This window comes from Phocoena phocoena, chromosome 12 (assembly GCF_963924675.1).
Source record: "Phocoena phocoena chromosome 12, mPhoPho1.1, whole genome shotgun sequence".
NCBI classification, from domain to species: domain Eukaryota; kingdom Metazoa; phylum Chordata; class Mammalia; order Artiodactyla; family Phocoenidae; genus Phocoena; species Phocoena phocoena.
The window spans coordinates 53399379-53457884 of record NC_089230.1 but is presented as its reverse complement, the minus strand read 5'-3'; the positions used below and the strand labels follow the sequence as shown (position 1 = coordinate 53457884).

Here is a 58506-nt window from a genome sequence, read left to right as displayed (position 1 = left end):
TACTCTGTGGACAAGGCGCTCCATTTATTTTTGCATATACAGATTTTGTATATGAAGCCAGAAAGCATTTTTAACACAAGGAAACAACTGGTTCCTCATCTTACTGCTCTCTTACCAGCGATAGATGAATCAAAGGAATTTAGGGCTGGAAACAATTAGGGTAAGATTAAATTGAGCCCAATTTTTAATAGAGATTAAATTTAAATTCACTGTGATATTGTACTTCTGGGGTACTCTTTCAGGATTATCAGTGCTTTCTTCTTTCCATCTGGGTTGACTAGAGTATTTTGAGATAGTAAAATGTGGTTTGCTAGACATTTCAAAGCAAACATACAGAGTAGATACATAGAGGTCACTACAGGGTTTTTTATTTTTATTTTGTTAAGTGAGAAAAGCTGGGTGCAACCAAGGTGTTGGATAGTAACCGATCTGTTAATACCGAGGGACGGTGCCAGGCCTACACAAAAGTGTGAAGATGGAGAGGTTTCACAGCATCTCTTAGCTTCTCTTTATCCTGTTATGTTTGTACTCCTTCCTCCTCATCCTAAAAATGGTTCGATTTCTGGAAAACTTGTATTTATATTCTTCTCCTCCCTCTGCCACATGATTTGAGCCAAAAGTCTATATCCCATTTCTGTCTGGCTTTGTTCTCAGTTGACTTTCATGGTTAGAAAGCTATCTGATAATTAAACCCTGTTGTATTGTTAGCCGGAAGTAACTTAAGGTATGACTGCTACTTGGGGTACTCTGTGTTTTGATATCTCATACCACACAAAGTCTTACAGATGCAAAGAAATGAATTTCTCCCAGAGTCATTGTGAAGCCACTGACAAGCCCGTGGGTGCTTTCTGAAGGCCTCCAATGGCACCAGGCAGACAGCCGCCATTGTGTCTGCTCGTAAGTGCTGCCCATGATGGCCATGTGTGGCTGCGAGACAGAAGAACCTCCTGACTATTCGTTTAGTGCATGCTGAGTTTGAATAGCTCAGTAGCTCATCCAGACTAATGATTCAGACCTTGTCACACTGTCCCTCTTACGGCAGATGCTAACATACAAAGTAATGGACTTTACATAACCCCACCCCTTCTTCCCCATCCTCCTTGCTGACTCTGCTTCCTAGGCCACTGAGAAAATAGAAGTAATTATGAGAGAACTTTCACAAGCTCCTGTCACATCTCTCATTTGCCAGCAACTACACTCCCATATACTCTGCCTTCTCTCCTTAACTAATGATTGTCTATTGACCTTGAGTCATCTGCTCAAGGTCATCACTCCAGCAATTCACCCTTCCCTTCTGGATCATTCCCATCAGTATACAAATATGCTGGTATTTCTCTTATCTAAAAAAAAAAAAAAAAAACACCCAGCAAAAACATCCTCTCTCTTGATCCCACTTCCTGCTCAGGCTACCAACCATATCTGTTTCCCTTCACATCAAAACTTGATAAACATACTTACACTTGCTCTTCCAGCATCTTGCCTCACATTTCCCCTCAACCTCCTTCAGTCGAGTTTTTGTCCCCAGTCACTCCACTAAAACCTCTCCTGTCAAGTTCACCAGTGACCTCCATGCTGCTCAACCCAATGGTTTATTCTCAGACTTCCCATCACCTGACCGTCAGCTACATTTGAAGCAGCTCATCGCTCGCTTCTTGAAACGCTTTCTTCCCTTGGCTTCCAGGACTGCACACCTGTGGTTTTTTTCCTACCTCACTAGCTGCTCTTTCTTGCACCCTCTGCTGACTCTTTCCCACCTCCCTGTCCTCTTAACAAGGGACTGTCCCAAGGAAAGGTCCTCGGGCCATTTTTTCTTTTGAATCCACATTCACTCCCTTGGCCATTTCAACTAGTCTCATCGCCTTAAATATCATCTATAGGTGAAATACCCCCAAATCTTTATCTCCAGCCCAGACCTTTCTCTTGAACTCCAGACTCCTCCAACTATTTCCTCTACTTCAGAGTTGAATAAGCATCTCACACTGAACCCTGATCTCCCCTTCCAGGTCCACTCCTGTCCCCATCTCCCCCAGTCTATTCTCAGCAGACTAGCCAACGTGATTCTATTAAAACGTAGGGCAGATTACATCACTCTTCTATTTAAAACTCTCCAATGGCTTCTGGTCATTCTCAGAATAAAAGTCAAAGTTGTTGTCATGCTAATTAGGCCCCCATATTACCTCTTTGCCCTCTCTCCCGTGTGCTCATTCGGCTCTAATCATGCCGGCCTCCCAGCCGCTCCTGCTTTTGCCTAAAGACCTCATTTGCTCTCCTTCGGCCCAGATGGCTCTTTCCCCAAATAGCTGCATGCATCGTTCCTTTGCTTCTTTCAGGCCTTTGCTCAAACATTACCTTTCTCTCTCGGGCCTTCCTTGACCACTATTAAAACTGCAATGCCCCTTTCTAGCCACCTTCCCTGATTTAGCTTTCTCCATGGTACTATCTCTTTCTACCTCTAGGTGTTTCTGATTTATTTTATTATCTGTCTCCCTCACCTCCAGAATGTGAGCTCTACGAGGGATAGGATTTCTGTTACTTGAAATATTCCCAGTGCCCAGGTCAGCATTTGGAGCCACAGTAGGTGCTCAATATACACTTGTTAAATGTAGGATGCTATTATCTTTCTATCAAAGAACATGGCCTGCACGTGAGCTTCAGAAAACCAGTTTTTTCCAGGTAGGGATCAGATCTGTCTCTTTACAAAGCTGAAGGAATGGCTGGAAGGCAGACACCCATGCTTGCGGCGTGCTTGCGGTGGGTGGAGCTTTCAGTAGGAGGCCCTCACTGTCTAGCCAAACCTCCCCCTCTTGCCCTTTCAGCCGAACGTGGAAAATTGAGATGCTGTGCTACATTTTTCCTATTTATTCACAAGTATTCTTTTTACTCAGTAATTAGTATGCAGCTTTATTTTTCATGAAATGCCTCTTTTAAAATATGTTATTGTAATGATTAGGACTATTACGGTAATGATTAAGCCGATGAATTATTTGTAGCAATAAAATAGTCTTCAAGATTGGCATACTGTTACCTCTTGCATTTATTCTGCTTTCTAGTCATAGTAAACAACTCCACATTTAAAACGAGTGATTGCTGCCCACCACAATAACACATGTTGCTTCCATCAGAGGTTGTAGCAAAAAGTGAATTCTGGAAATACTGGTGTGGACAGTAGCTACCCACTCTCCTGCTGAGAGTACTTACTGGCTGCTTCTTGAGAAGCGACACTTAACTAACTCAGTGGGGCAAGGCGGCAGATTTGAATAAGTCTGAGGACATATTTGAGAACGCAAAATTTCATTCTCCCAGTGCTGATGCAGAAAAGGACAAACTGCCCGTAGTTACTCACCGCCCCCCCCCATATATTCCAATGAGAAATACAGAAAAAAAACTTGTAAAATTTCTTCACAATGCACACATTGAGATGAATGAAACAGCTGGCAGTGGCATCTCGCCTCTGAGTTGGATTTATAAAAATATTAGTGAGCTCCATTTTCTGTATTTTGCTATTTCATTCGGGGAGTGATGAAGAGAGTCTTTTATCCTTATAAAACTCCAGGCTTCGGTGTCATTTATCACAACGTCGTCTGGAATTCTGAAAATGTTCTGTCAGGGTTGATCTGGACATTTCAGGACTTGACATTTGATAGAAGTTGGGTAACCGAATATCGTAATGGTATCTTTTTCCTATATATACCCTGTCATTCAAGGCATAGAGTTTATCTGCAATGTCACTGCCAATTAAAACTGAAAACAGGCGGGAGATGTAACGATGCTGGGCCAAGAGCAAGTATAATTTCTTTCTCCTCCAGGACACATATCGACAATCAGTTTCTGCTGTGAGCGTTACCTAAACAAACATAAGACCACACATAATCAGAGAACAGGAAGCAAGAAATATTCTGCCATGTGGTTTTTTTTTTTGGCCCCAAATTTTAAATGAATTTCTCGTGCTGATTTTAACTTTAAAAAAGCCTACCAACCCACAATATATTGTTAAAATAGAAACTACAAAACGTATTACTATCTATGTAATTTATAACATGAATAATCACAGTGTTGTGCCCATCTCCAGTGTATCTGTTTTCTAAGTTTGGGTATCTAGATTTTGCATTTCAGTGAAGTGAGAGTTACTTGATATTAAAACATAATAAAGTTGGCTAATGTTAGAGAAATATTTCCAAGTCAATCCTGAAGACTGTAAACATTTAACCCTAATGCAGTTTCTGCAGTACCGAATAGAATGAACCTATTCTGCATATGTATATGAATCTGTATGACAAAGACACACACATGGATACACACACATGTATGTTACATGTATTAACCAGAGGAAGTATACCATAATAGACAGAACCTACTGAAAGGATTATCTTTCAAAACTACCCGATATGGCAGCAGACTAGTGACAGTAAGTTTAGCATTTTGTTGCTAGAAAACAACTGAAATTCATCAGTATTTTGAATTTTAAAAGTCACTTGTTTTGTAATAAGGGCAGATTTTTTGTTCTTGGTGTTTTTCTAAACTGTGACAGGTGGCAGTGTTTAGAGTCAAATATCAATTAATTATATTTGAATTCCCATATACTCATTAAGCAAAGAAAAATTTAAGAATATTTATCACAGACTCCTTTCTGTCATATGTAATACCGAATCTTCTCCTTGTTGCCGGACCTATAAAGTGACATTTATCAGCAAGACTCAAGCGGAACTGGGAAGACATGCGTGATACTAAGTACATTCCAAAGTTAAATATAAATTATTCCTATGTCATCTGCTGCTCTGTTTGCCTGTTTGCCTGTTTTTAAACAGGAAGAGGCAGTGTTCACAGTGTGGCCTAGTTATTCTTTACCTGAAAAATGCCTTCCTCTGTGGGTTTCAGTGAGTCCCATTCAGGAGAATCCAGGAACTGGAAGGGGAAGATGTAATGCAGAAATTCGCCATCAACTGTCACTCTGATCCTACAAAGGACATCAGTTATGAGGGAAGGAGAAAGAGAGCACTAAGTTGGGGACGAGGATACAGAACAGTATTTCCGATCTCTGATGTTTTTTATGGCTTTTAAAATCTTTAAGGGCAAAATATTAAATTCATACATTACAATAAGTGACAAAAATCCCCTTTAAGATTTATGTACCGCTGTTCCTCCCATGGTTAGGATTCTGGAACAGTGGGTAAGATTCATCAGAAAATTCATCAAACTGTACATTGATGATATGTGCCCATTTCTGTGTATATAATATCTTGCAATTAAAAGTTTCAATGCACTCAGTCAGATTTTAAATTAAGCAGGAGAACACTGAAGAACATAAAGAAGTACCACTGGAAATACCTCTGTAGACTAAATATTTAACCTTTTAAAAAACATGAATAATCACATTAGTATTTCTTCCTCCAAACTTTCTGTTTTCAAATTTTATATATAGTGCACGTCCCCTTCTAGCAAGTGGGCAATTGCTAGAATTTACTGAAAAAAATGATCATTATAAAATTTAAGTGTTCTTTATTATTTAAAAGAATGCCCTAGCAGAATCTGTTCAAAATACTTTGCGTGCTAACGTAAGTATTCTGTGAATTTAAGCTGGCATCATCCTCTTGACTCTCATGATTAGCTTGGAAACGAGTAGCATATCCAGACAAACCAATTCATACATTTGATTTCTGTGAAGAAATATTAAGACTCTAAATTATAACCTGCTTCAAGTAAATAATACCCTGTACTCTAAATGCCTATGTCCATGACTCATGTGTCAAGGGCTTTCTCACGCCTCAGCGTGCTAAATGCTGCCCAGGACTATGCTGTGTTGAGATGGAAAATGCAGCAGAAAGAAACACAAGCTAGTAAGGAATAAAGAGGAAAGACACGCAAGCGTCAAGAGTACAAACCTTCCTGAAACAAGCAGGGAGAGTTTGTCAATGGAGGTTTTCCCCTGCATGGCATAACAGTGCTCCTTTTCCAAAGTAACCACTTCTGAGCTCATAGCAATAGTTCTGAAGTCAGGCAAAGAGGTCCCCAGAGGCTGGAAGAGGGAGCTGTACAACAGCTGAAATTCTCGCGCAAAGGTTATGCTGCGAACTTGATAGGCGATGTGAACAAACCGCATGAAGCAGATGACAAACAATATAAAATTCCAGGAAAATATGTCAGCTGCACAGACATCTACCCAAGCCCAGATAGCAGAACAGAGAAAACCCAACCCCAGCAAACTGAAGACGTAAAGGAGCCCGAAGAATCCACTGCCACCCATGAAACCTACTACAAATAAAATACTGGCAAGATGATAGATGGCTCCTTCGGCCTCTTGCTTCCAGATGGTGCAGACTGGGTGTTCATCTATTAGGTTCTTCCATAAACTTGAATTTCTCTCCATGGCTGTACTACCGTCTGGTTCACTTCTCAGTTGATGTTAAATGATATCGAAGCAAGTAATTAAGTCCTTTGCTTTTCCATCATCAGTGTTTTGCTCAGTCTTCACAAAACCAGAGAAAGCCCGGACACTGGAGTTGGGGTGATTAAGGGTTTGGTGTGTATGGATCTTGAAAAACTAAGAATCCCATGCTAGCATCCTTAAGTTCATCTGGGCTCCTGATTTAGATCTAGCCCAGAAATATTTTGTGGTTTCCTGTGTGAGAAAAAAACAGAAAGGATTCTAATTAAACAAGGAGAATTGAGAAGTATATTCAGTGAGCCATCAGCATTACTTATTCAAGTTGGCATCCTATTTTCTATGAAGTTAAAATGTTTTCAGCACAAATACTGAAAGTGTTAAATTTCTAGGCTCTATAAATGCATATTTCAGGGTTAGGCTTATTAATAATAATAAATTATTTACAGAAATTTTAGTATTTGTTACAACTAACTACATATTTTTCAAGAAAGCTAATAAGCACTATAATCAGCTGGTCCCTAGAAGGGTAATTCAGCATACCTCAGAATCTCTTGGGACAGTGACTAAATATGCAGCTTCATAGACTGTTTCTGGATATACTGAGTCAGAATCTCTGAGGGTGGAGCCTAAGTGTTGGTATTTTGAACAAGCTCCACACATGATTTTGATGCATCGATCCATGGCCTTCCATGGCCCACCCTTTTAGAGATACTGTTTGACAATATGTTATTCACTCTTTATGGGTGAAGAATTCGAAGCTCAGAAAGGCCAAGTAATTTATCCAAGGCCACACAGTGGTTGGTGGCAGAGCAGAACTTCAGGACTTGAGCCTGTATGCTAAATCCAATCATGTGGTCTCCCATGAGAGACATTTTAAATTAGGCATTGTAAGGAGCCCTAATAAATCAATAAACATAAGAAACACACAATTAGGAGTCAGATTTTAAGGGCACATAGTAGACTGTGAAAATGTTTAATTAATTAGATCTAAATTATTTGAGAAATAAAAATTCAGTTCTCCTTCACTGTATTAGAGGCTATTTCAGGTTAAAGGTTGCATCCATATAACTAAATAAATAATAGTAAAATTCCTGCTACTTACACATTTATTTACCAGATGGTCAAAAATGTTAGCGACTTGTTCCTCTGCACATATATTCTCTACCCTTTCAGCCATATGGTATAAATGCTAATATGTGATCTGACTCAGGAGAGATTTAACCATGATGACAGAGCTGTAGGATATGTATCATTTATCACCAGGTTTCTTAACAATAAATGGTTTCAGTGTGAGGCATTCATTAGATTGACTTTTTTGAAACCAAAATAACATTCAAGAACCTTGAACTTGTGTGCTATATTTAGTGTTTTTATCTTGAGATGGATTTTTCCAGAACACCTGTTAATAAAATATCAGATATCATAGATCTTGTCTCATAGAAAAAAAGTACACAAACAGAGGTGAAAATGACTTAGCTGAAGTGAAAAAAGGAATAGTGTTGCTACCAACAGAACTAGAAATGAAAATAAAGAAGCTGCTGCTGCTGAAGTTCCTGGTTTTTCATCTTGGACAGTGATTCTCTTCTCAGCAAGTAATGACATTAAGAACATCACCAGGGCTTCCCTGGTGGCGCGGTGGTTGAGAGTCCGCCTGCCAATGCAGGGGACACGGGTTCGTGCCCCGGTCCGGGAAGATCCCACATGCCGCAGAGCGGCTGGGCCCGTGAGCCATGGCCGCTGAGCCTGCGCGTCCGGAGCCTGTGCTCCACAATGGGAGAGGCCACAAGTGTGAGAGGCCCGCATACCGCCAAAAAAAAAAAAAAAAAAAAGAACATCACCAGGTGAATCATGAAAAAAAAGAAACAACAACACAGACCTATAACTTACAACCATATTGTTATTTCTACTTATGCTGCTTTCAAATACATATTACACAGTCTGCATCCCTCTAATAATCACTCCACACATCTCTCTGTGAGAGATGAGATTCAAGGCAGACTGGCATGCTGAATATGTTTCATTTCTCCTCTTTAAACCAAACACAAAATTATATATTACTGCACATTCAAAACAGAGAAACGTTTTTAAACGTTTTTAAAAAATACAATGCTGTGTTAAAAAATACAATACTGTGAAATGCAGACTGCAAGTGTCAGTCCCCCTGCTGTTTAACTTTTAAAACTTGGGTATTTTAAATTAATCAGTTCCTTAGGATGCCAAGCACAGCCATGAAGCCAATATTAAAAAGCACCACCAGTAGAGCTCTGAACTTGGGTTTGAACTTCCTGAAAAATTTATAATCCTCAACAAATTGATAAAATGATGCTAACAGGGAGAGGCCATGTAAAATGTTTGTGGCAGTTCAGAAGGGAGCTTATGGGAATCTTGTCCCCTTAAACTCTTGAGTTGGGGGATATACTGGGCCACCTACATTCCTGGAGTGTGACCCATTATGATTATATGAGGAACCGTGTTTCCGGCCCTTCCCAGTCGGCTTCTGTTTCAATAAGCTGCTCCCAAGCCATCTTCCTATCCTTGACGCCGTCTCACTCAACAGGGAGTGCTGACTTGCCCTGATTAAATTACTCCACACCCAGCCTTTCTCTGCTTGGTGTGTTTTTATTCAGTCACCAAAACAGATGTACTTGATTAGAAGAGGAAGAACTGACAGGGGCAGGTGATGAGCCTGAGTGCTCCTCTGACATGTGCCAGCAGTACTATATGAATGCCGCACGTGGTGCATCAACCAGCTGGCTGCTTGAAAAGCCTGTAGGCCTTAAGTCATGTTTTTGGGTAAATAAATGCTGAAATGCCAAAGGAGCACAATGGATTTCTTAAGCAATAAAGTGGGTCTTCCCTGCAAAAGAAGGTAACACATGGGGATACAAGTGACGGAGACAAAATAAAGGGCAAATAAACAAAATATTTCCAAGTTTGCTCTTTAAATTGTAAGACCCTGAGTTCTAGGGAATAAGGAAATGTAAAGGCAGGCACGAAGACGCTCAGTGAAATGTGATCTAAACTGGGTGGCAAACTGATGAAGATCAGCTCAGAAATGGCAGTTATCGGTTCAGAACGTGGCCATTTATTACCTCGCTGCATCACGCTTACTGCCGTGAGGGAGGCAGTATCTCAGGCATCGCGCTCAGCCTACAGATGAGCAAGGCGGGGCACCGGACAGGTTAGGTAACTTGCTTCAGGGAAAGGAGGCAGTAAGTCACAGGGTGGAAGTTCCAGTCCTCCACTCAGCTTCATGCCCTCCCCAGCAGGCAATGTGTCTTTCAAGGTTGTGAATCTGATTTAATGTGTTGGGAGACCAGTGGGATATTCTGCCAGGACAGCTTGGCAGTAAAATAATAATCCCAACAGTGGATATTTGAGACCTGCTATATATCTGCTTGTACTGCTCAATCCATAATGCTCAGAATACTGCCAGGGACACAGACATAGAAAGGCACTCATGAAGTAATCTGCTGTATTATTATTCAACATTGACTCACTTCCTCTTCTAGATTCCAGAACTCTTAAGGGGCAAAGACAAATGTTTTTGTACTTCTGACCCTTGGCACTCAGTGAATGTGGATTGAACACACTGGTATAGAGGTACAAGCCCACTCTGCCTTTTCCATCCCCACTCTCTATCCGATTCAACAGATGTTCTAACATCTTCCGTCACCTAAGGGAACAGAAGTGGAGGAGACCTTGACTGAGGGATTGGGACATCACTCATTTAAGATGTCTGGCACAACTCCAAATTCATAGGAGAATCCTTCTGTCTTTTTAGAACGTTCAGTTCCTTAAGAGCAGTTGAATTCCTGATCTGATTAAAACAACTCTGGTAGCATGTGGTATTGTGTTAGTTTGGGTTGCTAGGCAACGAAGAAGATCAAAATTCCATGAATATTCTATTCATTAATTGGAATCATATCCCAACTTTGGTGTGTGTTCCATATAGGAAATAATCATGAACTTAAAGCTAGTTTTTGCCCCCCAGTATATATGATCATGCCCTAATCGCTGGAAGCTGTGAATGTAATCTTATTTGGAAAAAAGGTCTTTCTAGATATAACTAAGTTAAGGATCTCCGGATGAGAAGACCATCCTAGATTACTCGGATGGGCCAAATCCAATGGCAATTGTTCTTATAAGAGACACACAGAGGATGCAGATAGAAGAGGAGGATAGAAGAGGAGGAAGCAATGTGACCCCAGAGGCAGAGACTGGAGTGATGCAGCCATAAATCAAGGAATGCTGACAGCCACCAGAAACTGGAAGAGGCAAGGAACAGAATCTCCCTTAGAGCTTCTGGAAGGAGTACACCTACCAATACCATGATTTCAGACTTCTGGCCTCCAGAACTACGAGAGAATAAATTTATGTTGTTTTGGAAAAAAAAAAAAAAAAAAAGCTAGTTTTCTCTGCTTTTTTTTTTTTTTTCTTTCAGTATGCGGGCCTCTCACTGCTGTGGCCTCTCCCGTTGCGGAGCACAGGCTCCGGATGCGCGGGCTCAGCGGCCATGGCTCACAGGCCCAGCTGCTCTGCGGCACGTGGCATCCTCCCGGACCAGGACACGAACCCATGTCCTCTGCATCGGCAGCCGGACTTTCAACCACTGCACCACCAGGGAAGCCCTCTCTGCTTATCTTTAAGGAGCTGCACTTATTCAGCAACTATGTGCCAGACATATTTGAAAAATTATCTCATTTAACCTGCACAACCCCATGAGGAAAGTACTATTATCTCCATCTCACAGATGAGAAAACTCAGGGAAGGCAAGTAAGCTGTTCAGGGTTACCACACTACTCATATTGGAACTAAGATTCCATCCAGGTCTGCCTGACTCTGAAACTCACAGTTTAAACTGCATCATTCTGCTTCCACAGTACCAGGATTTAGAAAATGTAGGCTTTAGTTTTCTCCCTGCTATGTAGATGAACTCAGACATATTTATTCATCAGTAAAGCAGAGGTAATATCACCTATTCTGTCCACTTTAAAGGGTGCTGGAAGATTCAGATGAGAAAGTCTTTATTAAAAATTCTTAGCAAATTTTTAAATAACATAGAAATGCCATTGCTGTATTTGTTGCTTGTATGTTATAGAGCTGAGCCATTTGGAGAATCCAGTTTTCAAAAGTTTTCTTTCCCTCAGAGGACTACAGTTGAAGACGAACCATCCTTATACTGTAAATTCTAAATTTACTCATTTCTGCAGGAGTGATCTCTATCATTCTTCCCTATCTTGTGTCCTGGCCACCTACTGCTGGCAGGTATAGACCCAGAACCAACCCATCCTTAAGTCTTCACTTTCCAGTGGCCAAGAAGCCAGTCTCTGGAAGCCAACAACAATCTTGTTCCTTAGATTAGTGTTTAGTGCTTCCCAGCAGGTGTGCCCAGATCACTTCCATCAGAATCACCTGGCCACAGCCAACATCATCTTCAATGGTGAAAAACTGAAACCATTTCCAGTAAGATCAAGACAAGGTTGCCTACTCTTACCACTATTATTCAACATAGTTTTGGAAGTTTTAGCCACAGCAATCAGAGAAGAAAAAGAAATCCAAATCGGAAAAGAAGAAGTACAGCTGTCACTGTTTGCAGATGACATGATACTATACATAGAGAATCCTAAAGATGCTACCAGACAACTACTAGAGCTAATCAACGAATTTGGTAAAGTAGCAGGATACAAAATTAATGCACAGAAATCTCTTGCATTCCTATGCACTAATGATGAAAAATCTGAAAGTGAAATTAAGAAAACACTCCCATTTACCACTACAACAAAAAGAATAAAATACCTAGGAATTAACCTACCTAAGGAGACAAAAGACCTGTATGCAGAAAATTATAAGACACTGATGAAAGAAATCAAAGATGATACAAGTAGATGGAGAGATATACCATGTTCTTGGATTGGAAGAATCAACATTGTGAAAATGACTATACTACCCAAAGCAATCTACAGATTCAACGCAATCCCTATCAAACTACCACTGGCATTTTTCACAGAACTAGAACAAAAAATTTCACAATTTGTATGGAAACACAGAAGACCCCGAATAGCCAAAGCAATCTTGAGAAAGAAAAACGGAGCTGGAGGAATCAGGCTCCCTGACTTCAGACTATACTACAAAGCTACAGTAATCAAGACAGTATGGTACTGGCACAAAAACAGAAATATAGATAAATGGAACAGGATAGAAAGCCCAGAGATAAACCCACACACATACGGTCACCTTATCTTTGATAAAGGAGGCAAGAATATACAATGGAGAAAAGACAGCCTCTTTAATAAGTGGTGCTGGGAAAACTGAACAGCTACATGTAAAAGAATGAAATTAGAACACTCCCTAACAACATACACAAAAATAAACTCAAAATGGATTAAAGACCTAAATGTAAGGCCAGACACTATCAAACTCTTAGAGGAAAACATAGGCAGAACACTCTATGACATAAATCACAGCAAGATCCTTTTTGACCCACCTCCTAGAGAAATGGAAATAAAAACAAAAATAAATAAATGGGACCTAATGAAACTTAAAAGCTTTTGCACATCAAAGGAAACCATAAACAAGACAAAAAGACAACTCTCAGAATGGGAGAAAATATTTGCAAATGAAGCAACTGACAAAGGATTAATCTCCAAAATTTACAAGCAGCTCACGCAGCTCAATATCTAAAAAACAAACAATCCAATTCAAAAATGGGCAGAAGACCTAAATAGACATTTCTCCACAGAAGATATACAGATTGCCAACAAACACATGAAATACTGCTCAACATCATTAATCATTAGAGAAATGCAAATCAAAACTACAATGCGATATCATCTCACACTGGTCAGAATGGCCATCATCAAAAAATCTACAAAAAATAAATGCTGGAGAGGTTGTGGAGAAAAGGGAACTCTCATACACTGTTGATGGGAATGTAAATTGATACAGCCACTACAGAGAACATTATGGAGGTTCCTTAAAAAACTAAAAATAGAACTACCATATGACCCAGCAATCCCACTACTGGGCATATACCCTGAGAAAACCATAATTCAAAAAGAGACAATAGCCAGGACATGGAAGCTACCTAAGTGTCCATTGACAGATGAATGGATAAAGAAGATGTGGCACATATATACAATGGAATATTACTCAGCCATAAAAAGAAAAGAAATTGAGTTATTTGTAGTGAGGTGGATGGACCTAGAGTCTGTCATAAAGAGTGAAGTAAGTCAGAAAGAGAAAAACAAATACCGTATGCTAACACATATATATATGGAATCTAAAAAAGAAAAATGGTCATGAATAACCTAGGGGCAGTACAGGAATAAAGACGCAGACCCAGTAGAGAATGGACTTGAGGACATGGGGAAGGGGAAGTGTAATCTGGGACGACGTGAGAGAGTGGCATGACGTATATACACTACCAAATGTAAAATAGATAGCTAGTGGGAATCAGCCGCATAGCACAGGGAGATCAGCTCGGTGCTTTGTGACCACGTAGAGGGGTGGGATAGGGAGGGTGGGAGGGAGACGCAAGAGGGAAGAGATATGGGGATATATGTATATGTATAGCTGATTCACTTTGTTATACAGCAGAAACTCACACCATTGTAAAGCAATTATACTCCAATAAAAATGTTAAAAAAAAAAACTTTATAATCTTAAAAAAAAAAAAAGAATCACCTTGGTGGCTTGTTAAAATGCTCCTTCCCTGGCCCCACCCCAGAACTACTGAGCCAGGAAGGGACCCAGAAAGATGCATTTCTGATAGGCTCCCAGTTGATTCTTATGTACACTAAAGTTTGAGAGCCATTATTTTATCTTGTTCCTGAAGGATATTTGAATTACCCTTGCTTGCAGAGCCTCAGCTGTGTCCATTCCTGGCTGACCACTGGCTGTCCTCCCATGCTGGTTACTCCATGTAATGTTCCCTGATCCCTGGTTGTCTGTCCACGGCTGTAGTGCTGGTGTCCGTGCACCATTCTGCTATCTAGTCTGTCCAGTTGGCATTACAGCTTAAGAGAAGAGTCCTAGTCTTAGCTGTGCCCCTAAACAGCGTGTGATTTTAAGCTTCCCAGACCTGTTTCCTCATTGATAAAATGAAAGAGTTGGACAAATAATGTACGGTTCCTTTTAGCTCTAAAATAACACAACTCTCCATGATATGAAATAGAACATTATTCCTAGCATAGGACAAAATGTAGAGCTGAGGGGCAGAACTGAATTGTGACTGCAGATCTTAACACCAGGTTTACGACTGGGGCCCAACTCTAGAGATTGTTTAATTATTTAAGAACTGTGGTAGGGCCCAGGCACTGGAATTTTTTCACCAATTTCCCAGGGATTTTGTTATGCAACCAGGGTTACAGACTTTTAGGGGGATAGGGTTGAGAGACACCAGAACATTCTGTAGAGTAAAGGGTCTGAATTTTAATCCTCATTATTATATTTTAAAAATTTATTTTATTTATGGCTGTGTTGGGTCTTTGTTGCTGCACACAGGCTTTCTCTAGTTGCGGTGAGCGAGGGCCACTCTTCGTTGCGGTGCACAGGCTTCTCATTGCAGTGGCTTCTTTTGTTGCGGAGCACGGGCTCCAGAGCGCAGGCTTAGTAGTCATGGCACACGGGCTTAGTTGCTCTGCGGCATGTGGGATCTTCCCAGACCAGGGCTTGAACCCGTGTCCCCTGCATTGGCAGGCAGATTCTTAACCACTGAGCCACCAGGGAAGCCCTAATGCTTCTTTTTAAAGGGCTGGAAAGGCCCATTTTCTCCTGTGTCTTCATTTCCATGCTTTGCTCAGGTGAGGAGGCGTTTTTCTTCCTCACCACTCATCTCCAAGGGGGCTCAAGGTTTGTGGATATTCTGCAGCAGCCTTTCCTTAACATGGTGGCTGAAGTGCACCTTCTAGGTTCTGAGTTTTTATGGCCTTTATTATCGGTCTACATGGCTTCCACTATATATTATATTGCCCATTATATATATTTTCCTTTTTAAAGTGTCATAATTTGCTTATTCTCTCAGTTGGGGTATATATTTAAGTATTTTTTAAAGAAATGAATGTATGTAGATAGTGTGTGCATTTTTAAAATATTGGCTTTATTAATGTCATTATATATGTATGTATATGTGTGTGTGTGTGTATATATATATATATAGAGAGAGAGAGAGAGCAATGATAACAATGCTCAGGGAGAAAAGCAGTGTGTAGAATACAGTTTTGGAACAAGCTGGTTAATAAGCCAGGAAGTCCAAGTGAGATATGATCAATACCTGAATCAATGGCTTAGGTGTTGGACTAAAAAGAAAGGAAAGCATATATTAGACCATGAGGAAGAAATGAAAGGAAGATGTGTCTCTACTGAGACAGAGGAACAGAAAAAGGATGAAGATACTTTCATCTTCCTTTCATCCCTTTCTTTCCCGAAGCTCGGAAAGAAATCAGAGGAAAGGGGGACTCATTTTGAGTCATGTTTAACCTGATGCACTTGGTCTAGCAACAGAGTTCACAACAGAAGATAAGGGGCAGGATGGAAGGGTATGTAACAGTTGTCTTGTAATAACATAGCACAATCCTGAGTAAGGACTGGAGCTGGCAAGACTATCTAGAAAGTGAGTACAAAGAGAAATGAGAGTTGAAATTAAATGCCCATGATCAGAGGCCTTAGAATTCTAGGGGTGTGCTGGCTACTGCAGGAGCCAGGAGCCACCTGTGGCTGTCGAGCCCCTGAAATATGGCTGGTCTGAAGTAAGATGTGCTGTGCACAAGGGATTGCGAAGACTTAGTACACAGATAAGGAATAAGTGGTGAATAACTTTTATATTGGTTACATGTTGAAATGATGATGTTTTGGAAATACTGGGTTAAATAAAACATGTTATTAAAGCTGATTTCACCCATTTCTTCTTATTTTTTCATGTTGCTACTAGAAAATTTTAAATTACGTATGTGGCTTGCGTGATATTTCTCTTGGACAGTGCTGGTCTAGAGCCTCTCAAGCAATAAGAGAGAGGAAATGAAAAGACTTGACAGGATGCTGTGCAAACAGTGCATATGTATAGCATATAAATGTATAAATATGGAAGAATTATCTAAGATTAAGAGCAAAGAGTTGATATCAATGTAAATGATATTGGCTACAATATTCATATGCTACAGTCAGATGTTATCCAAGGCTCAGATGTTATCCAAGGCATAGATGTGTCACCATCTGCCTAAAAAGATGGCCAGCCCCACTACAGCTCTTGGCCTCTTTATCCTACCAAGGAAGGCACTACTTTTTCCTTTTCCCTTAGGAGAATTCTACTTTTCTAAGCAATTATATTACATGGTCTTGTTTTATCATTTCATCTTCTGATGATACCTCATGGTATACATTGGAAATCTCAGACAGACAATCTTATAAATTTTATGCTGGAGATTGGATTGTGGCCTTCTGGATTCCAGAAGGTCCACACCAGCCTTTGTTTGCACATAATGCCTAAGTCTCTTCATGTACCACTAGGCTTCTAGGCTGGAGTATGCCTTTGACTTTTCATACCATGCGCACAGGCCACGAAGGGTTTCTCTGATTCTCTTGTCTCAGCTAAGATCACACTTGATTATCTTCAGCCATGTTTGCTTTCTCACTTTATCACATACGGTGGTAGGGAGAATTCTAAGATTCCTGCCCTGCTTGTGTGCACGCCCTATAATCCCCTTCCCTTGAGTCTGGGCAGAACCTGTGAATGGCATGGGACAGATGCTCCCTTGATTAGTTAATATTATATGGCCAATGGTGCTGGAGTAGTCACCGCTGTGATTATGTTAAGTTATATAAGACTCCACTGTAGGACTCGAGAGGGATTGGAACTTAGACAAACATATTCTTACTGGCCTAGAAAAAAGCAGACACCATGCTGTGACATGCCTATGGGGGCCACAAGGCAAGGAACTGCAGGCAGTATCTGTGAGCTGAAAGAAGTACCCAACCAACAGATACCAGGATAATGGGGACCTCAGTCCTACAACCACAAGGAGCTGAATTCTGCCAGCACCCTAAAAAGCTTGGAAGAGGACCCTGGACTCCAAATGAGGGGTGCAGTGTGGCTGACACCTGGATTGCAAGCTTGTGAGGCCCTGAGCTGAGGATCCAGTTTAGCTGTGCCTGTGGACTTCTGACTCATAAAAAGTGTGAGATAATAAATTTATGTTGTTTTAAGCCACTAAGTTTGTGGTAATTTGTTACAAAGCAATAGAAAATGAATACACACACAGTATACACCAATACTAACTATACATGAGGCTTTTCATTAATCTAATAATCTACATTCTATGACAGACTTGGAATATAGGTCTGTGGAGCAGAAGACACTCAATCCTTGCTAGATTTAAATTAGGAAAATCAGGTGGTAACAGGTCTTCAGTCATATCTGGAAAACAAGAGGGCAGCAACGAAGACCCAACGCAGCCAAAAAAAGAGAAAAAAAAGAAATTACAATTTTTGGAGCAACAGAAGGATAGGTTGAGTCCTATGTTGAATCACGCAGTGCCCTATAATTCTTAATTTGAAGACACAGCAGTAAACCTCTCCTTCTCAAGCTCATCATTTGATTGCTTTAAACAAACAACCCCCATACTCTGCTTCAAGTTCTTCTGACTTCTCCATGTCCTGGAAATGGTTAAAGGCACAAGCAGGAAGCCATTCACTTTTGATCACCTGCTGTCATGTCAAGCAGTAAGTTCACCTAAGATTCCTGATGAAAGATGCAAGAGAAGCTGGAACCATGAATGCATTAACAGTCTTTTGATATGAATCCAAGGTAGACACCTTCACTTACCTCTCCTCCAAGTGTCCTATATGCAGCAAATGAACTCACTTTTTCTATGTTTATTTACTTCAGGTTCTCATTTTCCTTCCTGGCAAACACACCTATTAAGTTCACGTGTGCTAGCTAATTGGCTATAATCTTTCCTTTGTCATTTTTTCGGGCTTAATGAGCACATGGATCACACACCAGGGTCAACGATGTTTGAAACCACCAAACCAGCCACTACTGGTGCTAACAGGAGCACTTCTGCAGGGAATGACCATTTCAAGTGTTCGTATATAGACAGGAGCTTTCTCTTTGGCTGTGAGAAAGATTGTTCACTGGTCCTCCATCCACGTGCTGAACGATCTTTCCATTTCTTTGATTTCTTTCAGCCTCGTTGTTATTGACTTTGTAGTACCTGAGCTTATTCCAGCCATAGATGTTTCTTTTTTGTGCATTTCCTGTCATGATCTGCAATGTGGATTATTCCCTTATTCCTGCTGCTCAGGAAATACTACATATTCTCCTGATTCTTTCAAAATATTTGATTATCTCAAGCTTCTCTTCAATATTGAAGCTTTCCTTTTGCATGCACTATTTTTCTTTTTTGAATCAAGATGCTTGAACATTCTTGGGATGTTGAATGAGTGTGTTTTTATGTAGAAAAATTCCTAAGTGCAAAAGAATAGCAAAACACAATCTTGCAGGATACCACATGGTGAACCAAGGTAGCTGGTAGACGTTGAGGTCTCTGTGTGTTGGCATTTTGTGTATTCCTACAGGGCTCAGTTAGCTGGTTGCAGTTTACTGTGTTCACCTGGTGTTTCTGGCTGAGTAAATCATGTATAAGCAAGTGCAAAATTTGTGTTATGCTCAAATTGTTCCCTAATATTTCAATTGCACTGGAATGACGCTGGTTTTCAAAACAAGCATTCTAGCATAATTGACTGCATCATCAACTTTCAAATGGCCGGGAAAATATTACTAATTAACATACGCAGTAATTCAATAAATTCCTGCCCTCATGGGGCTTGCATTTTAGTGAAATTCAAATGTTGACAGCTTCAAATTATGAGATCTAAAATCACCTAATAGTACATCTTATATGCAAAAAACTTAAGCTACTTAAAACTCACTTAAAGTCAGTTGTTGCATATTGAATTTTAAAATAAATGCTACATTTTAAAAGACAGTCTAAAGTCTTGAAAATCAAAATGCAAACAAACTTGTTTTTTAGAACTTCCATCAAAGACCAAAAGCAAACAGACAAATAAACCCCCAAACATTATATGTCATTGGAGTACCACATTACACAGTAATGTGTCTGTATCCTTCTAGTTGTATAAATGCAAAAAAGACATATGGAATGATCTTCACTTAATCTTAAGGGTGGTTATTCTTGTATGGTGGGACACTACTTTTTTCTTTGCACATATCTGTATTGTTTGCTTACTTTAGTTTTTATTTATTTATTTTTTTGGCTGCGTTGGGCCTTCATTGCTGCACGAGGGCTTTCTCTAGTTGTGGCGAGCAGCGGGGCCTATTTTTCCTTGCAGTGCATGGGCTTCTCATTGCGGTGGCTTCTCGTTGCAGAGCACGGGCTCTAGGTTTGCAGGCTTCAGTAGTTGTGGCACATGGTCCCTAGAGTGCGCGGGCTTCAGTAGTTGTGGCACGCAGGCTCTAGGGCACAGGGCTTCAGTAGTTGAAGCACGTGGGCTCAGTAGTTGTGGCTTGTGGGCTCTAGAGTGCAGGCTTAGTAGTTGTGGTGCATGGGCTTAGTTGCTCCGCAGCATGTGGGATCTCCCTGGACCAGGGATCGAACCCATGTCCCCTGCACTGGCAGGTGGATTCTTAACCACTGCACCACCAGAGAAGTACCTGCTTCCTTTATAATAATCTTACAAAACCAAAAGGTGGTTTTATATTAATTTGAGAATTTTTAAATACAAAAATTTCAGAGAATAAAAATCCATGAATCCAACAACCAGAATTAACAAATATCATGTAATAGTTTTGGATCCTTTTAAAATAAAAAAAATTTTCACAAAAAATTGAAGATCACCACAGATTGCTCTCCAGTATCATTCCCCACCCATCCATTCACTCTATATAATTGTATTTTTCTTTCCTGTCCATATAGAATAATTTTAAAAATTCCAATTAAAAATGAAATGCTAGATTAGAAATATATCTTATAAGGTGGGTTTTTTTTCAGATTCACTCTTAAATTTTTGTTCTGATGAATAATTTTAAACGTATTCCAAAACAGAGAAAATAATATATAATGAATTCCTATATACCCATTACCAAGATTCAACAATTGTCAAGATTTTGCCACATGGAGTTTCTGAAATCAAAAGCAAAAAATTGTGACCTACTGTTCAACCTACAGTTTGTTCAGTCAATAAACAAACACCTACTAAGGAAGACAGGGAGAACTAAGATGAGCTGTGCTCTTATTATGTGCCAGACACTGGCTCTTGCCTATGCTGACCCACTTAGGAGTCACAACAACTCTGCAACCCAAATAGTATTATCAGCATTGTTCAGAATGGAAAATGAGGCTCAGAGAGATGAAAGTTCTATAGGCTCAGCTGCTACAGACCATTTTCTAGACCATAAATCCCTCCTCCTCCGCCAATTTCAGAGTGCGTGTGTGACAGTCACTAGAGGTTATTCTGCTGAAAAGCACAAAATGAGAAGATCTCACTTTGGGTCTGTATGAATTGATCCCTGAATTCTCTGGGCTGGAGGAGGATCCAGCATTGTTACAGGAACTTTAAGTCAGCAACTTTTGGTTATTTATTTAATTTATAAAATAACCGGTTGTAAATTTCACTTTAAGACATTTTTGTCTAACTACTTAGATAAAAGAGAGAAATATTTTCCCCTTTTCTTTAAAAAAAAAATCACATTAATGACTCAATATACTCTTGTAAATTCTTACTTATTCCCTATAGCTCATAATCCCAGCTGACCAACACCCATAATTACAAAAAAAGATTTCAATCGCAATTTGCAGGCTTGCAAATCTATCCTGGATATTTTCCAAAGCTGTTTCAAAACTTCTTGCCTGTCATGTCGCTATGTGTTGTTATGCTCACATACTACAGCAAATGCTTCATAACCATTCTTGATCTTTCCTGGAGACTGTTTCAAAATAAGCAGACGTGAATGCTCCAGTGTGTCAACCCTATTAGTCAGTCTTGTGATAAGAAGCATGGAATTTGGGCTTCCCATGACACATTTTTATTTAATAACATAGAATATCACCATTTAGAAACCCAGGATGCACAATGATTCAGCTATTTTGAGAGACTGATGAGATTAAAGAAACTCAATTATCAAATGTCTCCCAGTTTATATGTATAAAATTTTAGGTCAGATAACATCTTACTCTAGATTTCACTTAGTATTTGTATCCCAAACTCTTCAAAAGACAAACCCAGTCTCCCAGAGAAGGAAAGAGGCTTAAAGATCATCTGGGATCAGCCAGACCTCTTCATTTTGCAAATGTGGAAGGAGATCCAATTTTTGTATTGTTTATATTTTGTTTCAGGTAGTTCTTGTTTGGTTTTCTCTTGCCATAAAGAACAATGCCAAGTTCCTGTACTGTCACACCAGGGATATGTTCATGCAACAGTCCTTGGTATTAAAAATTACAGAAAAGAAAATAGCCACCAAACTTTAGTATGAACAGAGACCAATAATTTTTTTAAGGCTGCCATAAAACTCAATTGCAGTGTGCAAGCTTGCAAATTGAAAATACCTAACCACAAAAGTTGGAGTGAAACGTCAGGAAGGAAGGCTGTCACATTCTAGAAGTTTAGAAAATCAAATTCGGTTATGTAGAAAAGTGGGTTTCTAATTCTACCTTTCCATTTATTTACATACAGAACTTTTTGCACAGTATCTCCTGACTAAAACAATTTTTTTTTTTTGGCCATAGTCCTACTACTGTATTTGATTCTGTGCCTTTACTCTTTTCTTAAAATACAGACCCTCAAAATGTATCATACCTCTGTAACCGACCTTGGTGAGGAGGTAATTTAGTGGTTTTCAAACGTCTTTTTCTTTCCTTCCTTCCCTTTTTTTTTTCAGGGGCATTCCCCAAATAGAGTAAACAGGTCAGCGTGACCTTGGATGAGGTCGCTTTCTCGGTCCCCAACTCAGCGTGAAACCCTGCCCCTAGTCAGACCCTTTGCTGAAGGAAACTTCCCGCCGCTGCCCGACTTCCCCAAGGCCAACCTAAAGATATCAGGGCCCCCAGAAGCAGCTTTTCTCCCTCGAAAATCCGGCCTTCTGGGGGCACTCCAAGGTGCCCGGGGCAAGAGTGGGACCAACAGCAGAGGTGGGAGGAAGATTCACCTCTATGCGCGGACGACCCGAGCGCCCAGGGCCCGCGCGCCGACCCGCAGCAGCGATCCCCCCACGCCCGCCAAGCTCGAGCGGCGGCGCGCGGACCCGGGGCTAGCCGCTGGCTCGAGCGGGGCTGGAGCCCGGCGGCGGAGCGGCGCGCGCAGTAGCACCGGCGGCGAAGCACCGGCGCTGCCGGGGGTCTGCGGCGAGCGGCCCCCACGCGGGGGCGGGGCCAGCACAGAGGCCTCGCCCGGCGAGCGGCCCCGGCGTTGCCAGGTGTGAGGGTGCGGACGGGGGCGGGAGAGTGGCGGCCGAGGCGCCCCGGCTCCCTCCTTACCTGGCCTTCCCAGGCCCCGCGCTGAGCTCCGGCCTCGCGCCCGGAGAAGTTTCCCAGCCGAGCGCGCCGGGCCCTGGCAGCCGGCGCGAAGCCCCCGGCGCCCGGCTCGCGCTCTCCTGGCCGACCCCGGGCAGGCGCCCGCATCCGCGCCCGGGCGCTCGGTGACCGCAGCCCGGCTCCGGAGCGGCGCGGCGGTGCAGGTGGGGGCTGGGCACGGGCGCGCGCCCCGGGGGCAGCGGGGGTGGCGGCGGCCGCGGGCGCGCGGGGCCCGGGCAGCCCCAGCCTCCTAGGAGTCGCCGGACTGCTGATCAACTTAGCGATCGCGGCGGACCAAAGTTTGCGAAGATGGGTTTCCCGAAGTGAACACCAATCACAGTTATAAAATGAACCTTGTATTATTCGCTGTTATCCTAGGCAGTGAGACATGGGGTTGACTCCTGGGATGGAAAGCAACTGTACGTCTGCCCTCTCACTACCTCACACCCAACCCCACCGGCCCGCACTGTAAACAAAAAGTGGTGAAATTACCTGAGAGGGGATGGGAATATTTGGGTGTATAGGACAGAGAATGTTTAATATCTTGATTCAAATCAATGAACGTCTGAATAAAGAAAATGTATAAAGAGCATGGACGATCATAGAAGGAAAAAAAATTAAATACAGATGATAAAAAATTTCAAATCAGTGATGAGCCAGTGCATGCAACTTAAGGCAAAAATCAAATGCATATTTTCCTCCTATGAAGTTAGTGAAGTTTTCTTTGGTCAAACCCTATGGTGGTTGGTGAGGGAACAGTGAAATACAACTTACCCGAGGGTTTCCATCTCCTCCCCTCTGTCAGCACCCTCATTCGTGTTATATAACTGTGTTGGTGACAGTGATTCCAGGAACAAAATATTTACTGAGTAATCAGTGTCTCTTTTGGTCTCCAGAATAACAGTTAAAGTAATATAAATGGTAAAATTAACCTCCTTTAATTGTTACTGGGACTGAGGGACAAAAATTAACCATGTTCCTACAGCCCGTACGCGGCTAGAAGCCGCTTGTCTTCCAGGCTTTTGCTCTTACTCTTCATTCTAGCGATTGCCTCAGAGATGTTGGAAATCCAGTTTAAACTGGATATGGCTGGGGAAGTGAGAAGGTCATGAGCTTTGACATCAGATGTATTCTGGGTTTAGATTTTACTTCTTATTTAGTGTTGTACATTACAATGTTTTTAAGGATTATATTCATGGTCATTTTAAATTTAAAACCTCAGAAGCAGCAAAGATATGCTTGTGTGATAGATTGTAAGGTGGCTTCACGATTCCCACTGCCTCCTGGGTTTCATGCCTTTGTTGGATCCCCTCCCCTTGAGTACATTTGGGACCTGTGACTTGCGTGTAAACAATAAATACAGCACAGGTGATGGATGCCACTCCTGTAACTACATTACTCTACAGAAGACTTGGTCTTGGTAGCACACTCTCTCTAGAGACTGTCCATTTTGGCTTGATGAAGTAAGCATCCATGCTGGGGAAGTCCACGGGGCATGGGACTGTAGGTGGCCTCTAGGACCAGCCTCTCGCCAACAGCCAGCAAGAAGCCAGAGCCCTCGGGTTCTACAAGCACAGGGAAATGAATTCTGTCGACCATCTAAGTGACCTTAGAAATGTTCTTCCCCAGTCAAGCCTCCAGATAAGAATGCAGAGCAGGGGACACCTTAATTTTGGCTTAGTGAAACGCTAAGCAGAGGACCCAGTTAAGCTATGCCTGGACTCCTGACCCAGCAAAATTGTGAGGTAGTAATTGTGTGTTATTTTAAGCCATTAAGTTTGTAGTAACTAATTCAACTTGTATGTGTGGTTCAGGTATTCAACATATTAGTACATACAGTGTAGTTCCTTCTTTGATAAACTTTGTGTTAAATATTGCTGTCCTGATGCCTTCTGGTTTTTCTGTTTTACTCCTTCACATACATGTCCCTGCCTTGATCTTCACTGCAAAGTCTTCATGAGACAAAAACTAATGAAGTGGTGCCCTATGCATCAGCCACAGGTCGAGGGCTCTCTGGGACTTCCAACTGCATTACTGCATTTCTTTCTTTTTTTTTTTTTTTTTTGTGGTACGTGGGCCTCTCACTGTTGTGGCCTCTCCCGTTGCGGAGCACAGGCTCCGGACGTGCAGGCTCAGCGGCCATGGCTCACGGGCCCAGCCGTGAGCAACATGTTTTCCCTCCACATGCAGAGCAACTAAGCCCTGAATGGTCAGGAGCATTATTCCTAATAGCCAAGAAGTGGAAACAACCCAAATGTCCGTCAACTGATGAATGGGTAAACAAAATCTGGTAAATCCATACAGTGGAATATTGTTCAGCCATAAAAAGGAATGAAGTGCTTATACATGGAATAACATGGATGAAACTTGAAACCATTATGCTAAGAAGCCAAACACAAAAGGCCACATATTTGCCTTTCCTTTTTGGAGCAATGAAATGATCTGGAATTAGATAATGGTGATTCAGCATTGTGAATATGGTAAAAAAAAAAACACTGACCTGTACGTTTTAGGAGGGTAAATGTTATGGTATGTGAACTATATCACAATAAAAAAGTAAAAATAAGTTAAAAAAAGAAAAAGTACATTACACAGTTTTAGGTCAAAGCACTTCTTAGAGTTGTCTAGACTCTACCTCCTTACTCTTCCTGCAATCTTCTCATGGAAAATCTTTGCGCTTCTCTTTTCTGTGCACGTGGCAGAATCAAAGCTGTCAGAACTGCTTCCAGAACTGAAAATGCCAGTGTTTTTCGGTGGATAGGATCCCAGCAGGCCTTAGGGCAGCAGGACCTGGGCTGGTGATTTGACAGGGGAATTAGGAAACCTCTTGAGGTACAGTCCAGCAGAGTACCTGTCTTGGCTAGATCTCCATCAGCACCCAGGAAAAACCTGTCATCTCTGTTGCTGTCTGCAATAAGTGCTATGTGGTGTGTCTAGGTTGTTCTTTAGTTTGTATTTGGCTTTTTTCCTCTGCTTTCCCAAAGCTTTGTGGGTTGTCTCCATTTGAACATGCCCTTGAGAGATTGGAGAGCTCCCAGGTTTTAGGTGAAGGTCACATCTTGGGGAAGAAGTTTGCACCTTTATCCACCCAGAAGACCTTAGTCTTTGTTTAACAGCAGGAATAGCTGCTTGGAGTAGATTGGGGGATCTCTGAGGCATTCAAAATCCTTATGAGTTTAGCGAACACTGATATTAGGAGAGCCTCTGGTTAGTTTAGAATTTCACTGCTTCTGAACATCCACCTTGAGATATTTCCCGAAAGATGGACCATGAACTTCTGTGTGAGGCCCAGACAGTTTTCAAAGTTTCAGTCCTCATCCCAGGATATATCCTTATATTACGTAGGGCAGAAGGCAGAAGATTTAGGTTAGGATAGAGTACTGAATGTTTTGGAAACAATAATACCTAAATTTTTACATCATCAAAAGTATAGCATCATTGTTCTTAAATAAATTTTGTTCTGAACAAGACCTAAATTCAAGAAATTCAGTATGTAGCTAAACAACAGTTATTTTTCAAATGGTAAATAAAGCTGATTGATATAAAAATTACAGTTAGATCTAGGCAATATCGTTATGGAGCTGATTAAAGAAAGGTAAACACGGATGTATAAACAAATGAGCAATAACTGACTATGAAATATTCCCATTCCACCTGATCAAATAAAAAAGTATTTGTAGTCAATTATATCTCAATAAAAAATTAATTGTAAAGTAAATAAAAATGGGGAAGATTACAAATGAAGAATAACCAATAATAAAGAAATTTATTTAAATATTCACTCATCAAAGATGCAATTCAAATATGCAAGTGTACAATTAAACTCTTTTTATAATATCAAGACCATGCAAAGAGAATATTCTTCTGTGCATCCTATAAAGAGGGTGTTGCCACATGAGTAGTTGTAACTGGAACACAGATCTTAATGTCTGGTCCATGTAAGCAGTTGTTCTCTCTTAGGAAATGGGATGGAGAGCTAACTGTTATCTAACAGCTACTTCTCTACTTTGTGTAAAAGAGGTTCTTAGAAAAAATATGAAGGTCAGCATTTGAGATCCAAGTCAGCATTTGTGAAGAGGCCTCACTCTGCTCCATCAGAAAAACTCAGCCACAGCCAAGCTTTGAGGCCAAGAACCAAATGAGTGGGGTGACCCTGCCATTTATGGGACCTGGGAGGGGCTGAGGTTTTCTTGGCTTGGTTCATGGTAGGGGGCAGAGACCAGAGTTACCCTTTTCTCTCTGTGCTCCTCAAATCACTTCATTGGTTGCAAATTCATTCATTCAACAGATATTTATGAAGTGCCACCATGTGCCAGGCACAGTTAGTTCCAGGCACAAATGGGTGCAAAGCCTTCATTATGGCTCTATGGTACATAGCCATATGTACCGGGAAAATATACTCAGGAAAAAAGTAGATTAGCCTTTAAATGTATTCTGCCTACATCTCATATTTTTAAATATGGGATTCAAGTGACTTGATATAGTTGCTTTAATGTATGGGATTAGTGAATAGGACATGTCTCATTTTCTGCCTAATAGGTAATAGTTGGAATTGAGGCACAATGCAAAGAGAAAAATATATTATGTAAAAGTATCTCACAATAGTAAGCCCTATGTTAGGGCTTGTTTTTGCTAAGATTTTAGTTAAGAAAGCACATTTTAAAATTCAGTAGCCTTAAAGGATTTTTATTTATTTATTTTCTTAATATTTATGTATATAAGTATGTGTTTATTATTGAGATAACATTGGTTTATAACATTATTTAAGTTTCACGTGTACAACGTTATATTTCTACTTCTGCATACTCTCTGCATAGCTCATCACCATAGCTGACCCCCTTTACCCATTTCACCCTCCCCCTACCTCTTCCCCTCTGGTAACCATTACTCTGTTCCTTAGAGGATTTTTAAATCACAAATTATCTCTGGGTTCCAGAAGGGAGAATTAGTGTTCAGAGTTAGGAGAAAAATGGAAAGTTGCTGAAACGTAGAAACACAAACCAACTAAAGTGAAGAGAAAACGAGGATAGAAGTGTAGATTCCTCTGTAAGGACTTTGCATTTTGTATTGACTATTTTTTAATATTATACTACATTCTAAACACAATTCTATTAAGAAATTGTAGGTGAGAACTTTATTGTTTAGATGTGTTGGTCTTTTAAAATTATGTCTTTCATAAAGCTTAGTAGAATGTTTATATCAGTATCATCTTTAATAAGTTAGAAGCCTGAAAATTACAGAACTAAAAAGGTTAGTAGACCTTTACAGAAGGTCATCAAAATGAAGTGTGGCTTAAGCACAAACTCTAAACAGTTCTAAAAGTTGACACATAATTTTACCATTAGCCTGGTGATGAGGTGTGGTAGGCCATTGTTGAATTTTCAGATTAACAGAGCCCACAGGGGCCTTATAAATCTAGAGGCTTATCATTCATGTTAATTTTTGTAAGCTCTTCTTAGGTTTTAATATTAACCATACCTCTGGGGCTGTAATCAAGATGATAAGATGATCTAGCTGAGGGACTTCCCTGGTGGTCCAGTTGTTAAGACTCCACGCTCCCAATGCAGGGGGGCCGGGTTTGTTCCCTGGTCAGGGAACTAGATCCTGCATGCTGCAACTAAGAGCCCACATGCCGCAACTAAAGACCCCTCGTGTCGCAACGAAGATCCCGCATGCCACAACTAAGACCCGGCACAACTAACTAACTAACTAAATATTTAAAAAAGAAAAGATGATCTAGCTGATTTTGATGTTCCTGAATCATTAGATTTTTTAGCTTTTTTTTTTTTTTTTTTAAAGAAAGCGAAAATAAAATATCTGACTCTTTAAAAGTACCATACTGGGGACTTCCCTGGTGGCGCAGTAGTTAAGAATCCACCTGCCAATGCAGGGGACACGGGTTTAAGCCCTGGTCCGGGAAGATCCCACATGCCGTGGAGCAACTAAGCCCATGCGCCACAACTACTGAGCCTGCGCTCTAGAGCCCGCAAGCCACAACTGCTGAGTCCGCATGCCACAACTACTGAAGCCCGTGCACCTAGAGCCCATGCTTCACAACAAGAGAAGGCAACGCAATAAGAAGCCCACACATCTCAATGAAGAGTAGCCCCTGCTTGCCGCAACTAGAGAAAGCCCACGCACAGCAACGAAGACCCAACGCAGCCAAATAAATAAAATAAATATATAAATAAATTTTAAAATTTATAAAAAAAAAGTGCCATACTGGATTGGACCTGGAGGAAGTATCAAGTAATTCCTGTCCGGATTGCTTTCAATAAGTGCGATGATGCAAATTAAGTCCTTAGCACAGCATTTGGCACATAAGCTATCTCATTATTATTGTTACTATTATCCATATCATAGACTATTATATAGCTGAGTTTTATAAGGAAAAGATATACTATATAGTAAATACATGATCTTTTAAACATTTATTATTTATTTATGGCTGTGTCGGGTCTTAGTTGCGGCACGCAGGATCTTCATTGAGGCATGCGGGATCTTTCGTTGTGGCACGTGGGCTTCTCTAATTCTGGTGTGCAGGTTTTCTCTTCTCTAGTTGTGGCACGCAGACTCCAGGGTGCGTGGGCTCTGTAGTTTGCAGCATGCAGGTTCTCTAGTTGAGGCACGCGAGCTCAGTAGTTGTGGCCCGCAGGTCCAGCTGCCCTGCGGCATGTGGGATCCTAGTTCCCTGACCAGGGATCGAACCCGCGTCCCCTGCACCGTAAGGTGGATTCTTTACCACTGGACCACCAGGGAAATCCCTTCTTTTTTTTAAATTGAAGTATAGTTGATTTACAATGTTGTGTTAGTTTCTGGTGTACAGCAAAGTGATTCAGTTATACATACATATACATATTCTTTTTAATATTCTTTTCCATTATGGTGTATTACAGGATACTGAATATAGTTCCCCGTGCTATACAGTAGGACCTCGTTGTTTATCTGATCTTCTCTATATTGTTTATCTTATTTTATACACTTTTCGGTTTTTTCCTTTTCTGTATTAACTATATTGTATGTATAATCAGGAAAAAAAGCAATTACAAGAAAAAGAACCCTTTAGAAAGAGCAAGGCCACAAGAAAGGATCTGACTTTGTTGTGGACCAGGGATTTGAGTAATTGGTCTCTTTCACAGGCCTGTTTATACAGAGGTATGGGCTGGTCTGGTGACCACAGGTATATGGCACCGGCCATCAGGAACATTCTCCTGATTACACCCTATTACGCCCCAGCCCCCGGGCCCTGTGCGCTTCCTCTAGGCCAGGGGTAGGCATGGATACTCACTGTTGGCCGTGGAGCCGGTGCCCTTGGGGCCGCCGCTCCAGCAAAAGTGCCTGTGGAGCCGTCACTTTTCCCGTGAATCTGGTGTCTGGGCCTCATTTCCCCATCATTAAATGAGAAGACAGTAATGTCGGGTTCCCCTTTAGAGAAGCATTCTAGGAATCAGCTGAGTAGTATCTGTAACTAGCTGGTGGGCAAAATCTCTCTAGCTTTGCTCCTTTTATTAGTGATGTCCAGGGTGGTTTCCTAGAACTGTGGATGGAAAGGACTCTTGGGAGACCCCCATCCAGCCCCTCTTCAAGGAAGGCTGCAACCAAGCCACGCAGACTGCTAGGATGCTTCTTCCCTGGCTTCCCTGCATAATTTATTTATGGCTCTAAAACCCAGCAGAGTCAGTGATGTCCTATCTCTCTTTATATCTTTCCACTCTTAAACTGCATCCCTATTGGGACTATTTTCAAACGGGTTCCTTAGTCTTTGGACTTCCTCCAACTACTCTGCATTCAATGCATGAAGCTCTAAACTCAACCTTTCCTCTAATAGATGCTAAGCAGTCTTGCTTGAGGAGAGTAAAGGACAATTTGTATCCTTCAATGTCGTACAAAAGTTATTCTCGGCAGAGGGAGCATGTGGAGGGAAATTAGGGGCTTCGGTGAGCTGAGATCAAAATTCTGCTCCATAGCCCACCTGCCAGAGACCACAGGGGAGTCAGTTATTTGCTTTGCCTCAGTCCTTAGAAGGTGAGAAAGGAATACATACTAATACTTCATAAGACCACTGTGAAGAGTAAATGAGATAGTATATATAAAGTGCTAGGTTTATGTTGTGCATGTTTTTTTCATACAAAACTGGCTTAAGTACAAGTCAGTTTCTTCATCTGGTGTTCAGCAGAAGAAATGTCATCTGCTCCAAAGCTGGAGAAAAAAGTGACAATAGTGGGGCTTCCCTGGTGGCGCAGTGGTTGAGATTCCGCCTGCCGATGCAGGGGACACGGGTTTGTGCCCCGGTCTGGGTGGATCCCACATGCCATGGAGCGGCTGGGCCCGTGAGCCATGGCCGCTGAGCCTGCGGGTCCGGAGCCTGTGCTCTGCAACGGGAGAGGCCACAACAGTGAGAGGCCCGTGTACCGCAAAAAAAAAAAAAGAAAGAAAGAAAGAAAATAAAAAGTAACTATAGTGGATTTACTGACAAACAGAACTATCCTGTGCTCTAAGAGATGTTCAAGAGTAATTTTAACTATGTTTAATGTTTGCCTTAAATGCTGATTTTAAAGCCAAGCTCTATGATAAGATCCAACTTCCTTGAGTGAGCATTTACCTTACAATTTTATAGTTCTCAGCAGTTTACACTGCAGTTCCGACAACTCACTTTTTAAAGCTTAGTGATTTTGGAATCATTGGCCCAAAGATAGATAACCTAACACTCATAGTCCTCACGAAGAGATAGCTTAATTTTGAAATATCTCCTTTAATTCCCAGAAATCCCTGTGAAATAAGAGAAAAAAACATACATGAGCAGTGTTTGAAGTAGTCAGTGCATAAGAGATAAAAGGTATATCCCCAGCTTTGTAGGACAGAGTAAAAACTCTGTTGCAAATGAGACAAAATCCCACAGATTCAATAACAAATAAATGAAGAAAAAAACCCCAAACCTTAGCATGTTTCCCATATGTCCATCAAGATATATGCTTTTAATATAATAAATGAGACACTGTTCTAAGCAAATTGCATGTATTAGATATTTAACCCTCCTATGAATTTATGGACAAGTATTGTTTCCATCCTCACTTTCTAGGTAAGGAAGCTCAGGCTTGGAGAGATTAAGTAATTTTTGCAGGTTTTACGGCACACGTGGCAGAGCTGGATTCAAATGCAGGCAGGGGGTTCTAAGAGGCCACACCTTCTGCCCCTGTACCACCTGCTTCTCTTGAGTGTCGCTGGCTGGGAACTGCTGACACAGCCCAGTCTTTATCCCTAATGGGGAAGCAGTTGTAGTACAGGACTTAAGTGCACATATTTTGGTGTCTAAAAGATTCCTCTTTTAATCCTTGCTCTACCACTTAGTGGAGAAGCAGGAAGGGAAGTGATTGCCTTCCCTGCTCCCTCCGTCTCAAACCCTCGCTGGTAAAGAAACTGAGATCTAAAGGATTTTGATATTTAAAATAGAAATCAGGTTCTATACCCAAACACTGAGTTGTTTTACCAACCTCTGAGTCAGCTTGCCATAGTCAAATCATCATGCAATCAGAAAGCTTCCTATACATCAGCTGTCTCAGATGCACTAAGTGGTGTTTGGTTGTCTTGTTGTTTTTAATAATCTGCTAAGTATACATGGATAAGGCAGTGTGAATTACGGAGAAAGTTAGTGTATTAACACTTTGAGTTAACATTAATTCAAATAAGATAAATTGTTACTATTTTTCTCTGATTTGGTGCCTAAGCTTCATTATCACTTGAAGTGTAAGTATTACATTGATTTAATAGTTAAGCAGCTAGTAGGTATGGTTACCACTTGTTGAATACTTACTTTGCGCTGGGAGCTTTACTTAAATTATGTCATTCAATTTCTCAGTGAGGTTGGTAAGTATCTTTACCCCTCATTGTTGATGGGACATTGAGGTATAAAGCAGTCTCCAGCAATTAGCTTCAGTTCCTATTATAACCTAGAGTGATGGAGGCAGTGTTAAAACTGAATCATTCTGATGCCCTCGTGTGCATATTTACCACAATTTTCTACCGCTTCCCAAAGAATAAAGGCAAGGCTATGTTTATAGCTTCTGACTTGCTACACTACAGCTTTAAAGGTCAGTATCTATGGAATGTGTATTCTTTTTTAACATCTTTATTGGAGTATAATTGCTTTACAATGTTTTGTTAGTTTCTGCTGTATAACAAAGTGAATCAGCTCTACATATACATATATCCCAACACCTCCTCCCTCTTGCGTCTCCCTCCCACCCTCCCTATCCCACCCCTCTAGGTGGTCACAAAGCACCGAGCTGATCTCCCTGTGCTATGCAGCTGCTTCCCACTAGCTATCTATTTTACATTTGGTAGTGTATATATGTCCATGCCACTCTCTCACTTCGTCCCAGCTTACCCTTCCCTCTCTCTATGTCCTCAAGTCCATTCTCTACATCTGCGTCTTTATTCCTGTCCTGCCCCTAGGTTCTTAAGAACCAGTTTTTTTTTTTTTGATTCCATATATATGTGTTAGCATACGGTATTTGTTTTCCTCTTTCTGACTTACTTCACTCTGTATGACAGACTCTAGGTCCATCCACCTCACTACAAATAACTCAATTTCGTTTCTTTTTATGGCTAATATTCCATTGTATATATGTGCCACATCTTCTTTATCCATTCATCTGTCAGTGGACACTTAGGTTTCTTTCATATCCTGGCTATTGTAAATAGCGCTGCAATGAACATTATGGTACATGACTCTTCTTGAATTATGGTTTTCTCAGGGTATATGCCCAATAGTGGGATTGCTCAGTCATAGTTCTATTTTTAGTTTTTTAAGGAACCTCCATACTGTTCTCCATAGCGGCTGTACCAATTTACATTCCCCCCTGCAGAGCAAGAGGGTTCCCTTTTCGCCACACCCTCTCCAGCATTTATTGTTAGTAGATTTTTTGATGATGGCTATTCTGACCAATGTGAGGTGGTACCTCATTGTAGTTTTCATTTGCATTTCTCTAATGATTAGTGATGTTGAGTATCCTTTCATGTGTTTGTTGGCAATCAGTATATCTTCTTTGGAGAAATGTCTATTTTGGTCTTCTGCCCTTTTTTTTTTTTCTGCCCATTTTTGAATTGGGTTGTTTGGCTTTTTTGATTTGAGCTGCATGAGCTGCTTGTATATTTTGGAGATTAAACCTTTGTCAGTTGTTTCATTTGCAAATATTTTCTTCCATTCTGAGGGCCTTCTTTTCGTCTTTTTTATGGTTTCCTAAGCTGTGCAAAAGCTTTTAAGTTTCATTAGGTCCCATTTGTTTCTTTTTGTTTTTATTTCCATTTCTCTAGGAGGTGGGTTAAAATGGATCTTGCTGTGATTTATGTCATAGTGTGTTCTGCCTATGTTTTCCTCTAAGAGTTTGATAGTGTCTGGCCTTACATTTAGGTCTTTAATCCATTTTGAGTTTATTTTTGTGTATGGTGTTAGGGAATGTTCTAATTTCATTCCTTTACATGTAGCTGTCCACTTTACCCAGCACCACTTATTGAAGAGGCTGTCTTTTCTCCATTGTATATTCTTGCCTCCATTATCAAAAATAAGGTGATCAAAGATAATATATGTGTGTGGGTTTATCTCTGGGCTTTCTATCCTATACCATTGATCTATATTTCTGTTCTTGTGCCAGTACCATACTGTCCTGATTACTGTACCTTTGTAGTATTGTCTGAAGTCCAGGAGCCTGATTCCTCCAGCTCCGTTTTTCTTTCTCAAGATTGCTTTGGCTATTCGGGGTCTTTTGTGTTTCCATACAAATTGTGAAATTTTTTGTTCTAGTTCTGTGAAAACTGCCATTGGTAGTTTGATAGGGATTGCATTGAATCTGTAGACTGCTTTGGGTAGTATAGTCATTTTCACAATGTTGATTCTTCCAATCCAAGAACATGGTATATCTCTCCATCTGTTTGTATCGTGTTTAATTTCTTTCATCAGTGTCTTATAGTTTTCTGCATACAGGTCTTTTGTCTCCTTAGGTAGGTTTATTCCTAGGTATTTTATTCTTTTTGTTGCAATGGTAAATGGGAGTGTTTTCTTGATTTCACTTTCAGATTTTTCATCATTAGTGTATAGGAATGCAAGAGATTTCTGTGCATTAATTTTGTATCCTGCTACTATACCAAATTCATTGATTAGCTCTAGTAGTTTTCTGGTAGCATCTTTAGGATTCTCTATGTATAGTATCATGTCATCTGTAAACAGTGACAGCTTTACTTCTTCTTTTCCGAATTGGATTCCTTTTATTTCCTTTTCTTCTCTGATTGCTGTGGCTAAAGCTTCCAAAACTATGTTGAATAATAGTGGTGAGAGTGGGCAACCTTGTCTTGTTCCTGATCTTAGTGGAAATGCTTTCAGTTTTTCACCATTGAGGACGATGTTGGCTGTGGGTTTGTCATATATGGCCTTTATTATGTTGAGGAAAGTTCCCTCTGTGCCTACTTTCTGGAGGGTTTTTATCATAAATGGGTGTTGAATTTTGTCGAAAGCTTTCTCTGCATCTATTGAGATGATCATATGGTTCTTCTCCTTCAGTTTGTTAACATGGTGTATCACATTGATTGAAGAATCCTTGCATTACTGGAATAAACCCCACTTGATCATGGTGTATGATCCATTTCATGTGCTGTTGGATTCTGTTTGCTAGTATTTTGTTGAGGATTTTTGCATCTATGTTCATCAGTGATATTGGCCTGTAGTTTTCTTTCTTTGTGACAACCTTGTCTGGTTTTGGTATCTGGGTGATGGTGGCCTTGTAGAATGAGTTTGGGAGTGTTCCTCCCTCTGCTATATTTTGGAAAAGTTTGAGAAGGATAGGTGTTAGCTCTCCTCTAAATGTTTGACAGAATTCGCCTGTGAAGCCATCTGATCCTGGGCTTTTGGTTGTTGGAAGATTTTAATCACAGTTTCAATTTCAGTGCTTGTGATTGGTCTGTTCATATTTTCTATTTCTTCCTGATTCAGTCTTGGCAGGTTGTGCATTTCTAAGAATTTGTCCATTTCTTCCAGATTGTCTGTTTTATTGGCATACAGTTGCTTGTAGTAATCTCTCATGGTCCATTGTATTTCTGCAGTGTCAGCTGTAACTTCTCCTTTTTCATTTCTAATTCTTTGATTTGAGCCTTCTCCCTTTTTTTCTTGGTGAGTCTGGCTAATGTTTTATCAATATTGTTTTTCTTCCTAAGGACCAGCTTTTAGTTTTATTGGTCTTTACTATTGTTTCCTTCACTTCTTTTTCATTTACTTCTGATCTGGTCTTTATGATTTCTTTCCTTCTGCTAACTTTGGGTTTTTTGTTCTTCTTTCTCTAATTGCTTAAGGTGTAAGTTTAGGTTGTTTATTTGAGATTTTTCCTGTTTCTTGAGGTAGGATTGTATTGCTATAAACTTCCCGCTTAGAACTGCTTTTGATGCATCCGATAGGTTTTGGGTCATCATGTTTTCATTGTAATTTTTTGTAAGTATTTTTTGATTCCCTCTTTGATTTCTTCAGTGATCTCTTGGTTATTTAATAGTGTATTGTTTAGCCTCCATGTGTTTGTATTTTTTAACAGTTTTTTTCCTGTAATTGATATCTAGTTTCATAATGTTATGGTCAGAAAAGATACTTGATATGATTTCAATTTCTGAAGTTTACCAAGGCTTGATTCTGACCTAAGATATAATCTATCCTGGAGAATGTTTCATGAGCAAATGTGAAGAAAGTGTATTCTGTTTTTGGATGGAATGTTCTATAAATATCAGTTAGGTCATGTGTCATTTAAACCTTGTGTTTCCTTATTTATTTTCATTTTGGATGATCTGTCCATTGGTGAAAGTGGGGTGTTAAAGTCCCTTACTCTGATTGTGTTACTGTCGATTTCCCCTTTTATGGCTGTTAGCATTTGCCTTATGTATTGAGGTGCTCCTATGTTGGGTGCATTAATATTTACAATTGTTATATCTTCTTCTTGGATTGATCCCTTGATCATTATGTAGTGTCCTTCTTTGTCTTTTGTAATAGCCTTTATTTTAAAGTCTATTTTGTGTGATATGAGAATTGCTACTTCAGCTTCCTTTTGCTTTCTATTTGCATGGAATATGTTTTTCCATCCCCTCACTTTCAGTCTCTATGTGTCCCTAGGTCTGAAGGGGGTCTCTTGTAGACAACATATATACTGGTCTTGTTTTTTTTTTTTTTTGGTCTTGTTTTTGTATCCATTCAGCCAGTCTATGCCTTTTGGTTGGAGCATTTAATCCATTTACATTTAAGGTAATTATCAATATGTATGTTCCTATTACCAGTTTCTTAATTGTTTTTGGTTTGTTATTGTAGGTCTTTTCCTTCTCTTGTGTTTTCTGCCTAGAGAAATTCCTTTAGCATTTGTTGTAAAGCTGGCTTGGTGGTGCTGAATTCTCTTAGCTTTTGCTTGTCTGTAAAGTTTGTAATTTCTCCATCATATCTGAATGAGATCCTTGCTGGGTAGAGTAATCTTGGTTGCAGGTTTTTTCCCTTTCATCACCTTAAATATGTCCTGCCACTCCCTTGTGGCTTGCAGAGTTTTTGCTGAAAGATCAGCTGTTAACCTTATGGGGATTCCCTTGTATGTTATTTGTTGCCTTCCCCTTGCTCCTTTTAATATGTTTTCTTTGTATTTAATCTTTGATAGTTTGATTAACATGTGTCTTGGCATGTTTCTCCTTGGATTTATCCTGTATGGGACTCTCTGTGCTTCCTGGATTGGATTGACTATTTCCTTTCCCGTATTAGGGAAGTTTTCAACTATAATCTCTTCAAATATTTTCTCAGTCCCTTTCTTTTTTCTTCTTCTTCTGGGACCCCTATACTTCGTATGTTGGTGTTTTTAATGTTGTCCAAGAGGCCTCTGAGATTGTCCTCAATTCTTTTCATTCTTTTTTCTTTATTCTACTCTGTGGTAGTTGCTTCCACTATTTTATCTTCCAGGTCACTTATCTGTTCTTCTGCCTCAGTTATTCTGCTATTGATTCCTTCTATAGAATTTTTAATTTCATTTATTATCTTGTTCATCATTGTTTGTTTGCTCTTTAGTTCTTCTAGGTCCTTGTTAAACGTTTCTTATATTTTCTCTATTCTATTTCCAAGATTTTGGATCATCTTTACTATCATTACTCTGAATTCTTTTTCAGGTAGACTGCCTATTTCCTGTTCATTTGTTTAGTCTGGTGGCTTTTTACTTTACTCCTTCATCTGCTTTGTATTTCTCTGTCTTCTCATTTTGCTTAACTTACTGTGCTTGGGATCTCCTTTTCACCAGCTGCAGGTTTGTAGTTCCTGTTGTTTTTGGTGTCTGCCCGCAGTGGGTACAATTGGTTCAGTAGGTTGTGTGTGCTTCCTGGTGGAGGGGACTGGTGCCTGTGTTCTGGTGGATGAGGCTGGATCTTGTCTTTCTGGTGGGCAGGACCGTGTCCGGTGGTGTGTTTTGGGGGTGTCAGTGAACTTATTATGATTTTAGGCAGCCTCTCTGCTAATGCGTGGTGTTGTGTTCTTGTCTTGCTAGTTGTTTGGCATGGGGTGTCCAGCCCTGGAGCTGCTGGTTGTTGAGTGGAGCTGAGTTTTAGCATTGAGATGGAGATCTCTGGGAGAACTCTCGCCGATTGATACTACGTGGGGCTGGGACGTCTCTGGTGGTCCAATGTCCTGAGCTTGGCTCTCCCACCTCAGAGGCTCAGGCCTGACACCCGGCCAGAGCACTAAGGCCCTGTCAGCCAGATGGCTGGAGGATGGACAAGTCAGAAAGGAATCAGGTTTTCGGCTCTTGGATAGTGGCTGACTTGGGATTGGGGCTCCACAGCTCTGCCTCAGTGGTTGGCCTGCAATATGTATTTAATAACCAGTTTTTTACAAAATGTGCACAGTTGTTGATCCCCTGCATCTCAAAATTTATCTCTAATCTGGTAATTCCATACTCTTGTCCTCACTAAAAAATCTTCAAACTGAAAAAACAAAATGTCTCTCTCAAAAACTATTATGCAGAAAGGAAGGAAAATCAACTGATGCTTTGTTCAAATGTGGACAAAATATTAGCTGTGATTAACTCAACCACTGGCTCTGAGTTATTTCACAGTAGCAAGGACAAAAATTCTTGGCTCTGTTAATGACATTCGGATGAAACATCAAGTTTTATAGAAATTATCCCCATATCGCTGCTTTTTTCTGGCACATTAATACAGCTAATTCATCACCAGAATGAGCAAGCCATTCTTGCAACAGACCAGAGCTTCCTTTGATGAAACAGAGCCACCACAAGCTGCTCTCCGGAACCTGGGAAAGGATTGTATTAGTCTGTGTTGTACATGTTTTGCTTTTGAATTCATTTGGCCACCAGTGAACATAATAGCTGTTCAAGGCAATAGGAAACCTAGTTACAGAACATTAGTGCCAGGTTCTTGCTGGTTTATTTTTCAGATATGCTATTTCTAAGTTACCTAATTAACACACATACACATTTACATACCATTTCAGGCCATATGAAGTTCTTCATTGTGTGACCTGTTCACTAACCAAAATGGATGATTGAGAGAAGTAAGCACAAATGAGCCAATCCACAGTGGAAATGGGAATCAAAGCAACTGATCTGAACTTGGGAGGCTCCTATTTCCCCTCCATCTCAAAGGCACATACACACATGGGTCAGATCTGGTTGCCATGGGTGTAGACAGTGAACAGCAATTCTCTACCAGTACTGAGCTGACAAAGGAGACCCAGAGAGCAAAGGTGGTTGGTAAGGAGTGGTAAGAGTGCTGTCCCTCCCTCCAGTTTTTCAAGAAACACCAATTTCCTCTTGAGCAAAACAACAACAACAACAAGATAAACCACCCCCCCCCCCCCCCCCCCAGAACTTGTCACCATGTATGTAGCTCTATGACACATTTCCTTTTAGGAATATCTCCTACAGCTAGGTAATAAAATATATATGGTGCATGATTTCCCCGATGAATTGGGCTTATTAGTTTAAAGAGTAAATTGATCTTTGGGACTATGTTGGAGAGGTCCTTTCTGGAAGCTGTAATAACATTTCTGAGCTATAAGGATTGGTTCCTATGGACTAGGGTTGACTAAATTGTACACTTGTGTTCTAGGAGGGATGGGAGAACTTGGCCAGAGTCACAACAGGAGGGTATGAGAAGCTGAGCTATTACAGTTGCAGGAAGGAAAGAGGTGGACCTAGGGACTTAAATATACTCAAATGTAAAATTGTCTTTCAGAGGGTCCTAGGTGTAAAATGCTTGAATTAATCCTACTTAAACGATGTAGAAAAACAAACATCTACCAGACAAAGGAAAAGTCATGAAAATTCATCTAAACAGCTAAAAAACAGAATGTGTAGACTCCCTCTCAATTGTGGCTGTTTTTAATCCACCCATGATGGCTGGTTATTCAGTTCCTTTGGCATTCATTCCAAAACCCTCTTTTGTTTCTTGATCCACAGAGAGAAGTCAATTTGCAATGACAAACTGACATGTTAAATGTTAAACACGAATCTCAAATTTAACTGAAATTATTTCATGCCGCCATGAAGCATAATAATCCATTATTTTGTTTTGTCTTGACTATGGAAGGGCAAAAGAAGCAGAACTTTAAATTAAAAAATAAAAAAGCTCTTAAACTCCTTTTACCTTGTCAAAGGCATAGGGAGGATGGAGGTTGAGTATTTCCATTTAGTGTTTGAGCTACTTGAGAAGATAAATTGGGTGAGACCACACAGAAAAATCCTCATTATTTTGTGCCCTTTGGACATGCTGTGGCTCCCTCCCAGGAGCTCACACCATGCCCCGTCTGAATTAACTGAAGTGACTGAGTTTATGCCAAAATATGCTCTGAGTAACATGTCCCCACAGAGACGGCTGTGCTGTGACTGGCAGCAAGCCAGGGTTTTGTCCTCCTTTGGCTCTAGCCTCTCCACCCCAGGCTGGGGAGGCCCAACTAGTGAGTGAAGAAACAAAGAAACACTCCGTTTGCTTGTGGAAGTGGAGCGAGCCAGGGAAGGAGCCTCCTCCTCCACTCAAAGAAGGCTCTTTCAAAAGATGAGAACTACCTGCTTTCTACCTGGGACAGAGGATCTGGTGCAATGAAACATTCAATTTATAAGGCTTTTACTTTCATCACTTTTAAGCCTCACCATAAGCTAGTGAGAGAGGTAGGAGTGGGTGAAATGCAATACATAACCCTGAAATTTGTTGAGTCTGAACCATGGACTAGGTACTCTGCTGGGATCATGCACACAAAGTAAATATAACGAGGTCCCTGTCCTGAAGGGAGCGACATGCATTCTAGTGGGAAATTGAGACTGCAAATTGTACATGAAATTGTTGTCAGTATTGGTATCCTAGGAAGAGGCTGCCTTGAACTCAAGGATTCATTCTTGGCAAGAAGATTGCAGGGGTGGGTGGAGGGGTGTTTGGGATATTTCATACCAGTAAAATGATTTGCTATATGCTTTAGTAATCAGTATACATAATTTTTTTCTTCCTATCCATTTCATTCTAAAAAGTATTTGAGGGCTTCCCTAGTGGCGCAGTGGTCGAGAGTCCGCCTGCCGATGCAGGGGACATGGTTTCGTGCCCTGGTCCAGGAAGATCCCACATGCCGCGGAGCGGCTGGGCCCGTGAGCCATGGCCGCTGAGCCTGCGCGTCCAGAACCTGTGCTCTGCAACGGGAGAGGCCACAACAGTGAGAGGCCCGCATATGGCAAAAAAAAAAAAAAAAAAGTATTTGAAGAGTTCCTCCGAGATGACAGCATAAGAAGGCCCTGAACTCACCTCCCATGGACACACTGATTTTACATGTACATACAGAGCAGTTTCTCCTGAAGAAAAACTGAGGGCTGATTGAACAGCTTCTGCACAACTGACAATAGAGGTACCACACAGAGACAGGTAGGAGAGATGGAGACACGGTATCAATGGGACCTGTAGTAGGGACGTCACTGAGGTGCCCATGTGCCCTGGGGAAGAGCAAAAAAAAAAAAAATCCCAGCAGTTTAAAGGGCATTTAGACTATACATGAGAGAAATCTACTTACAAACCCTAGAGCATCTGCCGAATGGGCAGGGAACTTCTGGGACTCTCTCCAGGGTAGGAGGTACCAGAGATTGCCATTTTTGGCAATCCCCCTCCACCTTGATAGTGTACAAGGGAACGTGGTCCACTCATCTAGCTGGCATACCAAGGCTGCCTGGTGCACCCCAGGTCCTTGGCCTACACCTCCAGCCATCCCTTCAAGGTGGCTCCAGCTTAGCGCACTCTGGGCACCCCACCCACACCTGCCCCAGGAAAAAAGTGCAAAAACCACGAACACATGGAAGCTAAACAACATGTTACTAAACAACCAGTGGGTCACTGAAGAAATCAAAGAGGAAATAAAAAGATACCTGGAGACAGATGAAAATGGAAACACAACAATCTAAAATCTATGAGATGCAGCAAAAGCAGCTGAAAGAGGGAAGTTTATAGTGATACAAGCCTACCTCAGGAAACAAGAAAAGTCTCAAATAAACAACCTAACCTTACACCTAAAGGAACTAGAAAAACAAGAACAAACGAAACCCAAAGTTAATAGAAGGAGAGAAATCACAAAGATCAGAATAGAAATGAAAGAAATAGAGACTGAAAAACAATAGAAAAGATCAACGGAACTAAGAACTGGTTCTTTGAAAAGATAAACAAAATTGTTAAACATTTAGCCAGACTCATCAAGGAAAAAAAACAAAGAAGGCCCAAATAAATAAAATCAGAAAAGAAAGAGAAGTTACAACTGACACCATGTAAATACAAAGGATCATAAGAGATTACTATGAACAATTATACGCCAAAAGACAACCTAGAAGAAAGGAATAAATTCCTAGACATGTACAATCACTTAACAGTGAGTCAAGAAGAAATAGAAAACATGAACAGACCGATTACCAATAATGATAGTGAATCAATAATCAAAAAACTCCCAACAAGCACAAGTCCAGGACCAGAGAGCTTCACAGGTGAATTCTACCAAACATTTAAAGAAGTGTTAATACCTGTCCTTCTCAAACTATTCCAAAAATTGTAGAGGAAAGAATACTTGTTCTACAAGGCTAACATTACCCTGGTATCAAAACCAGACAGGACACAACAAAAAGAAAAAGAAAATTATCAGCCAGTATCACTGATGAACATAGATGTGAAGATCCTCAAACATTAGCAAACCAGTTCAACAATACATTAAAAGGTTCATACACTATGATCAAGTGGGATTTATCTCAGGAATTCAAGGAAGTTTCAACATTTTCAAGTCCGTAAATGTGATACATCACATTAATAAACCAAAAATAAAAATCATATAGTCATCTTAATAGATACAAAAAAGCATTTGACAAAATTCAGTATCCATTTAAAGTAAAAACTCTCAACAAGGTAGATATAGAAGGAACATACCTCAACATATTAAATGCCATACAGGCATACCTTGTTTTATTGTATTTTGTTTCATTGTGCTTCAGAGATATTGCGTTTTTCACAAATTGAAGGTTTGTGGCAACCTGGTGTCAAGTAAGTTTATCTGTGCCATTTTCCAATAGCATTTGCTCACTTCATGTCTCTGTTTCACATTTTGGTAATTCTCACAATATTTCAAACTTTTTCATTATTATATTCGTTATGGTAATCTGTGATCAGTGATCTTTGATGTTACTATTACAAAAAGATTGTAACTTGCTGAAGGCTCAGATGATGGTTAGCCTTCTTTAGCAATAAAGTATTTTAAAATTAAGGTATGTACACTTTTTCAGACATAGTGCTATTACACACTTAATAGAGTACAGTATAGTATAAACAGAAATTTTATAAGCACTGGGAAACAAAAAAATTGTATGAGTCACTTTATTGTGATATTTGCTTTACTGCAGTGGTTTGGAACTGAACCTACACTATCTTTGAGGTATGCCTATGTATGACAAGCTCACAGCTAACATCATACTCGATGGTTCAGAGTTGAAATCTTTTCCTCTAGGATCAGGAACAAGACAAGGATGCCCACTCTCACCACTTCTATTCAACATAGTATTGGTAGTCCTAGGCACAACAGTCCTAGGCACAACAATCACACAAGAAAAAGAAATGAAATGCATCCAAATTGGAAGGAAAGAAGTAAAACTGTAACTATTTGCAGACGACAGTATGCTATATATAGAAAACCCTAAAGCAGCAACCACAAAACTATTAGAATAAATGAATTTAGTAAAGTTACAGGATACAAAATTAATATACAGAAATTTGTTGCAGTTAATAATGAACAATCACACAGAGAAATTAATAAAATAATCCTATTTACAATTGCATCAAAAAGAATAAAATACCTAGTAATAAACTTAACCAAAGAGATGAAAGACCTGTACTCTGAAAACGGTAAGACATTGATGAAAGAAATTGAAGACAACACAAATAGATGGAAAGGTATACCATGCTCATGAACTGGAAGAAATAATATTGTTAAAATGTCCATACTACCCAAAGCAATCTACAGATTCAATATAATCCCTTTCAAAATACCCGTGGCATTTGTCAGAGAACTAGAGTAAATAATACTAAAATCTGTGTGGAACCATAAAAGATGCCAAAGCAATCTTGAGAAAGAAGGAAAGCTGGAGGCGTCATACTCCTTTATTTCAATCTAAACTACAAAGCTATAGTAATCAACACAGCATGGTACTGCCACACAAACAGCACATAGATCAATGGAACAGAATAGAGAGCCCAGAAATAAACCCATGCTTATATGGTCAATTAATCCACAACAAAGGAGGTAAGAATAAACAATGGAGGATAAGACAGCTTCTTCAATAAACGGTGTTGGGAAAACTGGGCAACTACATGCAAAAGAATCAAACTAGACCACTTTCCTACACCATATAAAAAAAAAACTAAAAATGGATTATAGACTTAAATGTAAGACCTGAAATCATAAAAATCCTAGAAGAAAACATAGGCAGTATGCTCTTTGACATAGGTCTTAGCAATGTTTTAAAAAATCTGTCTCCTTAGGCAAGAGCAACAGAAGCAAAAATAAACAAATGGCACTGCATCAAACTGAAAAGCTTTTGCACAGCAAAGGAAACCATCAACAAAACAAAAAGGCAACCTACTGAATGGGAGAAGATATTTGCAAATAATATGCCCTGTAAGGATTTCGTATTCAAAATATATAAAGAAGTCATACAGTTCAATATAAAAACCCAAATAATCCAATTTAAAAATGGGCAGAAGAGGACTTCCCTGGTGGCGCAGTGGTTGAGAGTCTGCCTGCCAATGCAGGGGAAACGGGTTCATGCCCCGGTCCGGGAGGATCCCACATGCCGCAGAGCAGCTGGGCCCGTGAGCCATGGTCGCTGAGCCTGCGCGTCCGGAGCCTGTGCTCCGCAATGGGAGAGGCCACAAGAGTGAGAGGCCCGCGTACCGCAAAAAAAAAAAAAAAAAAAAAGGGCAGAAGAGCTGAATAGACATTTTTCTAAAGAAGACATACAGATGGACAACTGGCACATGAAAAGATGCTCAACATCACTAATCATAAGAAAAATGCAAATCAAAACCACAATGAGATATCACCTCACACCTAATAGAATAGCTATTATCAAAAGAAAAGAAATCACAAATGTTGGCAAGATTGTGGAGAAAAGGGCACCCTCATGCATTGTTGGAGGGATATAAGTAGGTACAGCCACTATGAAAGGCAGTGTGGAGGTTTCTCAAAAAATTAAAAATAGAACTACCATATGATCCTGAAGTTTCAGTTCTGGGTATTTATCTGAAGAAAACGAAAACAGTGATTTGAAAAGTTATATGCACCCCCAATGTTCACTGCAGCATTATTTATTACATACAGTAGCCAAGATGTGAAAGAAACCTAAGTGTCCATAGATAGATGAATAAATAAAGAAGATGTGAGATATATATATGTATATATATATATATATATATATATATATATATATATATATATACACACAATGTAATATTACTCAGCCATAAAAAGAATGAAATCCTGCCATTGCAACAACATGGATAGACCTGGAGGATATTATGCTAAGTGAAATAAGTCAGAAAGAGAAAAACAAATGCCATATGATTTCACTAATATATGGGGGAAGAAAACAAAACAAACAAACAGAAAACATAAATAGACTCATAGATACAGGTAACAGGCTGGTGGTTTCCAGATTGAAGGGGGTAGAGGGTTGGGCAAAATAGATGAAGAGGATGAGAGGTACAGACACTCAGCTATAAAATAAATAAGACCTGGGGATATAATATACAGCATAGGAAATACAGTCAATAATACTGTACTAACTTTGTATGGTGACAGATGATAACTAGACTTATCATGGTGATCATTTTGTAATGCATGAAAATATCGAATCACTATGCTATACACCTGAAACTAACATAATATTGTAAGTCATTTATACTTCAATAAAAAAATAAATAAAAATAAAAAGTACTTGAAGTGTCTTCAAAGATAAAAGATAGATATGAGAAGTATCTAAATTATCTAAGAAGTTGTATTAAATTTATGTTGGCAATGCTGAATTCACTTTTTAATTTTTTAATTAACTATGGAATACATCAAAAATTTTATAAAATATTTGTCATCCCTGAGAACTTAAAAAATTCTGTTATGAAATATACACAAAAATTAAGAGAAAGATATGATGAAATCCTATACCTACCACCCAACTCCATCAATTATCAACACATGGTCAGTCTTGTTTCATGTAATCCTTATGTACACCATTATTTCAAAGGAAGTTAGAGTTCATATCATTTCATCCATAAATACTTAAAAATGTACTTCTAAAAGATAAGGACTTGTTTTAAACTTAATACCAAGGTCATATCTAAAATTAATAATATTTCTTTAGTATCATTAAGTATTTACCTAGAGCCCTTTATAACAAATATAGTTGCTGCTGTGGTTATCTATTGCTGTGCAACAAACTACCCCAAAACCTAGAGGCTTTAAAGGAGAACCCATTATTCTCTCTCATGTAGGAAGGTTTTTAGTCATTAAGTCAATTTCTTTGGGAGGGTTCAGATATTTCATTTCTTCTTGAGTTAGTTTTGGTAAGTTTTAATTTTCTAGGAATTTGTCTATTTCATCTAAGTTTTAAAATTAACTCTCATAGAATTGTTCATATCTTTTTATAATGTCTATAGTATCTGTAGTTATGTTTACTTTTTCATTTCTAATATTGTTTATTTGTACCTCTTCTCTTTTTTTCTTTATTAGTTTCATTAGAGGCCTGTCAATTTTATTAATCATCTCAAAGGACCACATTTTGTTAATTTTCACTATTGTAAGTTTGTTTCCTGATTTTTAATTTCTGCTTTTATCTTTATTATTTCTTATCTCCATCTTTCTTTGGATTTATTTTGCTGTTCTTTTCCTAATTTCTTAAACTGGAATTCTTTGTTCAATAATGTGTAGCCTTTTTTCACTCCTAATCTGTGCAACAAAAGCTGTATATCTCTCTAATTATTGTTTTAGCTGCATGCCAAAAGCTTTGATATGTAGAATTTTCATTATTGTTTAGTTCTAAATTTCTAATTTCTTAATTTCTGTTATAATTTCTTCTTTGAATAATTGATTCTTTAGAAGTATAGTTCTTTATTTTCAACTATGGGATATTTCTGGTTATTATTTTGTTGTTGGTTTCTAAGCTATGTGGTCTGTCTAATACCATTCCTTTGAAATTTGTTGAGATTTATGGACTAGTATGGGGTTATTTTTTATTACACTTTTTTTTCTTCTTTCACGCATTGGCAATTGTCTTTGCCATCCCCTGGGAGATAGGGGTTATTCTAGTTCATCCTTCCATTGAGAGTGTACACTTTGGGTCCTAGCTCTGCTGTCTGTTCAGGCCCTGGGTTTTATCTCCTCTACCCCAGCCCCAGCAGGCTGTGCATATCAAAGCTCCTGTTCATCCAATTCAGTGCCTGCCCTCAAGATGGAAGCAACATCAGTGTTCTCTCCTCCCTGCATGCTCTGCTTTTTTTTTTTTTTTATTGAAGCATGGTTGATTTACAGTGTTGTGTTAATTTCTGCTGTACAGCAAAGTGAGTCAGTTATACATATATATACATTCTTCTTTATATTCTTTTCCATTATGGTATATCCCAGGACATTAAATATAGTTCACTGTACTACACAGTAAGACCTTGTTGTCCATCTATTCTATTCCCTTTTAGTTTTTGATCTGAGTATTCCTTACAGTCTATTCTAACCAGTTTGTCAATGCATTTAAGAAGATTTAAAAAAAATAAATATTATCCATCACTTTTCATTAGTTGTGAACCTAGCCTGCATACATCCATCAGCAGACGCCTATACTGACATCTTATTTGACTACTGTTGAATTCCTGTAACATGTAGTAAGTAACATGTTCAAAGAGGTCAAGGCTTGGACATTTCTTGACGCAATCACTAGAAATACTGTTAGGGAAAAATTTAACAGGATAGGTAGAGCGAATGTTCACAAGTATTAACCAAACATCGAATAAAAAAATACACACTGAAAAGAGAAAAATGATGTATTTTTAAGTTCCATTCAGAGTCCTCAAAACTACAGCCAATAAATCTGAATAATTCTGAAATGACCCTCATATGTTTGCTAAAACGATACATAGGAGTGTTCATAGCAGCATCTCTCCTGTCAAAAATTGAAGAAAAAACAGCAAATACCTATCAATGGTAGGATAGATAAATAAGTTGTGGAATGCTTTATAGCAATGAGAATGAACAAACTACAGCCCCATGCAACTATATATACGAATTTCATAAATATAGTGTTGAATGAGAGAAGCTCAATACAATAATATATAAATTTGTATGATTCTATTTATATAAAGTTCAAAAACAGACCAAACGAATCTATTGAGTTATAATTCAAGGTGGTTGTTACCTTTGAGAGAAAATTAGTGAAAGGGATGGGCACACGAGGACTTCTAAAGATCTAGTCATGTTCAATTTCTTAATCTGAAAGCTTGTTACATAGGTGTGCTCATTTTGTGAAAATTAGTTGAAATGTACACTTTTCATGTATGCATTTTCTGTATAGATACATCAATAAAATTTTACATTACAAAAAATCCAAAGTGAGAGATAAAAGCCATGAATTTATTTAAGAAATGAAACATCCACCTGATGCTGCTTTTGATTTTTTACAAAAGGATTGTGCTAGTAAAGTGTTAACATAATGACATTGTAGCTGTTTAATGACTTCTGGAAAGCTGGGGACCTTGATCTTGAGAAGTAAGAATAGGAAAAATGGAGATATTTTTCTTCTAAGTGTAGGAAAACACTGCTTTCCCCAGACTGAGTTATACTGTAGAATTGTGACGAGCTTTTCCTTTTTTTTTTCTGTTAAAAATTTTTTTTATTGAAGTATAGTTAATCTTCAATGTTGTGTTAGTTTCAGGTGTACAGCAAAGTGATTCAGTTATTTATACATATATATATATATAAATACACACACATATCCATGTTCTTTTTCAGATTCTTTTCCATTGTAGGTTATTACAAGATATTGACTATAGTTCCCTGTGCTATACAGTTTTAGAGTGGTTATGTTTACTGATCACCTGCAAATTCTTGGAAATTTAAAAATCTGTTCTTGTGAGCTAGTACAGAAAGGCTCCAGCACAGAAATCCCTTTTCTACCCCTGAGCAGCTTTGTGTGACCTTAAAGAAATTACTTTACTTATGGAGCTTTAGTTTTCTCATCTCAAATATAGTGAGAATATATTAGGCTATTGAAAGGATAAAATATTTATGACCATGCCCAACAGATGGTTAGATCTCTTAGATGGTTAGATGGTTAGGGCTCTTCTTAGTACATCAGAGATCTGAGCCATGTATTAATCTTCTTCTTTGACAGTTGTCCTCATTCTATACTCTAAGCCTGTTTCTTCAGGTGTAGAAAGAGAATACATGCCTAGCACTCTGACACCTGGTAAGTAATCTTTTGATTATTAATAATATTATTAGAATATTGTCAAATAGCAAGTTTGGTTCTAGTTGTCTTTCTTAATTTCTGCAGTGACTTATCATCTGAGTGCAGTTATTTCTGTGGGAACCCTAAATTATTCCTCTGTGTCTACCACAAAGAAAAATCTAAGTGGCTTCCATTTTCTTCCCTTGCCCTCTCTGTAAAATCTTCTTTGCCACCAGTAAAGCATCATTATCTTACTAAGAAATGCAGTGGGTCATTTCATTCTAGATCTATGGTTTGCCTTGAGCTAGAGAAATATTCCAAGTTCTCTAAGGAAGAATTTCAGCTCAGCTTACTTGCCAAAACTTGTCAGTAGATTCGTGGATTCTTTACGAGCAGAATCTTGGTTCCTCACTTTACTTTGTGCCCTAAATTTAAACATAGATTATCACTTATTCTGTTGTTTGTCAGGATTCCTACATTTTTCATGTTAACCTCATTTTCTGCATTGTAGTTTTCCATTCTGAGATGGAGATAAATCATATTGTCCCAGCCTGTTTGTAGTGTATTAATCATCCAGTTCTCTTCAATGGGCTTTTCACATGGTTGCCCATTTTACATCTGTTCATTCCTTTCTTTTTTTAGTTTTAATTTTTTTAACATCTTTATTGGAGTATAACTGCTTTACAATGGTTTAGTTTCTGCTTTATAACAAAGTGAATCAGCTATACATATACATATATCCCCATATCTCTTCCCTCTTGCATCTCCCTTCCTCCCACCCTCCCTATCCCACCTCTCTAGGTGGTCACAAAGCACTGAGCTGATCTCCCTGTGCTATGCGGCTGATTCCCACTAGCTATCTATTTTACATTTGGTAGTGTATATATGTCCATGCCACTCTCTCACTTTGTCCCATCTTACCCTTCCCCCTCCCCATATCCTCAAGTCCATTCTCTAGTAGGTCTGTGTCTTTATTCCCATCTTGCCCTGAGGTTCTTCATGACCATTTTGTTTGTTTTTTAGATTCCATATATATGTGTTAGCATACGGTATTTGTCTTTCTCTTTCTGACTTACTTCACTCTGTATGTCAGACTCTAGGTCCATCCACCTCACTACAAATAACTCAATTCCGTTTCTTTTTATGGCTGAGTAATATTCCATTGTATATATGTGCCACATCTTCTTTATCCATTCATCTGTCGATGGACACTTAGGTAGCTTCCATGTCCTGGCTATTGTAAATAGAGCTGCAATGAACATTGTGGTACGTGACTCTTTTTGAATTATGGTTTTGTCAGGGTATATGCCCAGTAGTGGGATTGATGGGTCATATGGTAGTTTTATTTTTCGTTTTTTAAGGAACCTCCATACTGTTCTCCATAGTGGCTGTATCAATTTACATTCCTACCAACAGTGCAAGAGGGTTCCCTTTTCTCCACACCCTCTCCAGGATTTATTGTTTCTAGATTTTTTGATGATGGCCATTCTGACCAGTGTGAGATGATATCTCATTGTAGTTTTGGTTTGCATTTCTCTAATGATTAATGATGTTGAGCAATCTTTCATGTGCTTCTTGGCCATCTGCATGTCTTCTTTGGAGAAATGTCTATTTAGGTCTTCTGCCTATTTTTGGATTGGGTTGTTTGTTTCTTTTTGATATTGAGCTGCATGAGCTGCTTGTAAATTTTGGAGATTAATCCTCTGTCAGTTGCTTCATTTGCAAATACTTTCTCCCATTCTGAGGGTTGTCTTTTCATCTTGTTTATGGTTTCCTTTGCTGTGCAAAAGCTTTGAAGTTTCATTAGGTCCCATTTGTTTCTTTTTGGTTTTATATCCATTTCTCTAGGAGGTGAGTCAAAAAGATCTTACTGTGATTTATGTCACAGAGTGTTCTCCCTATGTTTTTCTCTAAGGGTTTGATAGTGTCTGGCCTTACATTTAGGTCTGTAATCCATTTTGAGTTTATTTTTGTGTATGTTGTTAGGGAGTGTTCTGATTTCATTCTTTTACATGTACCTGTCCAGTTTTCCCAGCACCACTTATTGAAGAGGCTGTCTTTTCTCCACTCTATATTCTTGCCTCCTTTATCAAAGATAAGGTGACCGTATGTGCGTGGGTTTATCTCTGGGCTTTCTATCCTGTCCCATTGATCTATATTTCTGTTTTTGTGCCAGTGCCATACTGTCATGATTACTGTAGCTTTGTAGTATAGTCTGAAGTCAGGGAGCCTGATTCCTCCAGCTCCGTTTTTCTTTCTCAAGATTGCTTTGGCTATTCAGGGTCTTCTGTGTTTCCATACAAATTGTGAAATTTTTTGTTCTAGTTCTGTTAAAAATGCCAGTGGTAGTTTGATAGGGATTGCATTGAATCTGTAGATTGCTTTGGGTAGTATAGTCATTTTCACAATGTTGATTCTTCCAATCCAAGAACATGGTATATCTCTCCATCTATTTGTATCATCTTTAATTTCTTTCATCAGGTCTTTCGTCTCCTTAGGTCGGTTTGTTCCTAGGTAGTTTATTCTTTTTGTTGCAATGGTAAATGGGAGTGTTTTCTTAATTTGACTTTCAGATTCTTCATCATTAGTATATAGGAATGCAAGAGATTTCTGTGCATTAATTTTGTATCCTGCTACTTTACCAAATTCATTGATTACGTTCATTCCTTTCTCATACAAGATGCACAGCCTACTTTTATTTCTATTTCTTTATAAAATCTGATGTAAAATAGTGTATTTTTCCCCAGTACATTTCCATTGGTTGAAGATTTATCAGAAATTATTTGACTCCATAAGTTCTATTTACATTATTTCTTTGCATTTCATGGTATTTTCACCTCCCAAACCCCTAAAGGAAAGCAGCGCCAGCAATGACCTCTCAAACTGATTTTCTCAAGTCTTCCTTCTTAGAGCTTAGGCAGGTCTCACATTTCTTCAGGGCAGAGATTACCTGTTTTATTTATCATCTAATTCGTAGGTAAACCTAGTGATTCTTTTGCTATGGTAGGATATAGAGAGGAATTTATTTGCAAGGCAAATAAGAAAATACTGAACTTTTATACTCTTAAGACTGGACGTTGGAAGAAACTTATTCTTCAAAAATATATATCTTTTCTGAAGACTCAGCTATTCCTGAAGTGAACATAAATTATAATTTTTACTTTAAAAGTAGAGTGAAGATAAAAAAAAAACATTACTAAAGTCTTGTATATACATTCTGCTACTGCCAATTACATTACTTTAGTCATATGATAGTAACCATGACATCATCGGTATAATCTAGTATTCCTTTGCATTTGGGGTTATGTTTTGACAGTGACCTCTATCATTTTTGAAAAGATAGATAAAAAATTGCTGCATTTTCCCCCACAAGCATTTGAAGGCGATTACTGGTATATTTCAACACATATTGGTATATATGTTGTCATTGAAGTAGACGGTGAAATTAGAAAACTAACTTTCAAGTGCTCCCAAACAGTATATCTGTGTTTCACATGGCTGGGATTCTTAATTTTCTCTGCTCTTTCTCTTTCCCTGGTTCTCCAACTTTCCTCTTAAATGTCAGTGTTCCCAGGGTTCCATCTTTGGTCCTTTTTCTTCTCATGTTATACACTCTGCCGTGCCTACAATCATCACCACCACCCACACTCCTCAACTCCCACATTTCCATCTCCATCTCACTTCTAAGCCTCCCTTTCTCTATCTTCAACTGCTGGCTAGCCCTGGAAGATGTTTCCCCTTGGATCTCAGTATCCAGGAATGGGTGGTTCTCGGAAGCCACCGACTTTCTTTTAACTTAGGGTCTCAATGAAACGTGTGCTCGATTGTGTTTCTCTCTGTTTTGCCACTAGGAAGCTCAGGGCAGATCTGGTGGCCTATCCGTAGTTGTTGTTTAGGGTCTGCCTTTTACTTTTTGTGTATTAACCTCACCTCTGTCTTAATTCTCTTCACCTCAATTTTTCACCTAGTTATTTTTATCCTGCTATAATGTATGTATTTATATAGCCTTGGTTTGGAATAGTCAAGGTAAAGTAATATGATGTGATTATATATATAAATATATCCTTTCTGAATATCTCCACCTTGATGGTCCATGTGGGTATAACAATGTCAACATGTTAGAAATATATACTCCTCCTAACATTCTCTGTCATGAACTAATCCAACTAGTTTCCCAAACTAGCAGTAATCCCCCAACTTAATCTTTTTTTTTTTTTTTTTTTTTGTGGTACGTGGGCCTCTCACTGTTGTGGCCTCTCCCGTTGTGGAGCACAGGCTCCAGACGCGCAGGCTCAGCGGCCATGGCCCACGGGCGCAGCCACTCCACGTCATGTGGGATCTTCCCGGACCGGGGCACGAACCCGTGTCCCCTGCATCGGCAGGCGGACTCTCAACCACTGCGCCACCATGGAAGCCCCCAACTTAATCTTTGACTCTTTCTCTCTTTCCCATCATCACCTCCAATTAGTCACCAAAGGCTCCCAATTTATCAAGAGATTTCCTCTTCATCCCCACAGTCACTGTCCGACTGGACTATTGCAATGGTTTCTTGCCACTCCAGTTTGTTCTGTGTTCTGCTCCCAGAACAACCTTCCTAAAATATATATCAGATCCTATTAGCGCCCTATTTAAAACCCTTCACTGTGTCCCCATGGCCCATAAGATAAATTCCAAACTACTTTGTATGATGAACAAGGCCCTTCATGATTTGAACAGTGAACTCTTTCCTCTCCATAGTGGGAGCTTATTCTCCTTTCTAGAGGTCCACGACTCTCTGTGTCACCATTTGATCCATGTTGGATTCCCCTGGAAGCAGACTCTGAGACACATAGAATTGGAGTGCAGGAGTTTGACCAGGCCATGGTCTTGGGATTACCAAGATAAGAAGGGAAAAAAGCAGAAAGGGGCTGAGAGACAAGTCGGGCTGTGACAAGTGATATGCCGGAGCCAGCTTGCGTGGAAATCGGCAGATGCTGTAAATCAGGGCTTTCCCTCCTCCCCCCAGAGAACCCGCTTACCAGCTCACCTCTGGTTGCAGTGCAATTGCAAAAGGCCTCGGCTGAACCCACAAAGTGTTTGAAAGCTGGGAAGGCCCTTCAGGGTTGTCCTAAACTTGAGGTGAGGGAGCTGGGCATCTATACCCCTCTGTTATCAGTCACTGGATGTGGACTTTCTCTGGAAGGGGACATGACCTTGGGAAAACTCTCTTCAGCTGAGGCAGTTCCGAAAGAGGGCTGACAGCTGAAGGCTGTCTGTAGGCACCTCCCCGGCAGCTGGAGCAGCAAGTCCTTCAAGAGAAGCTTGCCACAAGTTCCCTACGGCCTCCGCATTTGCAGCTCTCTGAGCACCACTGGCTCTGCTGGGTGGGGAGGCAGGTGGCAGAGCGAGGCTCACGTTTAAGATTGGCCTTTGGCTCTCATAGCCTGGCAGCTGTAACAGGTAGAGGAGTCTTTTGACAAAGTCGATGGAGCCCCTGGTTTTCTCTCCAACCCTTGAATTAGGAATTTAAGAATTATGGATTGTCTCCTTCCTTTATTAAGCTATCCACCCCCCAAAGTCCTTTAGTTCATCAGCTTCTTCATGTTCTTTTACGGCAGTGGTTCTCAACTGGGGACAGGTTTGCCATCCAAAATTATACCACAAAGTTGGTCTGGTGAGGACACTGCCATTGGCACCCTGAACGTTGACCTGTACACCTTGCGTCTTGGACAGGGTGCTCCATCTCTGGTGCTGAGTAGCTGCGGCCCCTTAGCACTGGGTGCTGCTGACACTGCTGTGGTGTTCAAGAAAATCTCCTTGCTTGTCCTGCTCCTCTCTGTCCCCTGTTTCAAGGTCTGGAGCCGGTATATCGAACCTTTGAGGCCTGAGATGTTAACTGCAAATGATGCTGTGACAGTGGGTATCTGGCAGCTTCAGCTTGGATGGTGGGAGGTGGCCTTTACCTGTGGTCAAAACTCACCAGGAGGGCAATTTCCCAGACAGAGAAAGTGTGTAGATGCTGGGGAGCAAACTCCCGACTTTTAGGTGAAAAAGGTGTTAATTCCTCCTGACATTTGCATCTATTTCAGGCCATTTTATCATAAACATCTCCAACAGCAAAACACTTGGATGTGTATAGCTCTCTGTATTTTTCCAGTGCATTACCTCAGGTTAATTTGTAGGTTTCTGACCCTGCCATAACTGCTGTTTACTTGATTACACACACACACACTCATACCTTGGTATGATAGCCTGATTATTATAATTACTTTCTCAGTATAAAAATAGGTGTTGTCCTCTGAAGATCTTACCTTTGTTATTCAAATTCATTTCATCATGTGTTCGCAGTGCCAGAATAAACAATGCTGGAAACAATTTCCTAATGAAGTAAAGCTAGACAGCGTGACTTTTCATTTCTGTCTTTGATTAATTGTGTGCTCGTCTCCTCTTTTATGCAAGATAAATCCACATGTAAAGCTGTATCGAGGCAGAAAAACAAAGTCTCTTTTTTAAGAGTTCTTAGTTCTAGTGTGACTTTTTTTTTTTTTTCTTATTGTCACTTGATGGATCTTTTCGTTCACCTTTTCTGACAACATCCAAGATGAAAAGTTCTGTGCTTCATAGATGAGCTGATGATCCCCTGACAGGGCTCTGCAAAAGTTTCTGGTTAGCCTGTCGCATAAAATACCAGTATTGTCTGGAAGACTCAGAGATTGCCAGTGCAGTAGGGCAATTTCTTAAAGTAAATTTAATGAGACATTCTAAAGGAAGGATCCAGAGGCAGGTCCATTTTGACTTTCACATAAAGACTAGGGGCAGCCAATTTGCCTGTCACTGTTGGAGATGTTTAGGGATGTTGGTAAGAGCTCATTTTACAAGTTAGCATACCCAAACATAAGATTGCTGCTTAAGGTGTCTCTCCATACTGTCATCTATCATCATTCCGGGTTTATAGGTGGAGAAACTGACTAGGAAAAGCAGACCACAGACTCAGAATTAAAAGTCAAATATGAAAACAAATGATCAAATAAAAACCCAAGGCTCTTCCAGTGCAGGAAGGAAGGAGGGGAATCCTTCCCAGTCAGAGGCGGGCTGTCATAATCCCCAGTTTCTTAACTCATCAGAATGGTACACTTTTTTTGTCTCTTTTTTTTTTAAATAAACTTTTAATTTTAGAATAGTTTTAAATTTACAGAAAAATTGGAAAGACAATACAGAGAGTTCCTATTTGCCCCACCCCTGGTTTCCCCTGTTGTTAACATCTTATATTAGTATGGTACATTTGTCACAGTTAATGAGCCAATACTGATATATTATTATTAACTAAAGTCCATATAGTTTATTCAGATTTCCTTAGTTTTTTAAAAAATATAATTGATGTATACGATTATATTCGTTTCAGGCATACAACATAATGATTTGATATTTGATATACTGCAAAACAGTCACAATGAGTTTAGTTAACATCCATCACCATACATTTTTTTCTTGTGGCGAGAACGTTTAAGATCTACTTTTTAGCAGCTGTCAAATATACAGTACAGTATTCTTCACTATAGTCACAACACTGTACACTACATCCCCATGACTTACTATTTTATAACCAGATGGTTGTGCCTTTAGACCCCCTTCACCCATTTCACCATTCCCCCCCGCTGCCCCTTGCAACCACCAGTCTGTTCTCTGTATCTCTGAACTTGTTTGTTTTTTCCAGATTCCACGAGGGAGATCATTTGGTGTTTGTTTCTGTCTATTTCACTTAGCATAATACCCTCAAGGTCCATCCATATTGTCACAAATGGTAGGATTTCCTTCTTTTTTAATGGCTGAATAATATTCCATTGCGTGTGTGTATTATATTTTCTTTATCCATTCATCCATCAGTTGACACTTAGGGTGTTTCCATGTCTTGGCTATTTTAAATACTGCTGCAGTGAGTATGGGGGCATGTATATCTTTTCCAGTTAGTATTTTCATTTTCTTCACATAAATATGCAAAAGTGGAATTTCTGGATCATATAGTAGTTCTGTTTTGAATTTTTAGCTTGATTTAGTCCTACTGGTTTATTTTTGCTTTTGTTATCTTTGCTTTTGGTTTCAAATCCAAAAAAAATCATTGCCAAGACTGATGTCAAGTAGCTTACTGCCTATGTTTTCTGGTTTCAGGTCTTAATTTTTGTGTACAGTATAAGATAGTGGTCCAGTTTCATTCTTTTGTGTGTGCCTGTCCAGTTTTCCAACACCATTGTATATTCTTGGCTCCTTTGTCATAAATTAATTGACCATGTATGCATGAGTTTATTTCTGGGCTTTTTATTCTGTTCTACTCATCTATGTGTCTGTTTTTTTATGCTAATACTGTAATGTTTTGATTACTATAGCATTGTAATATAGTTTGAAATCAGGGAGTATGATGCCTCCAGCTTTGTTTTTCTTTCTCAAGATTGCTTTGACTATTCAGAGTTTTTTGTGGTTCATTACAAATTTTAGGATTGTTTATATTTCTGTGAAAAATGCCATTGGAATTTTGGCAGGAATTGCATTGAATCTGTAGATTGCTTTGGGTAGTATGGACATTTTAACAACTTAATTCTTTTAATTATGCTTTTTGTATTATGTA

General features: G+C 39.6%; 1 protein-coding gene across 1 annotated transcript; it reads right to left on the bottom strand.

Moving 5' to 3' along the window:
* Positions 1 to 3372: 3372 nt before the first annotated feature.
* On the bottom strand, positions 3373 to 23011 carry POPDC3 (popeye domain containing 3). Its single transcript, XM_065888563.1, has 4 exons — positions 22873 to 23011; positions 5880 to 6616; positions 4846 to 4954; positions 3373 to 3844 (listed from the first exon to the last, which is right to left on the bottom strand). The coding sequence occupies exons 2-4, from the start codon at positions 6362 to 6364 to the stop codon at positions 3563 to 3565; spliced, it is 876 nt and encodes a 291-aa protein (XP_065744635.1). The 5' UTR covers positions 6365 to 6616; positions 22873 to 23011; the 3' UTR covers positions 3373 to 3562.
* Positions 23012 to 58506: the final 35495 nt, after the last annotated feature.

Coding starts and splice junctions, on each gene's coding strand:
- POPDC3 (XM_065888563.1), bottom strand. CDS start 6,364: ATGGAGAGAAATTCAAGTTTATGGAAGAACCTAATAGATGAACACCCA. Junction 4,955..5,879: donor TCCCTGCTTGTTTCAGGAAG/GTTTGTACTCTT, acceptor TGTCCTTTGTAG/GATCAGAGTGACAGTTGATG. Junction 3,845..4,845: donor CAGAGGAAGGCATTTTTCAG/GTAAAGAATAAC, acceptor ATGTTTGTTTAG/GTAACGCTCACAGCAGAAAC.